Here is a 71816-nt window from a genome sequence, read left to right on the forward strand (position 1 = left end):
GGCAGTATACTTCTTTTTATGCAATGAAAAGCACCTGCTTTGTGGCCAGTGAGAGCAACATCCAAGGGGTTGGGGAGCAACTTGTTGCTTATGAGCTACTGATTGGGGATCACTGGGTTTAAGACTCCTTCAAATTGTGGATGAGGATTATGGGTAGTGCCTCAACATGGGTTAGATAGTGAGTAGAAGTTAATCTGAGGACCTAACATTCAGATCTACCTGGCAAAGACCCATTTGGTTTGGCCATCTTGCCATGTATTGTGATGAAGATATCCTCACAAGGACACAGCTGGACAAGCAATGTATAGTGCATGAGTTCTGCCATACCCGTGTTCCAGGGAGAGTACAGTTAAAACAAGGACTGGTAAGGAGTGTTAAGCTCACAAGGTGCATTAAAACATCTGCATATTGATTATCACTGAAAGCCATGAGACATTTTACCATCAGCAACAACAGTGACTTTGAGGCATACACTACATACACGTGGATTCATGTGCTGGAGAAATAAAACATTGAATCATTTTATCATGAAGCAGCATTAGACAGCTATACTGAATTTTTACATATAGAGTAGAGCTATCATATTGGTTTCCTTGTCTTTGTCAACCCACCCATTCTTTTCAATGGTGCTTGTAAAAACTGACACCTTAATGGTTATAGTTACAGTACCTATTTATTAAGACAGATTTAACTGAGGAAAACAAAAAAACTTAAAGTGCAACTAAGTGCATCATTGTGTTGGGCGAGACTGTTAGTGATACCCAGTTGCCTGACACCTACACACAGGAGGCTGAAATACACAGGCTAGATTTGGTTCTTGTTTCTACTGTACCATACGCCCTAGCAGCTGTGCATGTCTGACCTCCCCAGTAAACCGGTAAGTAGCTTAATCCCTTTACACCTTTACATCGGCATCTGTAGGGAAAGCAACTACAGGAAACCACAGTGGTGTCACCATAGTGGTTGAAGCCACAGCAATTTCAACATTTTAATTCCGCATACACGGCCACAGTGGTCTCTTAATTCACTGGAAGATTCTTAATTACAGAGTCACAGGGCTACAAGTGATTACACAATCTGATCTGAAAGAACAGAGATCAAACACAACACCCCAGGGGAACCAGCCCCCCAAGCAGGCCCGGACTGGCAATCTGTTGGTTCTGGCAAATGCCAGCGGGGCTGCTATAAGGTCCCATAGAAAGTCAGTATTTAGTGGGCTGATGGGGACTGTTTGGGCCTCTATTTGGGCTGATTGGGCCTCTGTGTACCTGAAATGCAGGGCCTATTTTAATTCTCAGTCCGGACCTGCCCCCAAGAGTAATTAAAGTCAAAGCTTCTCTAACAATGAGCCCCACTATACAAACTTCACCCCATGTAGAATTTGGTTGTTTGTTCTTATAGCAGCAAAAACGTCCTTGTTAAAAATGTATTTGGCACACAGGGATGAATGGAAAGACAGAGTGGACACACAAAACAAAATTGTGTGCATTTGGGGTATAACCCCAGCATTGTCTCAGTGCTGGGCACAGTTATGCCTGTGTTATATGGCCGAGTATGGCTTCCATCTTGTTAAAGGGAGAATATTACATTCTAGTAGCTCACACCAAGGCAGCAAACCAGCTCACAAAAGAGTAGCTGTATTTTGGCTCGATTTCTATAACTCTACGGCACTGCTCAAATGATTGTGTGGCGTGATATGAGTGGCTCTATGTCCATCAGTCTAAGTGGCGCCATCTGTTCAAGTCCATGCTTTCTGCCTGTTACCTCAGATGGCCATCATGTGTGACAGGGCCTAGCTCTGACTTTGGGTCAGGGGACAGAGAGCTCCAGTGTGTGTTGGAGCATAGGGAAAGAGAGGGGCAGGACTTGGAATCATCCTTTATGTATCTGCCCCCGACTGACCAAAAGCTCCTTAAACTTTCATCTGTCCAAGCTTCCAGCTCTTTGCCATGAAGCTCCGATCTCTGATTAGCCTGTCGTTCTGCCTCCTCTCTGGGGGGTAAGTTCAAAATCCCGCTGAGAGCTTGGAAATTTTGCTCCATATACTGCCCTTCTGAGGGTCCTTCATGCAACCAACCATCCCCTACAGAGGTAGGAACATAAAGTTATCCCCCCACCCCCAACATCCTCTTTCCCCGATATCTTTGCTCTCATCTCTCTCTTCAGCAGTGAGATTCAACCTTTAGGGCTCCAGCTGATGCTTAACTGCAGCTCCCAGAATCGAACAGTCCTGGAACTGCAGTTTAACTATAGCTAAAGGGCTGCAGGCTGAAAAGCTTTTGCTATATTTCTTGTTTTTTACATCCACTGTAAATTAACACCACCATCTCCACAATTTGTTTTGTTTATCATGCAGCTCCTAGTCACTGCCTTGTGTACACAGTCTTCTACTCCTCAGAGATTCTAGCCCCTCCCAGACTTTCTGCAATGGCTCCTTGTTTCTCGTGGTCAGCGGTACCACAAGGAAGCGAACCTCAGCCAATAACTCCCAGAAGCGCAAGAGCCGAACAGTCCAATAGCCAGGAAGTAGGGGACGAGCCAGAGGAGGCTTGTACTGTGTGAAATCAGCATCCATATCCACAGTGATGTCATAAGAGGCAGCGATAATGTATGTAGGATCAATCCAAACCACTGTAACCGTCAGGTTGAGCCCCCGGGACCACTTCTGTACTGCCACTGGCTCATCCAAGGGCCCAATCAGGCCTCCAAAATTACGGAAGATCCTCTCTTTGGGGTCCCACTCAGTGCCCACCTGGAACAGAAAAAAGTTATAATAAAACCAGCATAATAGTGATCTGTATATGTCAGCACTTCAACCTGCGAAAAAATGTATTATGAGAACATCCCTACATAGTTTCACCTGTAGGTGGCAGAACAGGTACCAGGCATTTCAGATATTTATAAAGACAGAAAAAAAAATGCTCTGCTTATGATTCGATCAAAAGCTTTAATCATACAGATGGGCTACGTGTTGGTGTATTTGACGGTTAAAGGGAATGTAAACTCCCCTCCCCCCAGAAAAAAAATATTTTTTAAATGCAACTGCGTTTAAAATAAATATTTGTCTGAACCCTTTCTACACTGCTGGTGCAGTCTCTTTAAGCAGTGTAGCAGAAGTCAGCATTGCATGTCTCTTCACAGGTCTGTTAATCAGCTGCTACATTGTTTCTAAAGTCAGATTCAGCAGCACAGAAAAAAGAAAAGAACAGACACCTTTTTCAACAGAAACTGTATTTACAAAAAGCTTTGAAACCACTTAAAATATGTAACAAATGTATGTTATGCTTAGAATGATCGTTTCTGTGATAAAGCAACATTTTAGCTTTGGCTTTACATTCTGTTTAATCCCCAGATGAATGCTTATTTGGTGCCATATTGAAAAATCTGATTTTCTTTGTGGAATGCAGCTTTAACCCAATATGCAAACAAAGCAAGGACAATGTTATTTTTCCTTTTGCCCCCCCCCCCCCAGCAGCTTCATATCAGCCTATCTGTGCCGGGCTTATGTGTATGAGGGCAACTAAAGAACTAAAGAAGACAAACATAGGGGAGAAAGGAGGTGCAAGACTAAAGTTAACTCACTTCAAGACCCTGTATGCGGCCTATTGCCCCACCCTGCTCTGACAGTTTCAGGCTGCCCTGTGGCATCATCCAGATCTCCATAGTTTCTCCATCCTGCACCTCCTGTTTCACAAGGAAACCTTGGAAATGGTCATCATAAAAATACAGCTCGACGCTGCATGGCAAACCTGCAGCAGTGAACCTGTAAGGAAAATAAGACATTACTCTATCTTGCTTTCCTTTGGAGGCTTTTGCTAAATATCTCCAAACCCATTCTACCCTTCCTTTCTTTCTCATCTGCAAGATGGTTGTTTTGGCTGGCTTTTGGAGCCCTGTAGTTCATGCACAGCCAGACGGGTGAATGCAGAGTACACAGTCATTGTGATATCACTTAATCCCCCTGTCTGATCGATGCTGCCGTAGACATTTTCCCAGTACCCCTTTAATCCAGGAGTCTCTGATGGGAGCTCCCCAAATAAAGAAGCATCCAAAATATCCAGATTTACTGATGACTCAAATTTGCGTGCAAAGAATGTAGGCCGGGAGAGCTGCTAAAAAATGTACACAAACATATGTTATATTTAAGCAAACTACAGGTTGCCAAAGCACACCAATAAAAAAAAAAAAAAAAAATATGATTTGTTCACAGTAGCAAATGGCCTGCTAAAGGAACTCTGAAATATTAGGGAAACTTTTGCGGTACCTGAAGGCGCACCACATCTTGAGGTCTGAAGTCGTTGGGTGAACAGCCGCACCAGTCCACTATATGCTTATACTGACAGCGGCAGCCCAGTTTCCTATTCCAGTTGGTCACTCGCAGGTTGTTATCCACCAGAGTGTCACAGGCTTTACTGTTTCCCAAGATTGTGTGGAAGAACGACTGTAAAGGCAGAATGAGAAGCAAGTATAAGGGAATGGAAGCAGTACACTCCTAGAGAGGAGATTAAAGAAATGACAAGTGCAATAGCCAGAGGCATACAGAGCTACTTCCTGACCTCAGCAGGTAGAAGGGTGTACTTGTAAAATTGTCTCAGTTCGGAGACCAAGACATCTTTTGTATAGGTGACATATTCCACAAAGTTTCATGTCAGGGCAAACCAGTCTGAGCCACCATCCAACACTATCCCCTCAGGGATCTGCCTCTCCCCAAGACGCCACATGTGGGAATTACATTCATGGAAAAGACGGTCCAGACCCTGTTTTTTAATAAAACTGAGAAAGAGGAAATCCACAATGACCCAGGTTGAAGGAGAGGACTAAGAAAATACACGTAACTGCCCCTTGCCACATTACTTGCCGAGCATTGTCCGGGCCGTGAGACTTGAGGAAGTTCTTATGTCTGTGTTTGGACAGGAAAAGGATCAGATCATCGTTGGTCCTGGGGGTTTGACCACATACACAAATGATAAGAAAAATGACCAATTGAAACGATTAGAGTAACATATCTGTTCTCAGCAAACTTAATTCGAATTTAAATCTAAAGAGACCATGCATGAGCAGGAATTCACACAACCAAAAATACAATCTGCAGAGCGTGCCAAAAAAAATAATGCAAGGGGATGGCAGAATGGTGGTATGTTACCTTGTAGGGTAGTCAGTGGCACTCAAGTTGATAAAGAAGTCCCAAGGCCAGTCAGGCATCTCCAGCATGTCCTTCATACTGCGTAGGTACATGGTCAAAAGGCTAGCTCCTCCCCATATAGTCACCATGCGCCAGGGGGTGACACGCATGTTCTCATACGGCTCTGCTAGCTGAACCACTTCTCTGTGAAGGTAATTAGATCGCTGTAAAAGGTAAAAATAAAGTAATAAAGGGCAAAATCATGACTGAAATTAATGGAAGGCAAAAGAATATAAAGGAAAAAAGAAGCAAGGGTGTCTTTATACCTGATCCACGTGGATGTAGTAGAAGTGATCTTGATGGTAAATAGCCTTTATGAGACGTTTCAATTGCCGAACAGCTCTACCATGCACAACCAGCATATACAACACACGTACAGGTTTTTCAGGGGGTTGGGCACCCACATCCGACTCCTCCCCTGTTAAACCTGAATTAACCTTTCCTGAGAAAGACATAGCCACTTTTGTGAATGTGTTGAACGTCAATTCCCATCTCTCTTCTATTCGTGCTCTGTTGAGAGCAAGAGTTGCAATAGATTCTCAGACAGATATCGTACCTGTGAACTGGCACTGCCGTTGCACACTTTTTGGCATGAGCTGTCCCGCCTGTTGAAGACAAACCACATTAGCGATCTCTTGCTGACACTGGTGGGTTCCAGCCCTGGCAAGAGCTGAGAGAGCATCCTTTCCTGTGATCTCACACTTTGAAGTGAACCCATGGTCTGATGAGTGAGGTGCTCCCTCTACACTACCCGTGTCTCCCTCTCGGGTGAGGTTGTGCCAGTCCTTGTGGGAGACCTGGACAGGCAGCCTCTGTTTGCGTTTTGCAGTGGCCTTTCTCGTCATTTTGCTCCCATCATTGCTCTTCCTTTCTGGTCTCACTGTCCATCTCGGAGACCTACTCCCTGCAGAGCTGTACGAGTCCTTGGCGATGTCTCCATTATCTGGGCTTCTATTTACCCTTGGCAGGGAATTCTGCAATTCAAATTTGGTAGACTGTAAACTCTACAGATATGGTCCCAACCCTGTTTTAATCATTCTTGCTCACATTTGCTCTATATTACAATTTTGCCCACCATTCTGAAAGCAGCTCAGATCTAACCATATGGGCTGATTATTATTTATTACTCCCCAGTGTCCCCAAAACCTAATATAAAGGTAAACATACTCAGTTACAGTACACTCTCAGGAAAATAATCTAATCCTAAATTAATCTGAGGAGATTTTTTGAAAATTTAGTTAACTGTTAACTCTAAATGGTAATTGGGAACATGGCATGGCCTCAAGAATGCACTGAGTGAATGAATCCTCATCACCCAAATGACACGGTGTTAAGTGAAGTCTCTGCTTTTTTTACCACACATACTCTATTCATACACCCACAAACTTGCGTTCATTTCGATGCTACCCGCGAAGAGCAGCGCAAGGTCGACCCGAACCCGCCCGACCCGCGGGTAAACCCACAGGTCCCGCGGGTATTGGTCGGCTCGCACATCACTAGTCCCCTCATTGCCACATTCAAACTCACTGGGGCTCATTCATAAACAGTGGCCACATTTGCTCCTGGGCTGTAACCCTTGGCAACCAATCAGATGTTTACTTTCAGTGCTAAACCTGCAGTTGGCTGAAAAAAGCTAATCACTTATAGGTTGCTATGGGTTACTTCCCAGGTGCTAATTTGCCCAGTGTTTATATAAATGAGCCCCACTCTCTCTCTGCCACATGTCAGTCACACAGACAGCAGCAGGTTTAGCACTGAAAGTAAACATCTGATTGGTTGCCAAGGGCAGACACCAGCCCACACACATCCCCTCAGCCCACCACGCGTGACGTACCTCCTCCTCGTTGTATTCCGTCAGACCACTGAAGCTCCACACCACCAGGCCCTGTATGAGCACAAATACAAGCGCGGCACCAGCTAACAGTTTGTATCGGCGGCCGAGCTTCAGTCCCCGGGCACTTGGCGCCATCCTTCCAGGGACAACCCTAGTGATACGGCTCTGGTTATCCGTGACCCCTGTACCAGCGGGTGGTGGGCCGAGGGTGCAGAGCCCAAAAAAGCCCTCGGAGACCACCTTATTTTCCTGCGTTCTCTCAATACCAGTGAGTTCTCGTACCCGACTCAAAAATGGTCGCCATAGCCTCAAGCCCTGTGACGTGTCAGGGTTACCCCAGCTAGGCGTGTAGATAGCGAGCGCTGACTGTGGGGAGGGGCTTAGCTAGTTGCCACGGAAACGAGTGTTTGGGAAAACACATGCGGCGCTGCACAGCCCAGCCATGAAAAAAAAAAAAAATTCGATAAGCCAATCAGGTGAGGCTCCCCATATTGATGACCAACCAGGTTAGAGGAGTCATTAAAAGGCATAGGCTAACAGTAGGGGACTTGAACTGACACGAGGCTTAGGACGCTGGGCGGGGTCTCCCTGATACACAGATACGCGGTCTCAAATGTTGTAGGGCGTGTTTCTGAATCCTACAAGACTTGGGGGCGAGGCCCAGACAACCTGCCGGCCACGTCGCGCCCGTGCGTAAATGAGGACGCGAATGCGCAATCTGGGTGCGCGGTCGGGCCTGCGTCAGCACGCCTCTCCTCATACATCTCCAGCTCTCTGCAGTATGGTATTGACTGTGTTAAGGCGCAAAATGAATACGTTGCTTCCATCTTAGCTATACTTGCAATATCCTGCGAGGTTTACCTACAGTTCAGTCTCTCTGGCATCCCAAATATGGTCACTATGTGCTGAACTGAGACAGGTCAACTGCTCTATCTATTCCTGAGAGAGACATTCTCATTTTCAGGGGTTTCCACAGTCTCTGCCAGAGCCACATTAATTAGTCATTGGCCTTGTGATGCAAAACACTTCTTTATCTCCTATAACAGTCTCTGAGCCTTGTATACAGGACTTCATTCACACCGTGTCAGAGGGTTCAGCAAAGCAGCCAACAGAAGTATTCCCTGTACCCTGCAGGGCAATGGGTAGTAATATGCAGGTGTGGGTTGGGTCTGTCTCAAACCTGCTTTCTCTGCTTCAGAATTGCAGTACAAATTCAGAATCCGATAGTCAAAACCAGGCAATAATCAGGACAGGCAGCAGACAGGACGAGAAGTAGGGACAGGCAGGGTCAGAAACAATAGCAATACACAATAGACTCACACCCAAGAACTTTAGAAAATACCTTTTACGTTGGGCATGGATTAAAACTGCAGGCGTACCTGCCGGCCCCTCAATGCCACTAGACCACCAGGGTGAGTTATTACACAGAGAAAGCATGAGCCAGGCATACAGTATATGGAGCTGTGTATAAAAAGTACAATAAAGACCCTTCTGTGCCGGCATTCTAACAATGACCATAATGGGATTTGGCAATAATAAATAAATAATGAAATTTTGCAAGTTTCCAGTGTAAATGTATTTAATTGCTGTGGGAAGCAGCGTCCGCCTGGGGTGTAGGGACTCCTGCATGGCTCCTGCCCCTCATGAATACAGCATCAATACAGGCAGCACTGTATTCATAAGAGGAATGGAGCTCTCTGCACTCTGAGACTTGAAGTGAGTGCAATGCAGGGTGTTATATGGAATTTGCACCCTGCACCCCCCATGCACAGAGTGGCTTGGGGGTAACTACTGGGGGCATTTTTAGAGGCACAGGTCTTCATTACTAAAGGGATATGGTGGCTTTGGGATGGTACAGGAGACACATAAGGTGCAGCATTTGCAGTCTTTGACCTGTAGTTCTGATAAAGCCCTTAGCATTGCACCCCCAGGCCTCACATAGCATATATAGTAGTATATATTTTGGGCTGCTGAATATGTCACATGGCAGTGCTGACGTGTACGGTAACGGATATGCTAATTAGGTGCCTTTTGATTGGCTGCACAGCAGGACCATCGCCATGGAGTCATCTTGTGATGTCATCAACCAAGTTAACCTTAGGGCCAGAAATGACAGTTTTTTCAGTTGTGGCTTTGCAGTCAGAAGAGAAGGAGAGTTTTTCAGTTTTGGCTTTGCAGTCAGAAGAGAAGGAGAATATATCAGTTTTGGCTTTGCAGTCAAAAGAGAAGGAGAATTTTTCTTTGGAAAATTTATTTTGGTTTTCGGTGACCAAGACATGGGAAATTACATCTCTACGTTCGTAGACCCCATCATTGGCCTCAGAAGGAGAAGATTTCAGGCTCCATCAAAGTAAGAGAGTAGATAAAATATTGTAGCTATAGCCAGGAGAGGTGTCATTCATATTGGGCTTAAGCTGTATGGGAGCTCATATTAACTTGGTTTGGGAATGAGGGTCTGGAGCGCAGGGTCTGCTTCCTCTATAGTCACACTAGTGAGAGTTTGTGTGCCCACTGCAATCTATTGGCAGAGCATGAGTGGGGGGTGTAGTTTTCTGTTCATGGGTCTGGGGAGGTTTCTATGCAGGAAGGGGGCCCTGTTGGGAATCTCAGCATTACTCTCACTCTCCTCTCTCACATATTCCCTATATTTTGTATGATTGCCTGTTCAAAGATAGCAAACAAGCCAAGCTGTTATGTCTCTGCCTGACTCAACATGGCTGAAGGGAGCTCCAACTGTCACTGCAAAAGTCAGTTGCTCCTCCAGCCTGTGCTTGCAAAGGGGCTTCAGATAACTAATAAGTCTGCAGATAGACAGATATACATACACAAATGCATTTCTCAAAGTAATTTCATGTAGAGGTGTATTTCTTTTTGCTATTGCCGGGCTGGCAATCTGTTGCTTCTGGCAAATGCCAGAGGGGCTGCTGTAAGTTGCAACAGAGAGTCACTATTTATTGGGCTGTTTGGGCCTCTTCTTGCTGTTGGGGCCTCTGTGTACCTGAAATGCCAGAGACTATTTTGATTCTCAGTCCAGACCTGGTTACAAATGAATGTAAGGGGCAGAAATCACATTAGTATACTGTGCTCACTCCCCAATGAAAGGGCAAATAAACATTCCTAACAGATGTTATAGATCCACCTGATTGGATATTCATTCTCCCATGATGCACTGGCCCTAAATCAGCCCATGTGCCAATGTGTGCCACATATTTTTTTAAATGCAACCCCTTGTGCTCTTGCCAAATCATGATTCCTAATTTGGAAAAATTACTTTGCTTATAATAACCCTGATGCACCGATTCACATGTTGTATTGCTACCCATGTTGGAAATGGCAGTTGGTTGGTTCAGTTATAAATGGCTGCTGAATTTTTATGGACATGCAAACTTTAATAAAGATAAATTCGTTATTTACATTGAGCCTGTCAATGTTGGAATCATTGAGTGTCTTCTCTGTTCTGTATCCATTAGTACAATTTGGCCCCAATAAAAGTAAACACAATACTCTATAGTAACAAGAGTTTATGTAAAAAACGAACAAGCCCTTTATGAATTTATATATATGATTTAAGTGACCAGACTTATGACCCAAGGGGTGAACTGGAATCGGTAGCTTTCTGCATCCCTGTTTCTGTGTCCCTGTATTAGTGTTTCTCATTGACATTTCCTCCTTACCTCTCTGAAAGTGCCCATATCTTACACATCCCATCTCATGATAAGGATAAAGGTGCATATTCTCTCTCATATATATTATTTCTTTAACCATGAGCTCATTGCTTTTTTCTTTTCTTCCTAGATCTTCTCAAAAACATCCAGCGAGACATCGCAGCAGGTAGGTCATTTTTCACTGCTTTCAGGTGCCTATGTCTTTCAGATTCAGCATGTGCATAATGTCTCCTCACTGCTTATGTTCACATGTTTTATGTGTCTGTTTTATGTGTCTCACGTTTCATGCCACTACCAAACTAATCATTTTTATTAATAACACCACATGGTCAAACTGATACTGTTACATAATTCCAGTGATCTGAATGCTTTCTAAGGTACAGATCCCTATTATGGTGCAATGCTATAATGTGATGCAAAGACTTGTGCCTGTCTCTGTTGGCCGCAGGGTGGCACATGGCATCTTATTGCACATAAAGAGTGAGAATGTGGGAATATAATATGCTATTGATCCTTTTACAGTGCTCCTTGAACCTGTGAGTGCAGCATTCTGCACCATTAAAGGAGAAGGAAACCCACTGGGCACAAAACCCCTCCCCCTCTCCTGTGTTGCCCCCCCTCCCTCCTCCCCCCTGGCCTACCTGTCCCCCTGGGCAAATGCCCCTAACTTGTTACTCACCCCTCTGCACAGGTCCTGTCCACGGAGTTCACAGTCACCATCTTCTCCCACGCGCGTCTTCTTCCTGCTTTGACCAGCGTCTTCTGGCGCATGCGCAGTAGGAACAGTTACCGGTACGGATCTACTGCGCATGCGCAGAATGTCACGAAGTAAAATCGGAAAACTTAGTGACATTCGGCGCATGCGCAGTAGATCCGTACCGCTAACTGTTCCTACTGCGCATGCGCCAGAAGACGCCGGTCAAAGCAGGAAGAAGACGCGAGTGGGAGAAGATGGCGACTGTGAACTCCGTGGACAGGACCTGCGCAGAGGGGTGAGTAACAAGTTAGGGGCATTTGCCCAGGGGGACAGGTAGGCCAGGGGGGAGGGGTTTTGCGCCCACGGGGTTTCCTTCTCCTTTAAAGCGGCAGCTGGCACAAGAGTACAGAATACTGCTGCCCTGTATCAGTGTCAGGTACAAGGCCTGATTGGACATGTGTAGCGATTGCTGCAATTGTGAATTATACAGGTGATCAGACAGGTCTAATCCAAGGGAGATAGCAGATTGTTTCTGGGAGCACCAATTTTCCATATTCATTTTGGGGTTAGGGATCCCTATAAAGATTTAGCTCTAGGCCCTAGTGGCCAAATAGTTTTATCATTGTTTATATCAAAGCTATGTGCCCATTTGAGTTGCACCCCCAGTTACAAAATACCACTAATGAATTGGTCTTTCCTCATTAGCGCTCCAAAGCAGAATTTGGATTGGACGACCAACGGCGGGGAGCCAACGAGATGGATAGAGGCCGGATACCATGGGCCACAGACGAGACCATCTTATTCCAGGTATGTGCTACAATATTAGTACATAATAACATATTTTCAGCTGTTGGTGTTACTGTTTCCTAAAGCATTATAGTACATTCTAGATATAGCATGTATTTGTGTGGCTCCATCAAAATGCAGAGGTAACTGGTATAGAGTATGTGATTAGTATTTATAAGGGTCATTTACTACATGCAGGGCAGGGTGCAAAGTGCAACAAAATGAATGGGATTTGCACTTTGCACCCTGCCCTCCCTGCACATAGGAAAATTGCTGTAGGTCTCTGCCCGCCAAGACATAGAGCAAAGACCTGCAGCTGCCCCTATGAATACAGTGCTGTTGGCATTTGGCAGCAGTGTATTTATGATGGGTGGGAGGCAGGGCCGGACTGGGAGAAAAAAGCAGCCCTGGCAAAAAAATCAAAGCAGCCCACTTCAGGTATGGGATTGGTTATTTGGAAACCCATTATCCAGAAAGCTCCAAATTACGGAAATGCCTTCTCCCATAGACTCCATTATAATCAAACAATCATTTCTGTAATAATAAAACAGTAGCTTGTACTTGATCCAAACTAAGATATAATTAGTCTTTTTTGGGAGCAAAATCTGATTATTGTGTTTATTTAATATTTACATGATTTTCTAGTAGACTTAAAATATGAAGATACAAATTTTGGAAAGTTCCATTATTCAAAAAACACCAGGTCTCGAGCATTCTCGAGCAGGGCTGGTCTTACCAACTGTGGGCCCAATTGGAACCAGTTTGGCGGGGCCCCCTAAATTGAGTTTTTCCACCTGGCACAGGGTTCCAGGGCTGGGTGACGAAAAGTGACTGCCTTTCCTTTTGTCCCATGATAATTACTCATTTGACTTATTTATTTCTATAGAGTTCAACTGAATACATAACACAGGAATTAAATTTTCACAATATATGTGCATTTTTAAAGAACTACCCTCAAACATTCCTGTTGTATGTTAAATAGTATATGGGAATAGCGATGTTGGCATGGTTTTCTGTTATCTCTCTGTACAGACTATGAGCAAACTTAGGGGGCTGTTCCTGCTGAATTGTGCTGTGACCATCTGACCATGGCCACTACGGAAGAAATATTGAATATAGATAGCTATACATTTAAAAAAAAAAAAAAAAAGACACTGAAGAAATATAATTTATAAAACCCAAAAGACACAGTTGCAATTCCATGTATAATACCCCAGAATTAAAAGCAGGATGAACACAGTGGAATGTATCCTTACTTGCCCAGCATTCTTTCTGCACTGATAGTCTGGGGGGGAGAGGGGAGAGGATGAATCTGCAGCACCAGTGTCTGCCATCCATCCTGCCTGTCAGTTGAGTACTGGACAACACAGACATATACTGGCGCCTTTTTCCCTGCCTACAATTGGCTGCCATTTGTCCCATAGCTGAGAGCACACAGGGGGAAAGCTCCTCATCCCAGTCCCACCATTTGCTGAAACCCCACCCTCCTCAGTCTGTTAAAGCTGAGCAGTCAGGACAGAAAAAAAAAAGAAAACATACACGGCCCTTGGGGTGGGCTCTTCAGACTGAAGATAGTGATCTGTTTGAATCACTGCTACTGTGCACACATGGGATCGTTCAGTGCGGGAGGAACAGGGGCGCTTCGCCAATGAGGCGAGTTGAGGCTGTCGCCTCAAGCGGCAGCGCCCCACTAGGTACCAGCAAAAATGCCGCTCCTGCTACTTTAAGAGCCAAATTTCCGGCTCTTCTAGCACAGAGAGCGCAGTTAGGTTCTCTGCGCTAGCGTACTGGCCCTCTCTGTCGCCCTCGTGGACCCCCCTGGACCCCCTCAGGCGCAAAAAGGTAAGCGCACGGGGGAGGGGGGCGGCGGCAACTGCTGCTGCCTCAGGCGGCGGAGGGGCCAGGATCGCCCCTGGGGAGGAAGTAAACTCCTTGATTTACTATGGTGCGGTGCACACTGCCCATGCGGCCCATTTACACTGCACAGGCAGCGGCCCAACGGGTATTTGCCCAAATTCGCAGATGGCCAGTCCGGGCCTGGTGTTTGGATGCACAGGTTGAGGAGCACCTGCAGGCACAGTGTGAAATAGGGCTCTGTAAGGACAGGACTGCCCTGCACCTGCACCTCTGCTCTCTGCACCTCACAGCAGTTCCAAACAATTTACAGAGCCGGGCCTGCCCACCAGGTGCGCATGGGCTAAAATAAGCTCACGCGCATGCGCAGCACACAATCGGCCAGAGCAGGGACCAGGCTAGGAGGCAGAGAAGGTACATGCCTGGCACCCCCCAGCTTTTCCCCCTAGGCATGTGCCTACTCTGCCTACCTATAGTTCTGGCCCTGGCCCACCCTTACCTCCTTCTAATAGAAGTACACAATTATTTACCTCCTACCAAAAGCCAGTGAGAGGGATTGCTAAATACATCTTTGGTATTAAAAGAGTCTTGCCTATATTTATATGCTGGCCAGAGCTGAACCCTAAAGTACAGGTTTACCTTCTGAACCCCATAATTGTATTTAAACCCCTGAAATATAATCCGGTTTCTCTTTTTCAGCCTTCACTCAACCCCCCGCTTCACGAGGAGCATGAAGACCACGGCTCCACCTGTGTCCTCCTTGATATTTCCAATGGAGGAGCAGAAGAAGACAACCTCAGGCATTTATTGGCTAAGTCTGCCCCCTATGGGGCCACCAATAAGGTGAGTCAATGGAACAGATTAGGTTTTCCTTCAGCCAAGGGCACACAGGGCAGTGGCTCCACCACTCTTGGTTGCCTTCCCCAGCTAACCTTATTCCTTAGCCAGTAAAGTGCAGCTCAGCAAGGCAAAGAGATTTATCCTGAGATTATTGGGCAAATGGCATTGTCTGTATCTGGATGGAGCTCTGATATAAATGTCACACATAGAAGAAAGAAAGAGCAGCAGCAGTTTGTTTCCCCACTTTACCCTGTAATTTACAGAAAACAAAAGTGTAAACTGCCATACTGAAAATAGCAAATCTATTTACCATATATTGTAGCTGCAGCAATGTTACAGGTCTGAACCAATATCACGTTTCTCCAGGAGGGGAGCTGACTACTGCTTCATTGTTGTTATGGTATGTGTAGTCAGGACTGGCAGTGCAGCGTATAAATACATGTATTGCTTTCAGTGCAATTACATTTATAAATAACTTGTGGAATCAAAAATTGCAATTATCGTATATAGAAAAAAAGGATTTCAAAGAAATTTGATTTTATTATGCTACATTTTGCATTTGGGTTTAACTTTAACCCTTTATAGAGGATCAGTGAGTAGTTAGTGCATCCCAGCTAATTGCATGTTATTTTTGCAGCATTTCTGAGTTTTAAGCTTAAATTTTACTCTTTAGCCACAAAATATGTAACTCCTTTGCATTAGGCAACACTCTGCATAGATCCCTAACTAACAATGTCTTTTATTACAGACCGATGGACCTGACGGCACCACTGCCACGTTTAAGGATGCCAGACTACTGTCAACCCATTGAGATCTTGTAAGTATTTTCTCTTACATAACATAGGAAATCTACCGCTAAAGCGAGTCTGCTGCTAATGCGACTGGTTGCGGGGATCCATTAGGCCTTATCCAGATCCCTTAGAAATAAAGAGCCCAGTATCAACAAAAGAAAATCAGATTGTGAGCTCCTGTGGCCACTGTGAAGGCACGACTCATTACTGTTATACAGATGCTGAACCTTTGGGCTAGTGCTAGGGTTTAGTTCTCCTTTAAAGGAATTATGCACAGACAAGTATGAGATTCTCTCAGGCTCTGTTGAGACCTTCCTGTTTATTATAGTAACTGCCGAGATGCAGGTCTTAATGTGCCCATTGGTGTTGCTGTACAGATTTAGATCTCTCTGCATAGTGGTGTCGCTACCAATGGTGCAGGACATTGTACAAGAGCTCACACTCCACAGGGTGTATCAGGAAGGGCAGAGGAAGGTATTGGAGCCCAGGGGAGTGGAGGGTAGCAGGGTCAGTTCAGGGGGTGGGTGGAGATTCTGCACCCAGATGTGCCTAGTTATGTTGCTGTATGCGCATGTTCTCTAACTTTGTACATCCCATAAATGTATTTAAAGCCTTGGAATGTAACATGTTTTCTCTCACCTTTTCCACAGTCCTCTACCTGAGAGGGAAAGACCTCAGCGTCAGGAGCCGGTTGCTCCATCAGCCTTCGAACTGATGGTCAGACAGAAGTTCTTGAGAATGGAAAGGTTAGGTTTTTCCTATGCCAGTAAAATAGCAAATCTACTTACCAGATTTTGTAGCTGCAAATTGCCAGTTCTGAACTAGTACAGGAAGTACAGTAATTAACATTCGACTTACATACAATTCACACTTACGAACAGAGGCTATTAAAATAACATACTGTGGTTTGCTTGGCCTTTATTAGCGTTTAGCTTTAATAAAACACCTGCAACAATCCCCTCTGGCATGTGTTCTCTACTGCAGAGAACAGAAAGGTAAAAATAAATACTATTTGCATTAAATAAGTACATGTTTCAACTTACATACAAATTCAACTTAAGAACAACCCTACAGACCCTATCTTGTACGTAATCCGGGGACTGCCTTTATTACATTACTTCATCATCATCATTTACATAATTTATTATGGACAAAGGGATTTTATGTAGAACACAATACATGTGAAAAAAGTACTTAAAGGAGAAATCAACCTGTGGGGAAAAAAACCCTACCCCCCACCCCAGGTAGACCCCCCTCCCTCCTCCCCCAAGGCTAACTACCTCCCTGGGAAAATGCCCCATACTCCATACTTACCCCTCGGCGCAGATTCTTCCAGCGAAGTTCCACCCGTCCATCTGCAGTCAGCTTACAGAGGACGCAGAAGATGGACGTGTGGAACTTCGCTGGAGTATGGGGCATTTCCTCAGGGGGGGTAGTTAGCCTGGGGGAGGAGGGAGGGAGGTCTACCTGGGGTGGGGGGTAGGATTTTTTTTCCCCAAAGGTTGATTTCTCCTTTAAGATCCTTTATTAACCTGGTTTTCTTTACAGAGAGGAGCTAGAGAGAAAAGCTGCAGCGCAAGAGGAATATCAGCGGTACAGAAACACTGTTTTGGCAGAGTAAGTATTTGGCTCTGCACAATGATAACATGAAGATTGTCTGTTCCTGGTTCCAGCCCCTCTTCTTTTCAGAACCTTTCTTTGGGGGCCAAGTACTTCTTTTTACTTGAGTAACAAACCTTTCTTTGATGTTACAGAGCGCAGAGGTTAGCTCGGAAGCGCAGGCTGAATAGCATGCATGAAAGACCAGCTTATGCTAAGGTAAGTCTTGACTGTAAATTGGCCTTTCCGTCTCTCTTCCATTTCTTTAGTATTGAAACCATTGGCCGTAAGTATCAGTTGGCCTATGAGCTATTTGGATTCTTGATTTGTTCACTTGAATAACTCTTTATTTTCTCTTTGCAGAAATCCTGTTATTCAGTGTCATCGTACGGCACAAGGTATGTACTGTATATGAATACGCTCTCGCTTACTCAGGGGTATATCAATATCTGATGAAGCAAGATGGATGCACATTCTGATACTAGATATTGTTGGCACCATAGTTGATGAATCGGCACTCCGAATAATCTTCCTGTTCATTGATATGTCATTGGGCACAAGACAGGCTCCTGAGGAAGCAAAGCATAATAAATGAAGATTGTTTTAACTGTAATTGGGGTACTATTATGGCTATTATCTATATTTAAGCAATAGGATTTCCCTGTTTTAATATAACCAATGAATTATGGTGCATGATGGGATCTGTAGTCCTGTCACAAGCCAGCCCTGATCATGACATTTTAATCAATAAGGTGTTGCCTCTTATACTCTTTTACCGCTTGAGATGAAGGCCCTTTCCACATGCCAGTGAGCAAAGTCTACATCCTGGTTGCCCAACATTTGTCAGCTAAATATCACATGCCTTATAGTGAGTAAAAACATCAAAGTGCATTATGGGACCTCCCTAAGCTTCAGTGTTCAGGGGGTTTGTTAGCATTTGAAAATTATTGTTAGGGGGCCCTAAGGTGTTTAATCATGTGATGAGGGGTGCTGTATTATACACAGGGGAGGAGGCATATGGATTTACGGGTAGGTCTTAAAGGAATAGTTCAATGTAAAAATAAAAACAGGGAAAATAGGCTGTGCAAAATAAAAAATGTTTCTAATATAGTTAGCCAAAATGTAATGTGTAAAGGCTGAAGTGAGTGGATGTCTAACATAACAGAACACTACTTCCTGCTTTGCAGCTCTCTAACTATGAGTTCGTCTGTGACTACAAGGGGGGCCACATGGGACATAACTGTTCAGTGAGTTTGAAATTGGTCCTTAGCATTCAGATCCAAACAGTTATGACCCATGTGGCCTCCATCAAGTCACTGAATGGTTACTGCCTGGTAACTAGTCAGTGGAAACCAAGAGAGCTGCACAGCAGGAAGTAGTGTTCTGGCTATTATGTTGCACATCCAGTCACTCCAGCCTTTAAACATTAACTTTTTGCCTATACTAACTATATTAGAAACATTTTTTATTTTTTACAGCCTATCTCTTTGCACAGTTTTTATTTTTACACTGAACAATTCCTTTAATATGACAATTGTTCACATATGAGTGATAAATGATATCCCTGCAGTGAGCACCAATCATTTGGTCTTTTGGTGTGCTACCACCATTAAAGTGGACATGGTCTTGTGGTAACATTATCAGCCCTCCACCATGTAGGCCAGAAAAATTCCAGCCATCGGTACCACAGAAGTTGGACAGCACTGTAATAGTGGGATTATCCACTGTATCCCTGGTTGTTTTGCTCAACCACAAGATTTGGGATTAAAAGTGTTATAGGGTTTCTACAGTAATATAATTTTGTTAAAAGTAAAAACGTGGTTTACATTAACATTTTTTTTTTTTTGTTGCAGCTGGTCCTCATAACCACCAAGAGGCTCATACCACCAACAGTTTTCCACCAGAGATGCCTCTCCGCCTTCCACCATAATTCTACCAGTGGTGCCTCCCCTCCATCTAAAATATGGTTTTATACACAGGAGCACCCATAAGTCATTCGGTACACCCTGCATTTATTTTCACTCCATCCCTCAGTTTGCAGAAGCCGGGAACTGCAGGCTGCCTGGGGTCTAATGGAATGGAAGGAAATGTAGCTTTTATCTAGCAGCTGAATGGTGCTTATGTTTATGGTGCCATATTTTATGGTCTCCCTTTTTCACACCGCCATTTCACCAGCGGTGCCTCCCCTTACACCTAAAATATGGTGATATACACAGGAGCACCCATATGCCACCCGGTAGACCCTGCATTCCTCTTCACTCCATCCCTCAGTCTGCAGAAGCCGGGATCTGCAGGCTACCTGGGGTCCAATGGAATGGAGAAGAATGCAGAATTCACCTAGCAGCTGAACAGTGCTCATGTTTATGGTGCCATATTTTTTTGGTCTCCCTTTCTCACACACCGACATTTCACCAGCGGTGCCTCCCCTTACACCTAAAATATGGTTTTATACATAGGAGCACCCTTAAGTCACCCGGTAAATCCTGCATTCTTTTTCACTTCATCCCTCAGTGTGCAGAAGCCGGGATCTGCAGGCTGCCTGGGGTCTAATGGATTGGAAGGGAATGCAGCATTCACCTTGTAGCTTAAAGGCATTCATATGTATGCTGCCATATTACTTCCACCGCCTTTCCACCAGTGGTGCCCCCTTAGACCTAAAATATGGTTTTATACACAGGAGCACCCTTAAGCCACTCAGTAGACTCTGCATTCCTTTTTACTCCATCCCACAGTGTGCAGAAGCCGGGATCTGCAGGCTGCCTGGGGTTTAATGGAATGGAAGGGAATGCAGCATTCACCTTGTGGCTTAAAGGCACTCATATGTATGCTGCCATATTCCCTTCTTTTCCGTTACTTCCACCGCCTTTCCGCCAGCGGTGCCCCCCTTACACCTAAAATATGGTTTTATACACAGGAGCACCCTTAAGCCACTCGGTAGACCCTGCATTCCTTTTTACTCCATCCCGCAGTGTGCAGAAGCCGGGATCTGCAGGCTGCCTGGGGTCTAATGTAATGGAAGGGAATGCAGCATTCACCTTGTGGCCTAAAGGCACTCATATGTATGCTGCCATGTTCCCTTACCTTACCATATTCCCCCTCTGTTTCCCTTGATTCAATATGGTGCATTGATCCTGGGAGCAAATCCGATCGCCGTTAAGGGGTCAGGAAGGAATTTTTCCCTCTAGTGAAACAGATTTGTTCTTGCTTCATAGAGGTTTTTTGCCTTCCTCAGGATCAAATAGCACAGTATCTAATAATTATTAATAAAGCTGTGTCTTTGACAGATTTACATCAAGCTGCTGTGTGTGTCTTTATTCTGGGCATTGGTCTCATTTGGGAGGTGTAAAATTTATTGGGGGTGGGGTGAGAATGGAACAAATGAGCAGAGAAGAAACACTGAAAAGTTAAAGAAGAATGAAAGTAATACTAGTCTTGTTTGATAAGAAACCCTGCTTTCCATTATATTTGTTAGTCTGATCCCTTATATCCCCAGCACTTCAATACCTGTAAGTGACACCAGTCCTCCTGTGGGTATGGCTGCTCCACCAAGTATGGAGATTCAGTTTCTGATGGTCATTCCTAGGATCCTACTGCCATTCCCCCCTCTTGGAATATAGGCTATACACACATAACAAAGCTGGAGGGAAAAATCTCTCTGTCATCTATCTATAAATAATACAGTTTAATGAGATGCTGACCCTCTAATGTATCACACTAAGAAAGCCAAAGGATCCCTCCCACCCACTGAGTGTATTGCCCACTGTTAAACCAAGCCAGCCATCTCATTAGGTCAGATGATTGCATTTATGGTCAGATAATAGCCAAGGAATATGAGGCCATTTACAAAACTAGGTGCAGCTAATTTAAACAAAACCAGGATTAGATGCACCCCAAGATCAGTGGTGCTTCACTTCACAGGTCAACCTAAGGGCGCACAAAGCAGTAAATTGGGGGGGGGATTTAGGGTCATGGGTTATTCCCTGTCCAAGATATACTTTGTTACAAGGTAAGATGGGGACCTACCGAACTGGAGAACAGCAGATGGGGGGCTTGAAAATAATAAGGGGTCGTTGTGCAGTCTGTGTAACCCTTGGACTGCAATGATATATACACATACCCTTAATAAAGTGTGTAAAATCTTTGTAGGTCAGAGATTTCATTTCAGATTTGCATTTAGAAGAAGTAATGTGGGAGCTGCCATGTTGTTACCTCTGCTGAGGCATCTTCCATGGACCAGTGGTTTCCAAATTGTAAGGTTTGCCTCCTTGGGGGGCTTGGAGTAGTGGGAGTGGGGCTCAGTCTGAAGGCCTCTTAGAGCTCCTCTTCAACATACACCTGAACAGTCAGCTTGCAGGTCAATAAGGGTGCTATTTGTGGGCCAGATGTTTTACAATCAAGGGGACCCTGGCCAAAAGTTGTGCATTCAAGGGGGTGGGGGGCTGGCCAATGGTTGGACCCTAATCTCTTTGGTTGGACTCTAATTAGCCTTTATATAGCAGCTTCATGTCTTTAAATATTTACACTAGACAGTAAAAGTCAATCATGAATTCAATCAAGTCATTAATGTACATGTGTGCATTGTAGTCAGTATATATGGCTAGCCAAATGTAGTCCACTTTAGGGTGCAATACTGTCTGTCTGTGGGTCAGCTAGCTAACGGTTCCAGATCTTTTTGAACTTGGCAGGGCATCCACGTGCCATGGATGTTAATTTTTGGAGTGGAAGTAGGTCATCTATTAGTTTAATCCCAAAAGTCAAGGAAGGAGGTTCCATTGCTTCCCAAGTCAGCAATATTGCTTTTTTAGCGTTGTGTAAGAGCTGTAGAAGACATAGTCTATCACTGGAAGAGAGAGAGAGATCTTCAGTGTGCCCCAGCAGAAAGAATACCGGTGACCGAATGTTCACTAGCCCAAGAGAAATGTTCATAAAGTTGAGTATTGTAGACCAAAAATACTTGATCTTACGGCAATCCCAAAATACATGAAAAAGTTGCCCTGGTCTAGGTTACATTTTAAGCAAACATCAGGATAACCTGGGTAAATTTTTTGCCAGCCTACGTGGGGTCAGGTACACCCTATTCAGAAATTTAGCATGTATATTACGGTCTCACGTATCTCTCGTTTCAGGAATTTGTTTGAGCCGATCTTCCCAGTCTCCCAACTATAGCTGTGGGAGATCCCGAGTCTAATTTGTTTGATGGGGTCAAAATTAGCTTGTAAAAAATAGCATAGAACCAGCTGAGTGATTTAGTAAGTTCAGGACTGCAGATATAGTGCTCTAGAGTACATTCAGCAATAGTGGGGGCACCCTCTGGAATTTGGGCCTGGAAAGCATGTTAAAGCTGATAAAATCTAAAAAGCATGTGGTTCTGCAGCCCAAACTCCTTTTAATTGTAGGAATGGCTTAAGCCTCCCAGAATAAACAAAATCATTTAAACATTTTACCCCTGCTACAACCCATGAACTAGCATCAGGTAGAGTTCTGAACTGTGCGAGTACTATTGCCCCAGAGTAGAGTCCACTTGGACCAACTGGTTGCTTTCTGGTGAGCAGAGCCCACAGTTTTAGTGAAGATTTGGGTCTACACTACCTGGCTGGCATAGAAATATAATAGGAAATTTGGGAGGGCAAGCCTTCATTTTTGACCATGGCTTGGAGCCTGGATGAATTGATTTATGCCTAAATAAAATCCCAAGTGACCAATTCTTTAAACTATTTCATATTCCGGAAAATTGGTTCATTGTGAAATACAGTACATAGAGAAATTTGGGCAAGAATACCATTTTTAGGATATTGATGCGGCCTGGGAGGGACAGAGGAAGCTAGACCAATATTAAAGTTTGATCCCAAAAGAGAATGCAATCCGTTACATAAAAAAAACATATCCCCCTACCCTACGTAGACCCCCTCTCTCCTCCCCCCCCAGCCTACCTGGTACCCAGGGCAAACTGCCCCTAACTTTTCATTTACCCCTTGGTGCAGATTCTGTCCTCAGGAGTTCACAGCCACCATCTTCTTTTCTTCGTTAAACTTCGGAAGCATTTTCTGAAAGTCATGAAAAATGTCATGAAAATTTCCTGAAAATATTCCGGTCCTGAAGTTGTTCAGGACCGGAATATTACTCCAACTGCGCATGTGCCGAAAATGACGGTTCTGAAAACATCAGAACAGCCTCCTTCTACTGACAACTTCCTTGACTACTTGGTGGTCAGACTGGTGGGAAACGGACCAGCGGGTGGTGCTGTCATTCATTCATATTAACAGTATATCTATCCCGTAACTTCTTGGACTACATGTAAATGACAAAAGTGCTTAGAAAAGCACCCTCATCAATTTTACATTCACTTATTTTAAAGGTTTACTTGTCCTTTAAATAAATTTGTTATTGCTCATTCCACTCCTAATTTATTTACTTTTATAACTATATGCACATTTCCCATTCTGACACAGACAACTGCAAGATCCCAATGAAAAGCAAAGGGCACAAGCAGCTTTGGCTCTTGTAAGTGTCACCTTATTCTTACCATCCCAGAGCTACTAGGTGTAACAAATCACCACTTGTATATACTGTATGCAGGGTTGGACTGACCAGAACCAAGAAGACCTTTCTAATTACCTTCACAGGTAACACTTAAAGGGATACTGTCATGGGAAAAAATGTTTTCAAAATGAATCAGTTAATAGTGCTGCTCCAGCAGAATTCTGCACTGAAATCCATTTCTCAAAAGAGCAAACAGATTTTTTTATATTCAATTTTGAAATCTGACATGGGGCTAGACATATTGTCAATTTCCCAGCTACCCCAGGTCATGTGACTTGTGCTCTGATAAACTTCAGTCACTCTTTACTGCTGTACTGCAAGTTGGAGTGATATCACCCCCTCCCTCCCCCCCCCCAGCAGCCAAACAAAAGAACAATGGGAAGGTAACCAGATAGCAGCTCCTTTACACAAGATAACAGCTGCCTGGTAGATCTAAAAACAACACTCAATAGTAAAACCCATGTCCCACTGAGACTCCTTCAGTTACATTGAGAAGGAAAAACAGCAGCCTGCCAGAAAGCATTTCTCTCCTAAAGTGCAGGCACAAGTCACATGGCCAGGGGCAGCTGGGAAATTGACAAAATGTCTAGCCCCATGTCAGATTTCAAAATTGAATATAAAAAAATCTGTTTGCACTTTTGAGAAATGGATTTCAGTGCAGAATTCTGCTGGAGTAGCACTATTAACTGATGAGTTTTGAAAAAAAAACATGTTTTCCGATGACAGGATCACTTTAAACACATCGAGCACTATCTACAGTGGGCTTTTGATATCAAACTCTCTTGTGGGCACTAGGAAGACCGGTCTGATACTGTATGTATGCATAATAAAGTCTTTAACATGGTAGAAGTGGATCTTTAGCTTACTGATAACAGTGACAGAATTAAAATCTCTAATACTTAAATTGTTGCTCTGCTAAAACTGACTCATTTCTGCAGGCTGCACTAGGCCTGCCACATAAGCGTATATCGTGCCAGCTGCTGGACATGTTAGATGCAGACCAGAGTGAATCTGTTCATGTACAGGTACTGTATGATCTCTGTATCTGTGCTGTTTGTAGTGTTGGGCATCTTTTCCCAACACATTTTTTAAAAATCCAAATAACAACGTGCCAAAGCACCCAAATCATTCCCACAGATTTCCAAAGCATTTTTAAGCAACTATCAAACTATTGTTTGGCAGGTGTTTGCATGCAATGTACATGCTGATATATGGGGCCAGGTTCAGAGCAGCCGCACCAAAATCATCTAAATCATGATTGTGCCCCTATGGCATATAGTGGTTGGGTTGTGTAGTAGGAGTCAGCACTCAGCAACGGAAACCTTTTGCAACTGGGGTGCACGTCTCACGCAGCCACTTCCACCCGAATACAAAACTCTATTTTCGCAGATAGACAGCACCGCACAGTAATTTTTCTTAAAAAGCCTTTATTAGCAAAAGGGCTTTTGTTGGACAGGAATACAGTGACGTTTCAGGCCGACACCAGCCTTTCCTCAAGTAATGTTAAAGGCACTGACAATTTTTGATTAATGTCTATTGGAAAGTTACTTAGAATTATGTATTTTTATTTTGGGATTGACTTCCCCTTTAATCATTGTCTGAAATCACTGAGGCTGAAGGAGCACCCATCTTCTCTGTACTGTTGTTTTAGATATGTTGCAGGCCTGGACTGGCAATCCATGGATTGTGGCAAATGCCATAGGCAGTCACTATTTCTTGGGCTGGCAGGGATGTGTTTGGGCCTCTGTGTAGCTGAAATGTCATGCCTATTTTGAAACCCAGTCCAGATCTGATATGTTGAAAGGAGTGGCTTAAAGGAGAAGTAAACCTCTTATTAAAAAAAAACCCTACCCCCCACCTTACATAGACCCCCCCCCCCTCCTCCCCCCCAGCCTAGCTGCTACCCTGGGCAAATGCACCTAACTTTTTACTTACCCCTCAGTGCAGATTCACGACATCGGAGTTCACGGCAGCCATCTTCTTCGGTCTTCATTGGGTCTTCTTCTGGTGCTTCGGCAATTTTCGTGACTTTTGGTGCATGTGCAGTTGACCCGAAGACTGCTCCAACTGGGCATGTGCCGATACGGAACTTACTTCTTCATGAAGACCGAAGAGAAGATGGCTGCCGTGAACTGCTAATCTCCTTGAACTGCCTTCCCCCCGGCTAAAATGAAAATTGCCGGGGGGGTGTCACTCAGAGCGATTTTTCAGCGATTTCAGAAAACATATCACTCCAAGTGCCATCCTGCCGGTGATTTACATTCTAGCCGACGGGAAGGCAGGGGAGGCAGTTCAGGGAGATTCTTGCCCCGAAGAAGAGGAAATTTGTCAACGGGCGACTAATCTCCCCGAATCTGCCTGTGTGCCCCGACCCCTAAATGTAGCAGCGGCAGCAGTCAGCATTCCTCCTGCTGCAGCCTCCCCACCTCTGCAGTCCGACGGGCCTGCGGGGACTCACGCTAGAGTTGTGGCCAAGTAAGTGCGCAGGGGTTATAAAGTGGCTGGAAAAATGCAGCCTGACACTGAACGTGGGTCTGGGATGTAATTTGCTGCCAGTAGGATTGTTGCGGGATGATAACCTTTTTTTGATACTAGCTTACTTGCCCCCCCCCTGGAAAATTTTCTGCGGATGCCCATGGTCACCAGTCATACAGTCATATTTGGTGCCCAAAGCCCAGACCCACAAGACCTTTTCTCAAAACCCAGTTTTACTGTGTTAGGCTGAACTATTTGTAACAGTATCTGCCTGCCATGGCTACAGTGGGACTGTGTCAGATTAGAGCAGGAGTCATAGTCACAGCAGGATTAGTGTAATACCACCAGAAGCTCCAACAACCAATAAACCTCCATCTCCATCCTTTGAAAGTGTAATGAATACACTTGCTGCAAGTTGGATTCACGATAGCTTTTAAAGACCTGAACAATGCATCCAACTTGCAGAATGTGTCCTCCTTTAAAGGTGTGAAATGGCAACCCTAAATTTACAAATATAATCTATATAGATTCTTGAGTTTATATGCAGCACTATATGTATTTATTACTCACACGCGACTGGTCCGCATCTATCCTCGTGGTGGCCCTCAGTCAGCCGGACTCCGCACCTGGCAAATTGGCAACATCCAAGAAAGCAACAGATAGACTGGAGCCAATAACCACGGGATGTTAGAATAAAAGAAAAAAGTCTTTATTTTTTTTCTTTTATTCTAACATCCCGTGGTTATTGGCTCCAGTCTATCTGTTGCTTTCTTGGATGTTGCCAATTTGCCAGGTGCGGAGTCCGGCTGACTGAGGGCCACCACGAGGATAGATGCGGACCAGTCGCGTGTGAGTAATAAATACATATAAAGTTGTTTTTACTCCGCTATACATGTGACTTAAGTCCTGCATATTATCGGACCTGTTTTGAAAGTCCGTTAACTTTGTTATATTAATATTACTTGAAGATCCGGAAGTGTAAGCGGAAATTATCGGTGAACCGCATTGTCATTAACAACTTTATTGGCCCCGGGCAATACAGAGACAACTACAGCCATTGGGAGTGTCTCCGCGATTTCCATGCCTGCAAACCCTTGCTGAGTGAGGAAGACGTCAGTGTCTCTACGTCGCCATTTCCCAGGTTAAGAGGTGCCGTGCGCTTGGAGTGGTCCGGCATCGCGTGGTTACAACATACGCTGAGGGAGACGCGCCTGTTTGTGGAGAGAAGCTGCTTTATAACAACTGCTGCGTCTTTCCGAGAGACCGCTACACAACGGCCATGACACCTGGGAATTGGTTCTAAGACAACACCGCGAAGAAGGGTAAGCTGGATATTGCTTAATATATTGCAAAATACCGGGGGAGTGAGTTATCTTTGATTTGATCTTACTGGCCATTAGACGCATTAAGACTTACGGTTCAACGCTCACAATGGCGGACCAAGCACACGAACAGGCATCAGAGACTGCCAATACACAGGCTTTTTGTATGCATGACATTGAATTTTTAAATAGTACAAGGGGGAACAAAGCGGATCTTTTATTTACCGCAGGTGCTACAAATTTCTATAATTCGGAATCCAAATCTGTGTCTGCAATCTTCTACCAGCTGGAAAAGTTGATGCTGGCTGAACAAAGAACTTGGTGGGACTACACTACAATGGAGAGGTATATAAAAGAGAAACGTATCCCTAGGGGGTTGAGAATAAATAAATACCCTGCTTTTAGAGTTGATCCTAAAGATCATGAATTTATAACAGCCTGGAATGAAGCATTGACCACCTGTTCTATAACCTTGATGACACTGATTGCCAATAAGGAAAGAGTGAAACATGTTGAATTAAAGACTGAAATTAATTTATTACAAGCGGAGATGAATAACTTACCAAGAAACAGTGATTTCATGTATAGAGATAAAAAATTAAAGGCAAAATTGAACAACAATGAGGATGAAATCATGCAGATTAAACAACAAAAGTATAATAGAGATAAAATTGATTTTGATAATGACAATGTTTATACTTGGCACAGGATGCGACCACCTCAGCTACCACGACCTGCAATGAAAAAGAAGAACTACACATTTAAAAAGAAGAAATCAGGATCACGTAATACATATTCAGATACTGGATCTAGTAGAGTGTCATTCTCAGACACAGCCAATACCAGCGATGATGACGCCGAATATCCGATGAGAGATGAATCCAGGGTTTTTTTAAACGCCAAACGCAAGAGATTTCTGGACAGTGGGGATCCAGGATTGGGGATGGGGGACAGAGGGGATCAGAGATAAGTATGGAAATGTCTAAGCCTAACAATGTCATAAATTTGTCTTCTAGTACTTTAACACCATCACAAATTAGCCTTTTAAATAAGGGCTTAAATTTTTCACCAGATTATAATTTTTCTCTTTTTGACACAGTATTAGATTTGAACCGATTCACACGAAAACTCACTTTGAAACGTTTTTTTCACAAACAAACACATAATGTAGATCAAATTTTTTTTAATGATACTTCACAATCTGTTCCAGAAGGAAACTCCAATTCACATGATAAAAGTGACAATATGACATGTGATGGCTCTAACTTTATTGATGTATGTAACGTTGTAGATGCATGTCTAGATAGAAATGTGTTTACAGAAGTGATTCCAACAAAAATTGACATAGCCCGGTCCTCATCCTTCTACCCAATCCAACATAGAGGGCAGTATATTGAATTGTTCCAAAAATTAGTTGAACAGGACTTAGAAAAACTATCACATAAAACTAATTATGTACAAAAAAAATACAAAGCTAATTCCAATATTAGCCGAGGAGAAAAAAAAGCATTAAAAGAGCTGTCCCAAAATAAAGAAATTATAATAAAAAATTCGGATAAAGGCGGATCAGTGGTGGTATTGGATAGACTACAATACTTTGCTGAATGCTCCAGGCAATTGGATGACTGTGAGACATATGAGCCGCTGTCCAGTGATCCAACTAATGATTATAAAGCTATTTTGGAAACAATATTTGATTTTGGAGTGGGCATGAAGGTATTTACTAAAGACCAACATGATGAAGTAATATCTAATAACTCTAAAATACCTATTTTTCATGCTTTACCAAAAGTTCATAAAGGGGTTGAACAGGTAAAAGGGAGGCCTATAATTTCCGGAATTGATGGCTTAAATGAGAATCTCTCTCGTATTGTTGACAACATGTTACAACCTATAGTTAAACTGTTGCCATCATATGTGAGAGACACTGGCCACTACTTAAATATAGTGGAAAAGATCGATTGGTCACCTGAGTATAGTTGGTTGACACTAGATGTCACTTCCTTATATACCAGTATACAGCACGAAACAGGGATGAAGGCCATAGAATTTTGGCTACTTTATTCGAATATCTATGACACAGATACACAACAGTTTATCCTGCTCAGTATTGAATACCTCCTAACACATAATTACTTTATGTTTGACGGGGTTTTTTACCTCCAGAGACGGGGCACCGCAATGGGGGCAAAATTTGCCCCCACATATGCCAACCTTGTAATGGGTTGGTGGGAACGGTGCAACATCTATGGACGCATTAACCCCTTCAGACACTGTATAAAGAGTTACCAACGCTATATAGACGATTTGATTATAATTTGGGAGGGTACTGAGCAGGAAGCAATCAAATTTGTGGAATACTGTAATACCAACAATCATAACTTACATTTCACACATAATTGGCAAAAAAACAAAATTGAATTTTTGGATATCTCTTTGAAGGGTACTATTAATGACAAAATAGAATGTGATGTATACATGAAACCCATCATGAGAAATACAATTCTAAGAGCCGACAGCTGTCATCCCAAATCGGTCCTGAGGGGCATCCCGGTGGGACAATTTTTGCGTCTAAGACGTATTTGCACCACTTGGGATGCCTTTCAGGACCAAGCTATGGCACTTTGGGATAGACTGCTGGAGAGGAAATACGATACGAGAGATATCAAAGAGGCTTATGAGAGAGCAGTGGCCACTTCCAGACAAGATCTCCTAAGTAGAGCCTCAAATAAGAAATCTAATAATAAGCAGGCTAACAAAACAAATAATTCGCAAAGACACTTTAATGAAAAATCAACATTGTTTATCACTCCCTTTAGCAGCCAAGCAAATCAGATTAAGAAAATAATTAATAGAAGATTGGATGTCCATAGAATGGATCCACTACTGGACCAATCAGTCCTGAATAATATCAGATACGTATTTAAACGTAATAGAACCATTGCAAGTGATGTCTCCCCCAGTCTATACTCACACAAAAGAACTAGAAAAAAAAGTAATCTATGGTTAAACAAAAATGGGTGCTATAAATGCGGCAAAAACAAATGCAAGGTTTGTAAACACATAATGATAAAGGAAAGCTTTAATAGCACTGTAACTGGAAAGAATTACCCTATACGCAGTTACATTAATTGTGACTCTAAATTTGTAATTTATTTAGCAACGTGTGAGTGTGGCATACAATATGTGGGCCGCACATGCCGATCTTTAAAAGAACGGGTACGAGAACATCTTACACCCATCAATCTGAACAACCTGGATCACATTAGTCATAGCCATAGGAGAGTATCAGCTGTAAGCAAACATATTATGTTAAATCATAATGGTAATTTCAACCTAATAAAATTCCAAGGCATAGAACTGGTTAAACTAGGAGTGAGAGGAGGAGACTTGCAGAAAAAAATAGATCAAAGGGAGGTATATTGGATTTTCACATTAAAAACACGCCTTCCACAGGGATTAAATAGTGATTGGGAGGTTTCATGCTTCCTTTAAACTAAAGTGAACTTAAATTACTAGAATAATTTCTATTTATTGAGATTCTGATTATTATATAAATTTTGACTAAATGTTCCCACAGATATATAGAGAAAATAGAAAAAATACAGCCTGAAAACAAACCATAAGTGTAATATGCTAATTTTAATGGGTGTATTGTTTTAATTGTACTCACTATATAAGACAGAGAGCTAGGAACAGACTCCACCTCTGATGAAGTGCCAAAGAGAGGCACGAAACGCGTCAGGTGACTAGACACGCTATGGTTTAGTTGTACAGTCCCAGGAGAATGCCTGTCTGTGTTTTTTAAAGATGCTTGGAAATAAAGACTTTTTTCTTTTATTCTAACATCCCGTGGTTATTGGCTCCAGTCTATCTGTTGCTTTCTTATATGCAGCACTACCTAAAGATTGTGCTCTTGTGGCTCCATCTGCTGACAAATTGCCCAAGTGCAGGTCTCTGAAGTAAAACCCAAACAGTTAAATTAACAAGGTGGGAACATTCTAACACAGTATTTATTTAAAATAACCATATTTATCTTTTCAGTTAGGTTTGTGTGCTAAGTTTTTTTGTGTGAAGACAAAATTGTTCCCTACAGAGACACAAAGCAATAAGTCTTCAGTAAATATATGAAACAACTAAAAAAATCTAGAGGTTCTAGAGAAAATCCTCTTAGGAATATAGTGGCCAATTTAGCCTCTCAGGGGTTAACCAAAAAGTTGGTACGTCACTACCATTATTTTATTCACTACACACAGTATTGTCCTTTTCATCTAAAAAGCAATATGATCCATTTAGAGGTTATTCAGCCAACTGTCCTTATAGTAAGGGAACCCTCACTATGGTGATGGTGAGACCTCCTTTTCTCTGGTCTCAAGATAAATATTCCTCTCATCTGCATGCGTAGAAATGTCACACTCCTGGTTCCTGAATGTAGGTGATTTCTGGCCATGTCAATATCAACGCTGGCCATGAAGCGCTGGGCCAGGCCAGGCTGGCCAGGTGCCCCAAGCAACCTGGCATGTCGTGTTGCCTCCCACCCCCTGGCGATTGCGAAGGACATTGCCTGTGTTGGGAGCAAGAACAGATGTGGACAGGGTTGGCAGGGTTATAGCCAAATTGGGCTACTTTTAAAATGTAGTGGTGGGTTTTAAAAGTCCAAACCCGCCAACGTACAGGTTTGGTCTAGTTGTGGAATTTGCCGCGGGTTTGGACTTTTAAAATACTCCTAATTTTTTAATGCAAATTGAGTGGTTAGTAGCTGTGTAGGTAGAGGAAGAAATCCTGGACAAGAGAGTGGCGCCCCCATGTGGTGGTGAGTCTCCCTGACTGAATAAGGAGAGAGACTGGTGTGTGGTGGTGTGACCTGCTGCAGGCACCGCGTGTGACAGTGTGTGATCATGGGGAGCAGAGGCTCTGTGTAAAGCATGAGTGGCTTGTAGCTTACTGGCAACACCAGAGACTACATGACCAGGTGTTGGGAAAGACTAATAACAGTCCTTGTCCTGGCAGTGCCTTGGTAAATAGCAAATACAAGTAATCAGGCCCGGACTGTGGGGTAATCTGTGGGTTCTGGCAAATGCCAGAGGGGCTGCTATAAGGTGTCTTTGTCCAGCAATACTATCGCGTTCCCTTTGTCTGCCTGTCTAATAATGAGTTTGTCGTCAGTCTTCAAAGTATTAATGGCTTCTCTTTCTTCCAACGTGAGATTAGAATAATGTTTATGTTTGGATTGATGTAAATCCCTAGAATCTTTGGCGAACAGATTTGTGAAGTTTGCAATGGATGGGGCCGTGTTGGGAGGCTCGAAAGAGATTTTTGTCCTAAAGAGAGAGGGTTGTGTTGTATCTCTGTCCTTATAATAATCCTTTAATTTCAACTGACGTTTAAATTTATGAATGTCTTTGTACACCTCAAATGCATCTGAACGATTAGTGGGCACGAATTTTAGTCCTCAATTGAGTAATCTCGTTTCTCCCTTAGTTAATGTGTGCCCAGAGAGATTCACAACTATGTTCTCCTCGTGCCCCTTCGTGGGGTTTTTTTGTGAGTTTGTTTACCTCCTCTCCTTGTCTTCCCTCTCCTACGTGGTCTATATTGGTCTGTAGCAGGGGGGTATCCCCTAAAAAAGAGTGTGTGGGTGGAGTAGAGCTATTGGGGTCAGAGTCAGTGGAATCCCCTGAGCTATCCACTGTATTCAAAGTAAGTGGTTTGTATCTGTGGGTAAATCTCCTCCTGTTGCTGTCTGGTATTCCCAGGAGCCACCTATATACTTTCTTCTGCCTGTAGTCTTCTTTGACTGCTAGTAGTTTTTTCTCTTTGAATGACACTAGATCCTGTCTGTATTTATTCAAATTAGATTCAATTTGTTTTAACCAATCTATTGATTTATCTTGTTATAACTGGGGCAAGTGGTTGGATTCAAAATCTTCAATCTCCGTTTCAAATCTTTCCCCACGAATTCGATGACCAATAATAACAAGTCCAATGAGCACTTGTTCAAAATTTTACACCACTTGCCACAGAAATCAGTGTTTGACCTACCCATTGTGGGAGTATTTCAATGTCCCCCTATCTACGAATGGAATGTGGCGCTAGAGTTGACACATATGGGTGCCAGTTGGTATCCTATGGGGTTGACCCGAACGCTCAAGGTAAAGGATCAGGGGTGATTGGCAGAAACTGGTTAGCATGTGAGAGTTTGACAGAAACTGGAGAATACAAGGTGTTACGACGTCTAAGAACTGTGATTGGTTCAAAACTGGCAAGAGGGGAGTGGCTTGACCTACGGGAGAAAAGAGGTTCTCCCCACACGAGGAGGATCCGACGGCAGACTCGACGGTTGGATGCGGAAAAAGAGGATACCGAGGGAGTCTGGCTATTCATGTGGTGATGGGCCTCAGACCAAAAGGCGACAAGTAAGTGTGCCTCTCTGGTGTCCTTTCGGTGGGATCGGGTCTCTTATGGGTCTCGATGTATTCACAGGGGAGGAGGCACCTACGTTGGGATGCTTCTGTTCCCTTTTTAAAGCAACACGATTTTACACTAAGCGCTTAGACGCTTGTTAGAAGTATCGCTACAGTCACCGATTAGGATGCACACAAGAGATGGGAATAAGCCTACAGGAGTATAACCTAACAGGCCAATACCAAGATGACACATTATACGTAATTTGGATCACTATGCACATTGAGGGATGACTTCAGGGGTGTTTTTGGCGCCAATGGGGCCTTTAAATGGGGGATTTTATTTGTATGATTTTACTTCCTGATGACGGCTTAAGTGATTAGCTGAAACGTCGAAATAAAACACTAGTTTGGTTTGCACCAATAAGAAGACCTGTGAGTGAGTTTTTTGTTGCTATATATATGATCGATTTTAACCAGCACCAAGGCAGTACTTTGGATGTGAGTGCATCAGTTTGGGACTTGTTATTTATATATATATATTATTCACAGGTTCATTTCCAACGTTTCGGTCCTCACTGGGACCTTTTTCAAGGATTTCACTGAATATGAACGAGTGCGGGTCCTGCTTATTGGATTGTATTACACTTTGACCAACGCACCACCATCGATTGAAATAAATCTGGAAGGAGTGCGTTCACTGAACCGACAGTATATATATATATATATATATATATATATATATATATATCATAGAATGGGTGGCACTCCGCTTCTGGACATAACCCAGTTGCACGGTTAAGATTTGGTATAGTTTCAGGAAGAACCAGCAACACAGGGTTATTTATAATAGTGAAAATAGTGACCTTTCTCAAGGAAGGAGGTGGCACGGCTTCGGCACTTCAGGCTCGGGCCCAGTACACTCGTACCCCCTGTCCCCCCCTGATGGCGGCCCTGAGTGCGGGGGATACACCAGTTAAGTGCCCCAAGAGGAATAATGGGTTATGTCTAGGGTTGACAAATCTTTGTATTAAAAATTCTGGCCACACAGATAGGGCCATGAGGGGCATTAGTCACTGAAAGGGGATGTAGCGGTGAGGTAAAAGGGAAGAGCGGTGAGTCAACAGGGCATGGAGTAGGGATGTAAATGGGTGGATCGGGGCACAATTATAAACAATTTCATGAGTATGGGTGATAAACCCAAGCTGGAAGCGGAATTGGGCAGGACGGGGCGGAATGACAGGCAGTTAGAAACCAACAAATACATTGCCTGTAACTGGAAAACAATAGCAATTGTGCCTGCTCACAAAAACCAAGGGGCACCGATGTTTCAGAGGTACCTCCTTACTATTGTGTCTCTTCCCAGGAAAGACATTAAGGCCAAGGGCAGGCATAACGTTGGCTCTGCTGTTTTCAGTCTGTGTATTATTTTCAGACTGAGAGAAGTAGATCTGCTCTGTGCCCCATCTCTATTGATTTGAATAAGATCCACATTCTTGCATTCAGTCACATACAACAGAGGTCAGATAGAAAATGCCGGCTTTCGCATATTTTGGCTGATGTCCACTTTGCTTCGTGTGACTGTACACAAGTAGATTTTATTTAAATCAATGGAAATGGGTCAGTTGATTTAAATAAAATCACAGACAGAGAGCAGCAGAGCCAACATTCCATCTGTCATTGGTCAGTCATGGCGGTCAGTGGATAGAGATCTGCATTGAGTATCAGCCAGAAAGTCCTTGATTCCCTGACTGTGTTGGTAGTCCTATATCACGGGGCCCCATACAACAAAATCTTCCAGCCCACACTGGTGCCCAAGCCCCACCCCAGATCCCGCCCACTCCACATTACAGTTAAAAGACCACACAGACTTCAGCTCTAAAAAAGTAACCCCCCACACACAAGTTATAAAAAGCTATTAATGGTCAGGGCCCCCTTATAAGGTAACAAAAAAAACATAGGCACCAGGGCCCCCCATAAAAGTTTTTTTTTAAAAAAAGCATTGTTGCCAGGGCCCCCCTTACAAGTAAAAAATTATTTGGGGCCCCAAAGTATATTTTTTGAAAAAAACATTGGTGCTAGGGTCCCCCTTACAAGTTAAAAAAAATTGGGGCCCCAAAGAATATTTTTTTTAAAAAAAACATTGGTGCCAGGGCCCCCCTTACAAGTAAAAAATAATTTGGGGCCCCAAAGTATATATTTTTAAAAAACATTGGCGCCAGGGTCCCCCTTACAAGTTAAAAAAATTGGGGCCCCAAAATTTTTTTTTTAAAAAAAAACATAGAATTTTTATATTCTAGAATATTAAAATAATACATTCATGTCCAGGGGATTAAAAAAAACACAAATTGGTGTTCAGTAGAATTGAACTTGTGGCTTCAGGACTTCAACCTCTCCTTCTTTAGTGACTTTGGGTCTTTTCGCTGCTTCAGGACTTCAATTTCGGCTGTTTTCGTGACTTCGGGTCTTTTTGCCGCTTCAGGACTTCGATTTCGGTTCTTTTCGTGACTTTGGGTCTTTTAGCTGCTTCGGGACTTCGGCTTCAGCTATTTTCGCCGCTTCAGAAGTTCGGCTTCGGCTCTTTTCGTGGTTTTGGGTCCTTTGGCTGTTCGGGTTTTCAGCATTTCAACATTTCGCATGGCTTCGGCTCTCTCAAGGGGGGCCTGGCTCTTTTAAAACTGCAGCACTCCCCTTCCGGGCCCGGGACACTTGTCTCCCCTGTCCCCCCCTGCTGGTCGGCCCTGGCCAGGAGATCGAGCATGTGACATGTTCCTGTTAATTGAATTATCTTTGCATGTGATGGATTCTATTGTATGTCATAGTTGTTTGTGTGTTTCACACATTCCTTCACTACAGTCTGTGGGTGGGACATGTGTACACACAATAACGTAACTAGGACTCGGGTGCAGGCCATGCAGCCAGGCCCCCCACTCCCTCCAAAAGCAATTTCCGCAGAATATTCATAGCTGCCAGCGGGCCCCAAGGGGGTGCGGGTTCTGGTGCGGGCCTGCTAGATCGCCACTGTGTACACACACAGTGACATATATTTATTAAGCTGTGTTAAAAATGTCAGTTGAGTACCCTGCAGGCCACCATATGAATACCAGGCATCATTGCGTTAAATATGGGGTATCAAAACCCTGCTGCCACCAGCACTGGACCCCCTACAGTTCGCATACTGTCAAAATCGCTCAACAGACGATGCAATAGCCACTACCCTCCATCTGGCCCTCTCTAATCTGGACAAAAAAGACACCTACATTCGAATGCTGTTCATAGACTTCAGTTCAGCATTCAACACTATCATTCCTCAGCATCTGATAGAAAAGTTGAGCCTGCTTGGACTGAACACCTCCCTCTGCAGTTGGGTTCTGGACTTCCTAACCGACAGACCACAGTCAGTCAGGATTGGAAACATCATCTCCAGAACCACCACACTGAGCACCAGAGCCCCTCAAGGCTGTGTGCTTAGTCCTCTACTGTTCACTCTGCTGACGCATGACTGTGCAGTCACGCACCGCACAAATCACATCATAAAGTTCGCTGATGACACGACCGTGGTGGGTCTCATCAGCAATAATAACGAGTCACCATACAGAGAGGAGGTGCAGCGGTTAACAGACTGGTGCAGAGCCAACCACCTGTCTCTCAATGTATATAAAACAAAGGAGACGGTTGTTGACTTTAGGAAGACTAGGAGTGACCACCTGCCACTGTACATCAATGGCTCTAATGTTCTTTATCATGATCTTACTACTGTCATATCACAATGATACACCCATCATGTCTGACGTTTAGCATTATTTACTTAACATATTACATATGCCCTCTTGTCCTGTCCCTGCACTGTGCTGACCTGTTTTGCAGGAGTTGCTTATTTTTGCATTTTTTTTTTTTTTTTTTTTCCACAAGAAAGCAAAAGTGCTTTATAAAGGAAACTTGCCTTTTAAGCTTTACTTCCTGATTGGCTCTGCGGGAAGTTGCTTCTAGTAACTTATTGTTAAGTAATTATTTTGTAAGTACGTCAGTTGTTTAGAGTTATTTCTGTTATTTTCTTTACTTTCCTCAGTTACTTCAGTATGTATATTTGGGTATTTGTTTTTTATAGGGCTGTTTATTGATTTTTTTTCTGGGCTTCATCAATCATATAAAGTACAATTGGCTAAACTATAGCTTATGGCATACATTGTGTAAGTCCTGCACCGAAGTCCATTTTCTGCCTGAAATCCACCCTGTGTGTACAGTGACTGGCAGATTTCTCTTCTGTCAATACACAAACACACACATCATTTGGAAGGGGCCAAATCAGTGTTTCCTGCTGTTTTTTATACTGAGCAAAAACTCGTGAGCCATTAGACTAAGCTTTTGAACTGGTAATTCTGCCAGCGGGTGGTAGGGGCTGCAATAACACAAAAGAGGGAAACATGTTGGAGAAAGATATAAAGTGTTGTTGTTATCACCATCTCTCCCTACTATACCTGCTATCCCACAACCACATCCCCTTCCCAGAGACTATTATCCCACTGTTACTATAGGCACCATCTCTCCCTACTATACCTGCTATCCCACAACCACATCCCCTTCCCAGAGACTATTATCCCACTGTTACTATAGGCACCATCTCTCCCTACTATACCTGCTATCCCACAGCCGTAACCCCTTGCCAGAAACTATTATCCCACTGCTAATATAGGCAGTGCCGTAACTAGAGGGGGGTGGGCCCTGGTGCGTGACGTGCAGCCGGGCCCCGCCCCCCTCCGTACACGACGGCTTTCACTGGTGAGCGGGCTGCCGGGGGGCCCTGAATGGGTGCGTGTCCTGGTCCGCTCGCACCCCCTGCTCCCCCAGTATTTCCGCCACTGACTATAGGCACCATCTCTCCCTACTATACCTGCTATCCCACAGTCACACTCCCTTCCCAGAGACTATTATCCCACTGTTACTATAGGCACCATATCTCCCTACTATAACTGCTATCCCACAACCAAGTCTCTTCCCAGAGACTCTTATCCATCTGTTAATATAGGCACCATCTCTCTCTACTATACCTGCTATCCCACAGCCACACTCCCTTCCCAGAGACTATTATCCCCACTGCTACAATAGGATAGGCACCATCTCTCCCTACTATACCTGCTATCCCAGAGTCACACTCCCTTCCCAGGAATTATTATTTCCACTGCTACTATAGGCACCATCTCTCCCTACTATACACTTCACAGACAGTTAGCAGTAAAATGACACGTTACTGGAGCAAAGTAGCAGTCAGCATGGCCGTGCCTCCTGTTGGTATCTAACAGGTGTAAAATGTCAGCTTCTTGTTTTACATCAGGGTGGAGTAAGGTGATTCTGCACCTATTTGTGTGACTAAGGAGAGGCAGAGAACAAGAAAAGAGTCATTGCTTTGTAACAGGGATAGCCCACCCACATCTTACCAATTTATGTATAACTACCAGTCCCATTTACTACTGTAAGGTGTATTTCCAGCCCCCATTGTCACTGTGCATAGGTGATACCAGGCAGTTTTATACTTTTTACTCACCCTTCCTTACAACCTCCTTCTCTTGTTTTTTTTTTTTTACTTCCTATGCTCATTCCCACCCTAAACACCCCTTGTCTACAGGCCACGTGGAGATAACACTGTATCTTTTTCTTCAGGCCATGCTCCTCGGAGACTCTGGTGTGGGGATAACCTGCTTCCTTATCCAGTTCAGAGACGGTGCATTTCTCTCAGGAGCCTTTCTGGCCACAGTTGGCATTGACTTCAGGATGAGAGCCTAAATGGTGCCTAAAGGGCAACTAAAACTTACATAGGTATCTGGTGTTTCTGTGCTGGATGACATCCATAGCTGAAAAAAGATACATGTGCCATTAGCCTTAAGGCTAGGGCCAGACCAAGAATCCTATAATGCTGATGTTCATGGTATTCTCTGTAGCTGTTAGCCATCAGAAATTCCCATTTCATGTTTATATATTGTGTTTCTTTTTCCAGTACAAGATTGTTACCTTGTATGGACTAAACGTGAAATTACAGGTGAGTAGCAAATAAATGTGTGTATATCTAACAAGATATATGTTGTGCGCTTTGCATTCAGAGGAAAATTATCTTGAGTTCCATATATAGCCAATGGTCAATAAAATACACAAGATTCTACACATCAATAATATGTCTCACTGAAATCTTACATCAGATTATATCCTGGTGTGATACTTATGCTCCCTATCAGCTTCACTCCTCCATTTGTGTGATACTTAACCTCTACATTAGTATCACTCCTCAAATGAGACTCGCTCTCCCATATGCTTTGTCTTCCTCATCTTCACTCATTATCAGGGGTCACCAAACTTTTTCTTATTTGTGAGCTACGTTCAAATGTAAAAAGAGTGGAGGAGCAACACAAGCATAAAAAAAGTCCCTTTTTTGTGATTGGATATTTGGTAGCCCCCATGTGGACTGGTAGCCTACAGGAGGTTCTATTTGGCAGTACACATAGTTCTAATGCAATTTAAACGTGCCTCCAAACTTGGAATTCAAAAATAACACCTGTTTTGAGATCACTGGGAGAAACATCCCAGGGGTTGGAGAGAAACACCTTGCTCCTGAACAACTGGTTGGGGATAACTGCATTTTGTGATACACTCCAACAATGGCTGCAAACTTCACATGATACACAACCCACCCATCTCAAGAGGCTTCACTGCTTGTGTCAAATTCTCTATATCACCTTCACTCCTTGGTGACACTTACTCTCCCTGATGGCTTTACTTCTCCTGTGATACTCACTCTAAGTCTATTTCCTACTTCCCATTATGAAATTTTTCACATCAGCCTCACATCATACTCGTTCTCCTCTCTGCTTCAGTCCTGTTGTAATAATCACTTGTCACATCAGCCTCATTCCTCACATGCTACTCACTTGCCCTATTGACTTCACCTTTCATGGATACTCACCGAAATAACTTTACTCCTGGAATATTACATAGGGCTCTTACTAATGGGAGTTTTGGGCTCCGCTCCCCTGTAGTTGATTGGATTAAAATGAAAAGCAGGGGAGCACAGCCAAAAATGTCAATTTGTAAGACCCTTTACTTTGCATCACTACTCACATGATACTCTGTGAGCTTCGCTCCTTGTGTTATACTCTCTGCAACAGTTTCACTCTTCATGTGATAGTTACTTTCCCCATGGGCCTCTTTGTCGGGTAATCTCCCCATATTCTCTCTTCTCACATGATTCACACCCACCCCTTCACCTTCATTTTTCATGTAATTCACACTACCTTTTCAGCCATGATGCAAACACTTGCCTCAAGTGATATTTTGCCACCCCTGGTAACATTAAGAGCCGAATTTCTGGTTTTCTAACAGGAATTTCAGCTCTTTTAGTGTACAGCGCAAATTTCGAGGAAAGTTTACATGAGTGGCATTGGCAGTGTTTTAGGTTTTTATATGTTGTTTGATGAAGGGCCGTTGGGAGTTCATAACGCTGCTTTACTAATAATCATCTGATTAACCTTGCAGCTGGAGTGCTTCACTCCACTTTTAATTGTTCACTGATACTTTCTGTCCTTCAATTGCCGCAAGTCATATGAAAAGAGAAGGTACATTGACTACATAGTAATAGAGGCAGTGCCCTGTAGGGCAAACACAACACTTTTGTCTTTCATTGTTTTTTTTATATGAAAACAAGAGTCTTATCATGTTGATTATTTTAATTAGAAGGGATATCAGAAACAACAGACAACTGTGGGTTAATGCAAGCAGTGATGAAGAGTATCTCTGCCCACTAGGGGGCAAAGATATTTTAGGTTTGTTTTGATGCTGTTTCACAATGCATTTTAGTACTTTACTAATTGAGCCACACATTTTACAACCTGTGTTAGGTAGGACCTGATTGTTATGTAACACAAACTGATATCTATTTGTTTCAGGCTTTTCAGATCTGGGATACAGCTGGACAGGAGACGCATGCTTACTACAGGGATGCACAGGGTATGTCGAATGCCAGTAAGGGCATCATGTATCCACGGGGTATAAGTGACAAAAGGTGTTGATACAGTTTATTATTTTTTGATCTTTTGCAACCCTGCTCTTGCTTTATGATATAACAAACAAAACATCATTTGACAACATTCCCAATGACTGCAACATCCTTAACACAACATAATTAATAAACCAAACAGCATACTGGCTTCACAAGTTTATGCTTCTGACTTAACCGACACCACCCCCTCCTTTACATCATCCTATTTAAAAAATCTACTCACCTACCTGTTATATAGGAATATATGTGGGCCCCTGTTTCGTGAAAATAATGTGCCCCACTGTGTTTTTACCCGCTGCACCCGCCTGCCCTTTTCATTGACAATATGGTAAGGTTATTGGCACATGGAATATTTTGGGAGTTATTTTTGTCAGACTTTTAAAAGAGAAAATATAATTTATTCATGGAAACAAAAACCTAAAATTTTTCGAGATATATTAAACCCAGAGGCTGCTAAAAGTCAGGGGTAGGCAGGGTAGGCATGTGCCTAGGGTGTAAAGCTGGGAGGGCGCCAGGCACGTACCTTCTCTGGCGCCTACCCCATGTCCAGTCCCCTATCTTCCCGGTCTATTTGCGCTTCTGTACGCCTAGATTTGTGCATGCACACGTGACAATTAGTGCACGCATGCGCAAAACCAGCCAGGATCGACCAGGTTGCCAAGGGGGCTTGGCAGGCATGACCCGGCTCTGCTAAGAGTCCAAATAAAAAAATACTCAAATATCTCAAACCTGCCCAGGTCATGTAGAAGTCAATGGCAGATGTCCCTTCACAACTGGAAGATATCATGATCTGCGCTGGGTTTCATACGAGAATCTGAGAAAATCATGGTTTTCAGGCGTAAAACCAATGACGGCAACAAAACGATTTGTATTTTAGCGAGTCTTTTCCTGGACCAAATTTTTTCAAGTTCATTTATTGACAAATAAGGTAACAATGTGAATAGGAGTTTGGTCGAAAGTGGTTTTACTAAAATAATGAGAAGTTTTCGGATTTAATAAATAACATCTTTAGTGTCTTCTTCTGTATAGTGATGGACAAAATGCCTGTTCCATATGTATCAACCATGGTGCTGTCATTGGAAGACAAGGAAAGCCTGGGGGTGCCTGACATATTGGAACTCCACCAGTGAATACAGTCGCTAAGCTTTCTCCCTTTGCCAGTGCTCTTTTTGGGAAAAATGAACTGTCCCAGGGAAAAAAGTGAAGCAGTACCATGCCACAGTGTTTCTTACGTTTTCCCAGTCATCCCCCAGCATGGATAATTTACCTCCTACAATGCAAAGGACAGAACTAGGCTATAATATGCCATTTTTTTGCACTTTTCACAATGTTTGGTGCCTTACCTTATCTACCACTTTTTTTCTACTTTTTAAAGAGCAGAGACCTGCAGCATGCCTCTTGGATGAGTACTGCTACCTGCACATTCTGATAGTCTGCTGTGCTAGATTTTTAATCTGGCATGAGAATCAAAATGCAATTTACTCTGGGAGGAAGTACTTTTTTTTTATTCTGAAAAGTTTTATTAACTTTTTAAGAAAAAAGATACAAAAATTTTGGATCGTTGGTCCTCTCATCAATAAAAAATAAAATCTCATAGAAGAAGAAATAAGAGAACAATTAGGAAAGGGGAAAAAAATGGGAAGAAAAAAGAAGGTGTTGAGACAGCAAGTGCAAAACCTACAAATGGCCGTTGTGTTTGGTTGACTTTCAAGGGCTTGTCTAAGCAGGAAGGTAAAATATCAAACCATAAATACGATAGTCCTTTGTATGATCATCAGTGTAAATGTGCTTCTCAACGCGCTGCAAACCCTGTGCCGGAGTGCAAAAATGTCCAAATAAGAAAGATAATAGCCGGAGAGCACGTAATTCTTCAATTAAAAAGTCATCTCTTTATTTGCAGAAATTACTGCACAACATGTTTCAGCTACAAAGGCCTTCATGCACCTGATGAAGGCCTTTTTAGCCGAAACATGTTGTACAAGTTTTCATATCTCCATGCATTTCTAGGGACCTCATGTGTGCAGGGCTGAAAAGAGCAGGGGATCATTTTTTTATGGGAGTCAGGTAAGTCTTGTGAAGGAGTTTGATTGTTTGTTTCTCTGTTGGTAAGACAGGTGCTCCCCTTGTTAGCCACTAGGCTGCATTGTGACCATTGTTGATAAGTTTGTTCCCATTTGAGTATAAAGTTATATTTAATGTTGTTGGTAGTCAATTGAGCATTTTATAGGTTATGCTATGGTGCCTGTCAACACACTGTTTCAAGCTGTCTCCTTGCATAATGTAGGAGTTAAAGGGGTGGTTCACCTTTGAGTACGATGTAGAGTGTGATATTCAGAGACAATTTTTTTAATTTGTGATTTTCGAGTTATTTGGATATTTGTTCAATAGCTCTCCAGTTTGCTATTTCAGCAATCTGGTTGCTAGGGTCCAAATTACTGCATTGATTTGAATAAAAGACTGGAATATTAATAGGTCTTAATAATAAGATGAGTAAGAAAAAGTAGCAGTAACAATACATTTGTAGCCTTACGAAGCATTTGCTTTTAGATGGGGTCAGTGACCCCCATTTTAAAGCTGGAAAGAGTCAGAAGAAGAAGGCAAACAATTATAAAAATAAATAAATAATAACTATAAAAATAAATAAATAATGAAGACCAATTGAAAAGTTGCTTAGAATTGGCCATTCTATAACATACTAAAAGTTTAAATAGTTCTGGGGGGGTAGGTTGGAGTTTTTCTGTCAATTGCGATAAGGTCAGTAGCTTAGCATAGCGAGTTAATGAGTATAAAGTAGTGATTCCATTGCTTGACCACCATAAAAGTGATCTTTTGGAGAGTTCTGTTGGAAATTCTAACTGGTGGGCTCAGTGGAGATGGAGACTAAGTGATGTTTCTTTCACAGCAGTCACGACAAATATATCATGTCGATTGTTATTGAAGAAGGTTGTCCGAATGGTATCTTTTGTAACTACAGTATGTAAAGGCTACTCACCCTGGTGGCCCAGTGGGCCGACGGGGATGCGCCGGTTCTTTAGTGCGCGTGCGGTGTGCCTCTGCTATTTTTATAGGCGCACTTATGCTGCGTGCTTTGTCAGCGCGCATTGGCTCGAAAATTCAAACAGTACTTCAGGGACCTTTGTCTTTGTAATCATTGCCCATTATAAGTTTTCTCCTAGTGAGTTCCTGGTGGTTCTGTGCTGTTAAGCTTGTGAATTCTGTGATCTGATTACCTGTTGTGACCCCTGCCTGCTACTGACTATCCTAACTTCTGAAATCCTGACCCTGCCTGGCAGGGCCGCCATCAGGGGGGTACAGGGGGGACTGTTGTCCCGGGCCCTGGTGGTTTGGGGAGTTAAGGGGGGCCCGGCCATGCTGCAGTTACTTGCACTTACTTGCATTTACTTGCACAGCCGGGCCCCTGCATCAGAGCTCCGATGACTGGCTTCTTGTGTTCTGATTCGCCATGAAATGTAAGTCCCGGTAAAGCCACATGCGGATTGGTTGGGAGTTTGAACCTCCCCTCTACTTTAACCAATCACCATGCGGGTTTACTGGGACTTACATTTCACTGGCGAATCAGAGCACAAGAAACTGAAGATACCGGCATCTGAACTCCCTGGCTAAGGTACGTGCAGTTTTTTTTTCTTTTAACTTGTGGGGGCCCTGACCAATTGTTTGTTTATTTTTTTGAAATGTATGGGGGCCCTGGCTAATAGGTTTTTTTAAATGTGTGGGGGGCCTTTGCTATTTTTTTTTTTTTTAAATGTGTGGGGGCCCTGGCTAATTGTTTTTTTTTTAAAATCTGTGGGGGCCCTGGCTAATTGTTGTTTTTTAAAAAATGTGTGGGGGCCCTGGCTCATTGTTTATTTTTTAAAATGTGTGGGGGCCCTGGCTAATTGTTTTCTTTTTTAAAATCTGTGGGGGCCCTGACTAATTGTTTTTTTTTTTAAATCTGTGGGGGCCCTGGCTAATTTATTTTTTTTTTAAATGTGTGGGGGCCCTGGCTCATTGTTTATTTTTAAATGTGTGGGGGCCTGGCTAATTGTTTTTTTTTTAAATGTGTGGGGGCCCTGGCTCATTGTTTATTTTTTAAATGTGTGGGGGCCCTGGCTAATAGTTTTTTTTTTTTTAAATGTGTGGGGGCCCTTTGCTAGTTTTTGTTTTTTTAAAGATGTGTGGGGGCCCTGGCTAATTGTTGTTTTTTAAAAAAAAGTGTGGTGGCCCTGGCTATTTTTTTTTTTTTTAAATGTATGGGGGCCCTGGCTCATTGTTAATTTTTAAAATGTGTGGGGGCCTGGCCACAAATGTTTTTTTTCTTTAACCACCACCTGACACCAAAACTTGTAGGAGGGGCCTGGGCACCAAAGTTATTTTTTTAACTTGTAGGGGGGCACTTAATATTTTAATGCCTGTGTCTTATGTGGCCTTCATACTGAGGGAAGGGTGGCGAGGGGGGCCTAGAAAATTTTGTTGTGCGGGGCCCCATGATTTCTGATGGCAGCCCTGCTGCCTGGTAACCTACTCTTCTGTATCCAATTCCCTTCTGATTGATCTCCTGGTTTCTGTCTATGCCTTGTACTGTGACCTTCTGCCCAAAAGACTTTGCTTTACCGTTGTGCCCCTTTGCTTGTACAGAACCCTTCGCTTGGCACCTCTCTCATTTAAGACCTGGTGGCATCCGATTAGCCGAGGGCTCCTCCCGAGGTGAAAGGCGGCTGTTAAAGGCGGAAGCATGAGCCGAGAACAGGGTGCTAAGCACTGGTTCTGAATTTAGGGTGCCGACCGTGACACAGTAGAACCCCCATTTTACATCCCCTGATTTTAAGTTTTTCCTCATTTTACATTGTTGTTTTGTGGTCCCACGAAAAATTTAAAATTGGGGTTCTACTGTATAATACTAGATGCATTTGATAGGGGTATAGTAAATTGTCTTGATACATGCAGAGATTTCAGATCTTACTAAATTGTGCTAGAAAAACCTTTGAAAGTTAAGATATCGGCTGCTTCACTTTTTTGCCCCGGGCCAGTGCATTTTTTTTCTAAAAGAAAACGGAACTGTTGGATTCACTGGTTTGTACCTAACATATTGGTGACTCGGGCAATTAAATAAGGTGGGCGGGGGGCGGTGACAGGAGGATAGGGGCGTTTTGGCTTCCACTGAGGGAAGCAGTGATTATAATGCCCTATGTGCCACTACTCTACAAAAGAGACACTTGTTTATAATCCCACTGCCTCACTAACCGTCAGGCCTGCAGTTGCTCTCTTACTGCACACACCTCCATATGTCAACTCTTGTTTCTGTACACAAGGCTCTCAGACTATTGTGTGACACTCACCTTCCTCCACGGTTGTGTTTCTTAGGCCTGGCTCACGGATATTTATGACTATGCACAAAAGGATGTGGTCATCATTCTGCTTGGCAACAAGGTAAGTACCACTTCCTGCTGAGCTTGCATCTCGCTGTGTTGTAAATAAGTCTCCATCTTATGAAATTGGCCTCCTATTAACACTTGGCCAAATAGTGCTTGTAGACTTCAAATAAAAAGAATTATGTGTAAATGTTCATCTTAAAGGGATACTGTCATGGGAAAAATGTTTTTTTTTTCAAAATGAACCAGTTATTAGTGCTGCTCCAGCAGAATTCTGCACTGAAATCCATTTCTCAAAAGAGAAAAAAGATTTTTTTAAATTCAATTTTGAAATCTGACATGGGGCTAGACATTTTGTCAATTTCCCAGCTGCCCCTGGTCATGTGACTTGTGCCTGCACTTTAGGAGAGAAATGCTTTCTGGCAGGCTGCTGTTTTTCCATCTCAATGTAACTGAATGTGTCTCAGTGGGACATGGGTTTTTACTATTGACAGCTGTTCTTAGATCTACCAGGTAGCTGTTATCTTGTGTAAGGGGGCTGCTATCTGGTTACCTTCCCATTGTTCTTTTGTTTGGCTGCTGGGGGGGGGAAAGGGAGGGGGGTGATATCACTCCAACTTGCAGTACAGCAGTAAAGAGTGATTGAAGTTTATCAGAGCACAAGTCACATGACTTGGGGCAGCTGGGTAATTGACAATATGTCTAGCCCCATGTCAGATTTCAAAATTGAATATAAAAAAAAATCTGTTCGCTCTTTTGAGAAATGGATTTCAGTGAAGAATTCTGCTGGAGCTTCACTATTAACCGATTCATTTTGAAAAAATTTTTTTTTCCCATGACAGTATCCCTTTAAATTTATTGTATTAGGAAGTTGCTGCTGTATAAATATCCCCGTTCTAGCTACAGATTTCTGACTTCAAGCCCTCCCCTAGTGGCTATAAAAATCATGCAGCCCCCCTACTTAGAAATTAAAATGTTACAGAATTATCCCACACAGCAAACAACTACATTGCTCTGCTATGGTGGCCTTTGTGGAATTCTTCCCTGGAAGTGCAGTTTTAGGCTCTCATTTGAAAGTGCCCATAAATCTTCTACCATTCCATACACTTATTTATAATAATTTAACCAACCAGAAAATCCTCACAGCCAGTCTTTATTATGTGCACATTCTAATTTCTATACCCTGTGGTTACGGAGTGACATGGATGCAGCACGGGTCATAAGGACTGAGGATGGGGAGTCTCTGGCAAAGGTCGAAATATGAAAAATGATGCTTAAAAATTAAATATTTTTTCCTCTCCTTTTCTAACCACCATCCCTTTGCCTTTATGGCAACCTCAGGAGTATGGTGTGCCCTTCATGGAGACGAGTGCCAAGACTGGTGTCAAAGTCGAGCTGGCATTTTTAGCTGTGGCAAGGTGAGTATCAGAATAAATCTCTAATAAACCTGAATTTTGATTGGCCCAGGCAGTCGTCATTTATACAGAGATCCCACCTTCTGTACATGGTTCGTATGAGCTGAATTTCTAACCAGTGATTGCCTTGCATGCAGCAAATAAGAGTTAGACTTTAATCTGACGTGCAGGATTACAAATCCAGGAATCACGAACTGTGAGGCCCTGTTATTTATTAATAGGATTTGGGTAAGGAAGATCAGGTCCTGTTGAAAAATGCCATCTGTAACAATGTACTGCTAGTGTGGCTTTCCTTGCACAAATAAAAACTGTTATGCTGAGTAAGTCCATAGTTTAATATCCCTAGGGAAATAATTGTTACAGTTAGAAACATTCTATGCCATTCAATTTCATGCCCCCTAAATTCACGATTTATTTCTAAGAATCAGATTTAAATGGGCCACTACCTAAACATATACAGAAAATATATAAAAAGCACCATATATAGCTCTTTATTCAAAAAAAATTCTTAAATGCAAGTAAAAAATCTTGTTTATTAGATCAAATTTTCAACATTGGGTTCTGGCGATTGGTGAAGAGAAAATTTTAAAAGCGATTGTATCTTCTGCGAATCCCCCAGTGCTTATTAACCAATGTGGATGAAGTTGGGTATGTCGTCCCCCTAAAATTCTGCCTCCCTAGGCCCAGGCCTTTTGGGCCTTTCCACAAATTTGGGCCTGAGAATACTGATGGCATCTTTACTGAGCGAGGAACACAAGTCTTTAATTCAAGCAGTGGGTTGGACTGAAAGCAACACCGTTGTGAATGATGCAGGAGTTCCGTGTGACTCAGGGACTTAGCGCATCACAAAGCCGGTACTTTACCTGCAGCATCCAGGGGCCACACTCACAGCCCGGGGCCCAACACTAGGTCTCTTGAGTGTGACTCAGAGACTAACAGGTCTGAGATTTAGCGCATCGCAAAGCCGGTACTTTACCTGCAGTAACTGTCATAACTTGGAGGCGCAGTTCCGTGTGACTCAGGGACTTAGCGCATCACAAAGCCGGTACTTTACCTGCAGCATCCAGGGGCCACACTCACAGCCCGGGGCCCAACACTAGGTCTCTTGAGTGTGACTCAGAGAGTAACAGGTCTGAGATTTAGCGCATCGCAAAGCCGGTACTTTTCCTGCAGCATCTGTCATAACTTGGAGGCGCAGTTCCGTGTGACTCAGGGACTTAGCGCATCGCAAAGCCGGTACTTTACCTGCAGCATCCAGGGGCCACACTCACAGCCCGGGGCCCAACACTAGGTCTCTTGAGATTTCTGCATCTGTGACCCGCACATAATAACTACATTTTAGTCACTGACGGTGCCGCACAAGCAGCGACTACTGATTAAACTTCCCCGGCTGCTGGGAGGGGCTTCAGGCGACCCCCAGGCTTCAACCGACCCCCAGAAACTGCAAGAACTTCAGGTCAACTTTTCTAGACAAAAGTTTTTTTGCGGAATCCTGGGGAGCAGGGAGTTGTACAATATCCCCCTACACTTCACTTGCGCTGACATCTGCCGTCCAACTGCGACTAAATCGCAGGAATGTCCTTCCCCAGCACTTCCCCAGTCTCCCTGCAACTCACCCTACACTTGCAGGCAGGGTAGTAGGAAGAGTCGGCACTCAAATTATGCTGGAGTGGATATCCGTAATAGCGCAGCAGCAGACGTCCTCACACGCTCGCTCTGGTTGCAGTCTGCTCGTGCACAGGGGAAGGACAGGAACGAGCACAGGCTGCCCTGAGAAGGACCCCAGCGTGATTGACGTGGCGCCGAGATTAGCTCGATAACAGCGCATCCCCCCTATACACGCCCAGTCCTTCTCAGTGGCTGCTCCTTGCAGAGAAAAAGACAGTGAAAGACAGAGACGGCCGACGGCCCCCCGGCCAGACTGTGCAGATACCAGCACAGGAAATGAAGAGAAAGGGAGGAGCGAGATAAGAAAATCTACGATAACACAGAAACTAGAACCAAAAGGTATCATAAACACATTGTTTTATTGAATATTATTACAAAAGGGTTAGATTAAACCTAAGTTGAAAATGATGGTATATGTCCCCTTTAAGAATAAAAATAGGAATATTTTCAGATTAGTTCTCCTGCAAAATAGCTGAGTTTGCTAGTTTTGTATTTCAGCACTTAAGGAAGTAATTGTGGTCAACCCTCGAATTATATTCATTTATTTGGCTATCTTTTATGATTTATTTTTATTGTCCTTATGTTGCATTAAAAAGCAGAGATATTACCTTTATGCATATCTGGTGGGAATGCCCCAAAGCTGCCAGATTTTGGATCCGCATATACACTTTAATAACTAACGTTACTGGTCTGTCGCTCAGGAAAAACCCGGCGGAGGCACTGATCCATAAGAGGATCCCAGGAGGAAATAAACATCTACGGAAATTAATCACCCACATTTTTTCAGCCTCAAAACAGGTTATAGCATCCTCATGGAAATCTTTGATTCTGGACTTCCACTTGGTTAAAACCAAATTAGATAACATGCTCCTCCTGGAAAAAATGACCAGCATACGTATGGCCTCCCAGAAACAATTCTACAAAGTTTGGACACCGTGGATGGCATACCGGGACGTTTTGCCCACTTAACGGCCCCCCCTTTTTTTTTTTTTTTTTTTCCCTTGACCCACAATGGAAGGGATGACATAACCTCTTATACAATGTACCCTTCTCCACAGAGTGCCCGCCTTTTGCCCGCCTTGATGTTTCATTTGGTGTGTCCTCTACCCCCTTACTGATATGACAACCACTATGACAGTACTCAAAAAGGTTTGAAACAAAACTGTTTATTGTTGTTTATTGGTTCGGATGACAATGTGGAAGTACTATGTGTCTTCAGAGTTCTGTAGGCTGGGATACTCCCAGTGACTACAAATCTAGAACCACGTTTGTGTACAATTCCTTTCTTTGTCTTTTTATCTGCAAATAAAAATAAAAATGATTGAAAAAAAAAAAAAAAGCAGAGATATTTGGCCTGCAGTTTACCCACATTGATTTAAAGGGCAGACTGATTAATTAGATATGAGCTGTATTTTGCAGCCCCTGTTCCCCAGGGTGGAATTAGCAGGAAAACTCCATAAGCAATGTATGTGTGGCTGATGGGATTATGTGACCAATAACATTAGCAGGCCCCAAGGTTGCCAGGTAGGGTTGCCACCTGCCCATTTTTTTTCCTGGCCTGGCTGGTAAAAATTAAGCTTGATCCCAATGTTATTAATAGGGGAAATGCATGAAAATATAGGAAGGCCGGTATTTTCTTCAAGAAAAGGTGGCAACCCTATTACCAGGGGTGATGTTGCCTTGGCAAAAGGGGACTGGTAGGGATTTGCATCCCACCCATACATTCTCTAATGCCTGCATCCATGCTGTTCCAACATCCGTTCATGGGGGGGAAGGTGTTGTGTTTGAGCAGGTAGCACAATAACATGGTGCAGAGGGAAGCCCTGAAAAGTTGGTTGCAGGGGAGCCTGGGTACCTTAGATAGAACCACTGATGCGGCCCCTTCCACCCCAGTGAGTAATCAAATGGAACGGTGTAGAATCTGTTTCCTTGGAATCTTTTTTAACCAAATTAAACCAAACCACTAGATACATAGAATTATGCTGTTTGCACAGTAGATATCCATAGTCTCTAATCCAAGTTATTAATGTCACTGTTCTCTTTTCGTCTATAGGGAGCTAAAGGAGAGGACTTCAGTGCGGGAGGAACGTTCATTTCAGATCCATAGTTACATTGATTCCCAGAAGAAGACAGGCAACTGCTGTGCCAATTGACTTGGTGGGGTGGATTCTATACAGCAACGCCCTTTCCCTCAATACCAGCACTTTAAGATCTGGAACAAAGGAGACACCCCTGTAATATGCTAATCACAACCCATTACATGAATGCAAGTCCCACAACAGGCTCTGCCAAACTCTTGAATAAAAAGGGAACCCTATAATCAGGATGAAGAGACGGACGCCATTCCACAAATGATAAGAAACAATCCATAACCATGAAACATGCTGATACCATAAGCAAACATGTGCATCCATCTTTAGGAAAACAACCCTTTGCACTTTATTGAAGAAAATATGTACCAAGAAGACTTTTATGACCCTGGTCTGTGCTGTTCTCATGTTACCATCACAAACAGTAGCATTTGTATAAGTGTCATGTTACCCATCACCCCTTTTTTCTGTGCCAAGGTGCCCGGCAGGCATAGGTTTACATTTTGTAGTTTAAAGGGGCAGTTCCTGTTGCCCTTGGATATGATTTTAGCAAATGCTCCTAAGATATTGGCACTAACTTTGGGGGATCTGGAAACAAGAAATTTCTTTGTGATGTTTTTTTTATAACACCATAAATAAATACGAGATGCCATAAAATGTACACGCCAATATACTGAGAGTGATTCTCACCCTCACATGCAGACTTCCTGGCTGTGTGATCGATATGTGGTTACTTCCACATAAAGTAATTCTAATTCTAATTCTGTTTTAATATTGATGGTCATGTATTATGTTTGTTTTTAATTATCTCACACTGTTTACCTTTTGAGTTTGATATTTAAACTACTGTCAGGTTGCTAGACTCCCTGTCCCTGGCAACCAGGCATTTGTGCAATTGTCAAAATAAAAGATAAACAAGACAAGGGCTGAACTGATGAAAGATAAGCAGAAATTACAATACAAGTCAAACCTCGCTATTTGCTTGCTGTCTGGTTGCTGAGGACACTAATCCCAGTGATAAGATAGCAGTTATATTTCTCTTTGGAAAGAGGCTCGATATGAGGAAATCATTCAAAAATAAAATTAATAAGGTCAACTTCCCTTTTAAAATGGATTTGCTTTGCTCAAAGCCAAAACTAGTGTATACTGTATGTTGGAGAGATGGCTGTTTTGTTTTCAACTTGTCCACTAATATTCCATATTTGCATCCCAAACCAACACATTTTGCATCAGGAAACTACCATTTCAATACATTGGTGTAATATTTGTATATTTAATTCTCATTAGGGATGCACCGAATCCAGGATTCGCCTTTTTCAGCAGGATTCAGATTTGGCTGAATCCTTCTGCCCAGCCGAACCGAATCCGGGGCGGGAAGGGAAATCTAGTGACTTTTTGTCAAAAAACAAGGAAGTAAAAAATGTTTTCCCCTTCCCATCCATAATTTGCATATGCAAATTAGGGTTCAGATTTGGTTCGGTATTCGGCTGAATCTTTTGCGAAGGATTCTGACTTACCGGTAGGGCTCTAGAAATGCAAATGTACAGAGTCCAGTTAAATATCTCAAGAGGCTGAGATTTTAGGGCACATTTACCAATACTACAGTGGCAAGTGCTGAGGTGCTTCTGTCACAAGCAGTGTTTTCGCTGCAGGCAGAGAGAACACCAATTGCAGCTATCTGCCCTTAGCTTCAGCAGCGCTGGCAATACCCTATTGTGGATTTTGTGGCTGTGAGTATGCTGTGCTCTGTGTCTGTGATGCTGTAACACAGAGTGGATAGATGCACATTGCCATTTTCACTCCACATTTGACTATAGCTGTAGCACATACACAGAGGACTTTGACATGAGCAGAAATCATGGTTAACATCCAGAGCTCACAAGCAATGGCCTTTTGTATAGGGCTATATAAATGAGTGTAACTATGGATGCCAGCCCCCAATCACCAAGAGGGCCCAACACAATCCACAATCATGGGGAATAGGGGATGACAGCATGCATGAGGGGCATTCCAAGGAACCCCTGCAGAATCCCTTCTGTATTCAGTGCAACTCTTTAGGCTAGGGTCACACAGGGCTGAAATTAGCCTGATAAAATCCACTGACAGTATGCAGCCCTTACCACATAGGGAACCATTGTGTCTGCTCCGGCGCAAACACACTCAGCAGATTTTGGTGCAAAGACTTGCATTTATTCAAACAAACTTTGCCCAGTGTATTTGCACTAGAGCCGACACAAAGGTTCCAGATGAGAACAGAAGAGGGAGGCTACTGCCCATAGTAGGGGATAAAATAGGCCTCTGGATTTCAGCCCAGTGTAGCCTTAGCTTTATAGTGAGTGATGTGCAACTTTCTCTCTCTGCTCCTTTGTAGGCAGGCTTGGACTGGCAATCTGCAGATTCTGGCCATAGGCAATCAGTATTTATTGGGCTGTGGGGTGTCAGTACAGTGTAGCTTGGGTTGCCACCTGGCTTGGTTGATCCCAATGTTATTAATTGGGGAAGAATCTAAATATATAGGAAGGCCGGTATTTTTTTCCAGAGAAGGTGGCAACCCTAAGTAACCCTAACTTAATAGTGAGTGATGCACAACTCTTTCTCTGCTCCATTGTAGGCAATCTGTAGATTCTGGCCATAGGCAGTCAGTATTTATTGGGCTGTGGGGGTGGGGTCTGGCCTGGATTTGCCCAGCTTTATAGTGAGTGATGTGCAACTCTCTCTCTGCTCCATTGTAGGCAGGACTGGCAATCTGTAGATTCTGGCCATAGGCAATCAGTATTTATTGGGCTGTGGGGTGTCAGTCCAGTGTAGCTAGGGTTGCCACCCGGCTGGTATTTTACCGGCCTGGCCGGTAAAAATGATGGTTGATCCCAATGTTATTAATAGGGAAAAAAGATAAATATATAGGAAGGCTGGTATTTTTTTCCAGAGAAGGTGGCAACCCTAAGTAACCCTAGCTTTATAGTGAGTGATGTGCAACTCTCACTCTGCTCCATTGTAGGCAGGACTGGCAATCTGGAGATTCTGGCCATAGCCAGTCAGTATTTATTGGGCTGTGGGGGTCTGGCCTGGATTTGCTCTGCCCTAGGCCTGGGCCTTCCCACAAATTTGGGGCTGGGTGGGCTGTTTGGGTACTTGAAATGCCAGGGCCTATTTTTAATCCCAGTGCAGATCTGATTGTAGGAGAGTAAAGAATGGCACAGGCCCTGGAGACTAGGGTCTCATTTATGAACACTGGGCAAATTTGCCCATGGGCAGTTACCTATAGCAACCAATCAGTGATTAGCTCTTTAAAGTCAGCTGCAAGTAGAACAATTAATGCAGCAATTTGATTGGTTGCCATGGGTTACTGCCCATGGGCAAATTTGCCCAGTGTTGATAAATGACCCCCATATGAGGGGCAGGTGCATGCAGGGTACTGGGAGTTCTACTCCTCCCTCCTCTGGCATTCTTTTGGATGCTTCAAGCTGCTCAATAATCTCCAGTGCAAAGTCCCAAACTGAAACCACTAATTGGTCAGTATTATAATCACTGCCGCCATCATTAACCCCACCCTGCCTCCTGAGGTAACTGCAATACTCTGTGTTCTATTACACTCAATGGGGTCACTTTATTATGTACAGACAGCACAGATGCTGCTTGGAAGTCACACGACCCACCAAAGCGAGTTTCACTGACAGCAGAGATGTAAAGATGCCACCTGTCGTGACGTAATTCTAATATAGAAGAAATTATTCGGGTCACGTGAATCAGCTTCAGCGATTAAACTTTACTCCGTGGGCCCGAATCCTGCGTTACCTCATTGGAATAGGCGCGCCTCTCTCTGAACTTTCTCCTCCAATCACTTCCCTCAGCAACCCTGTCCCCGCCCTCTTATTGGACATCTCTCATATTTGTCACTGCCGCGCCCTCCCTTTCGCTATATAATCTATAAACCCTCCTTTTCCAGTTCATTCAGGCGCAATATAGCGGTTCGTTATGGCTCTGGAGCGGGTGTGCGTTTTGGAAAAGGGGGATTCTGGCTACGGATTTCACCTGCACAGCGAGAAGTCGCGCTCGGGCCAGTACGTGAGGCTGGTGGAACCTGACTCCCCGGCTGAGAAGGCAGGACTGAGGGCAGGGGACCGACTGATCCGGGTGTGCGGGGAGGATGTGAGGGAGCTCGGGCACCAGCAGGTGGTGAGCAAAATCCGGGCTGCGACTGAACGACTCACCCTGGAGGTACAAGGGCTAGAGGATGAGTTGGCTCCCAGTTCCCCTAAAGAAGAGAACAAGGTACTCCATACAGAGGGACATTTAACTGCACCTGGTCACATGACCTGCATTGCACTTGCACATTTGAGCTCATGGCCGCCCTCCAGAAATTCCTGGCTGGGAGACTTTGGCCGTATCACTTGCTTTATTGGAATTGCCCTGGAGAATGATGCTGCCATCTAGTGCCGGGGTATAAACTGCTGCACCTCGTGTTTAAAGGAAAATAAGAACGTACCAGTGCATTATACTCATTTAAGGTGGCCATACACCGAGAGATCCGCTTGTGTGGCGATGTCACCAAAACGAGCGGATCTCCCCCCGATATGCCCACCTTGAGGTGGGCGATATCCGGCTGATGCCTAGTTCCCAATGATCGGATCCTAACAATGGTTAAACGGGCGGTCGAATCGCGGGACTGCATCAACTAATAGATGCGGTCTGCATTTTTCGACTTTTGACCATATATAGATCGGGGAGGGCCCCATACACGGGCCAATAAGCTGCCGGCTCGGTCTGTCGGCAGCTTTTATCGGCCCGTGTATGACCACCTTTAGATATAGAAGAATTGTGCTTAAAAAAAAAGTAGTGTTTCAGGCTGATTTATTGAATATTTCTACAAAAACCCTAATAACCCGTCCTTTCTCTTCCACTTCCTGTTCCCTGAATTCCCAGGTTGTGCAGGGAAGCCGGCAACTGCACTGTAGGACAGGAACCAATCAGCAGCTAGCAGGACCTGATAGGGAACTGTAGCATGTCTGTGCTTGTGTGACTGCTGGGCTGTGATTGGCTGTCCCTCTCCTACTGTGCTACTGGACAGGACAGTTAGGACACGCCCAACCCCTCATTTGAAACAGTGACCAGAGAACATCCATAGGGAGCTCCAATCAAGGGGCTATTTTTAAAGATATTAATGATTAAAAAGCAACACCATATATTACTTATACTTGCCTACAAAATTAGGGTTTTTTTCATTTATCCTATGCGTCTCCTTTAACATATGGTTCTAAGTATTTCATCCTCTTGATTGTGAAATTGATTTTTTGTATTTATACTTGGTGCATAGTGGGTCATGAGTTATTTTCTATTTTTTATTCCTCACTGAGACTCAAGTCATTTATAAAAACCGTACCTCTGTTAGAAAATATTTAGAAGGTACTCGAGCTCCACGAGCTGTACAAAAGCACAAGGCCCTTCGCCTGGTCCAGGGACTTTTATAACCGTTGACCTCCTGCCTTTATGTGGTCATTGAGCTTTTTGCCTACTAATATCCTTATAATATCTTGTAAATTATATCCTTGTAAACAGTGACTAGTGACGTCATCAGTTAAACGTTTGAGTAGTGATGTCATTTTTGTCACATGACTCACTAAAACTTGTGTATTATAATAGATAAAGTACCCTAAATATGAGGATATTTCTGCCTTGTGCTTTTATAGCCTCGGTGACTTATAATATGCTTATATTTTACAATAGGGGTACTTTATTCAATATAAATTTTACAATGGTTTTGTGTACATGATTCCTCGTTATATTGGATAGCAGCCCAGCTGATGGATGCTGCTGTCATCAGTGGGAAGCAAACCCTGAGCCACAGACTGTGGGACACCACAAGGTAGAATTTTAACTGGCTTCTTGGCTGTTGCAGCACAAATCTTAGATAGAAAACTATGGAGATATGAAACTTTTTGCCCCTGGGCATTGGCAGCCCTGGTGGGACACGGCTCCAGTCGTACTGCTATAGTTCAAGCTCCTGATTCATGTTGGGCTCTAGTAACAACACCACCTGAGTGGCTGAGGGTCAGGGCACACGCTCAGATTCAGGGGGGGATTAGGCGCTTGGCGACAAATCTCCTCTTCTATGGTGCGACTAATCTCCCCAAACTGCCTCCCGCTGGCTAGAATGTAAATAGTCAGCGGGATGGCACTCTGATCGCTACGTTTTCTGAAGTTTCCTCGTGAGACGACTTTGGAAAACGAAGTGCTCCGAGTGCCATCCCGCCAGCAATTTACATTCTGGTCATTCCTACTTTATCTCCATCATATTCTCTGTCTTTAGGGTGTGAGATGCAGAATGACTTTGTGAGTGCAGTGGTTTTCTTTACTCCGCTCTTCTTTCATGGTCAGTATAAAGACCACATGGGCAAGACTAGGTAGTTATGGCTGCCTCTTGGAACAAGGCGACAGCCTTAACTGGCATGTATTTTTTCTGGCAGACTATATAAGCCAGGGTTCCCCACCCACCAGATCACAGACCAGTGGTGGGCCGCAACCTGTGCCCAACTGGGCAGACTCTGATCCCAACTGCAGTCTATAATACCTGCAAAAACAATGAAAAAAAGCCTGAATTACCTGCAATCCCAGCTACCTGACATGTAATTGCCAGCTGTACGAAGTTGATCACGAGAAGGACCAAAATACAGTTTGAACAGTCTTTTTGGTAAGCCTGAAATGCACCATGCATCTACATTCCCCCCCGGTCCTCGTAAAAATTGTCTTGCTTGAAACTGGTCTGTGGTGCAAAAAAGGTTGGGACCACTACCATATAAGCCAAGCCAGGGAGAACCTTGCAGTGCAATAGCAGTATTGTGGCATTTTATTTTCATGCTGGTGGTTTGCAATTTGCATATGGAAACTATTGCGATGAGATGGCCCTGTGCTGCAAAAGGTCCACGTGCCTGTCTTTAAAGGGGTGGTTCACCTTTAAGTTAACTTTTAGAATGGTCCATTCTAAGCAACATTTCAATTGGTCTTCATTATTTATTTTGTATAGTTTTTGAATTATTTTCCTTATTCTTCTGACACTTTCCAGCTTTTAAATGGGGGTCACTGACCCCATCTAAAAAAACAAATGCTTTGTAAGGCTCCAAATTTATTGTTATTGCTACTTATTACTCTCAGCCACTCCTCTGAATATATTCCAGTCTCTCATTTAAATGAATGCATGGTTGCTAGGGTAATTTGGACCCAGCAACCAGACTGCTGAAACTGCAAGCTGGAGAGCTGCTGAATAAAAAGCTAAATAACTCTGCAACCACAAATAATAAAACATGAAAACCGATTGCAGATTGTCTCAGAATATCACTCTTTACTTAATATTAATTCAAAGGTGAACAATCCATTTAAGCCCCAATCCTTTTGTAGGTACTTTGTGGGCCCTATTCGAGGAATGTTTCCAGGGGCTGCTGATTTGATTGGAGGGCACATTTACAGGTATAGAAACCAAGCATTGGCACTTTGATACCATGTAAAATCACACCTATTTGCAAAGCTATGCAATGATTGTATCTAGATGTGTAGCCTTGGATAGAAGGTCCACCAGCGAGTGCAACCTACCTAACCAGCAAATATCCGTGATTGTACAAAAAGGACATTATGGATTGTTTACTGCATATTTGAAACCTGGTTGGTATGATCCGTGATGTCTATATGGCACAAATATTTATTTATTCTCTTTCTCCTGTACTAGGTGGCTGAGAAGCAATCCATCTCTGTCCTGGAAAGGGTAAGTACCATCAGTACTACAGTGTGTAGTTGGGACTGTCACTGTTGTGCCAACCATGGTTAAAGGAACATTAACACCAAAAAAAAAAGAAAGTGTTTTGAAGGAATGACAAAATAACGTACTGTTGCCTTGCACTGGAACAGCTGGTGTTTTTGCTTCAGAAACGCAACTATAGATTATATAAACGGGCTGCTGTGTAGCCATGGGGGCAGCCATTTAAAGGCAAACTATACCCCCTCAAACAATGTAGATCTCTATAAAAAGATATTGCATAAAACAGCTCATGTGTAAACCCCTGCTTTATGTTAATAAACCATTTTCATAATTGGGTAATCCTAAATAGAAAATTGCCATTTAAAAAAAATAAATAAGGGCCACCCCCTGGGATTGTGCGATCAATGTGCACACAAACATACCAACAAACCATACATGTTAGGTCACATGAGCCAATTAACAGACATAGTTCTGTCTTTTGCTTCCACACTTCTTCCTGTTAATTGTAGTATTTCTGGTCAGGTGATCTCTGAGGCCGCACACAGACCATCACGAAGTGGCGGTTCAAGACAAGAGATGTAAAAGGGCAGTTTTTACTAAAATATATATATATATACCAGTTTGGTTAGAGCCTTTTATATGCCACTTCATTTTGATATTGTTGCTTAAGTACTCATTTTGGGGGTATAGTTTTCCTTTAAGCAAGATACAGAGTAGATAACCGATAAGCTCTGAAGAATCCTATTGTATACAACAGAGCTTCTGTCATCGGGTGTGCATCCTGTGCCTTTTCTCCTTTTTCAATTGCTGCCCCCATGGCTTTACAGAAGCTTGTTTATATAAATTATAGTAGTGCTTCTGAAGCAAACACACTAGTTTTACCAATGGTACATTATATTTTCATTACTTTAGACTTTGTTTATTTTTTTTGGTGTTACTGTTCCTTTAAGGGTATAATTAATGGTTTGTAGTCCCCTCCCCATCTCGATGATCCATTACTGAATATACAAAATAAATGGCAAGTTTGTTACTAGACTGTCGTTGCGGCTGGTGCTATAGGGATCAATCTAACCATATATTAAGGAGAGGTTGTCTGGCATTTGGTAATGGGACATCACCGTGTGAACTTCTCTGTACTTGGTTTCCACCCCCCCCCCAGCTTGTCACTGTCACTGCGGCCTCTTCACTTCCTCTTGTTTCCCTGCCAAACTGCGATGAACTCTGAGCTGAGGCCCCCCTCCCCTGCATGAGTGCGTTTTGTGTTGCATGGGGGGGTGCAACTGGGTTAATATGTAAGATTCAGACCCGTTGCTGGATGCTTGTGTTACTTTGCAGTATAACCTTTGAAACTGTTTTTATCCAGACTTGGGTGTCCTGCTTGCTCTTTCGTCAACCACCCCCCTGCTGTAGTCCTCCCCTGTTCTCCATTTTTCTCCCTTTTGGCTGGTGCTTTAAAATGCTTTCTGTGCCAATTTTGTGCCAGCTGAGTTGGCCAGAGCAAAGCAGAGAAGATTTGTGGCATGTTGAGTCATGCTGGGGGAAGGCTGTAACTTATTGTTAGTAACCTGTTATTTGCTTACTGTTCCTGGTGTGGTATTAGCAATGCTGGGGATCTGAGCGGTGTTCTAGGTTATCAGGCAACTTCTGATTATTAAACTAAAGACTATGTTACGAGTGATCTCTTGTTTTCAGAAGGAACTGCGACCACGACTCTGCACCATGAAAAAAGGACCAAACGGTTACGGATTCAACCTGCATAGCGACAAGAATAACCCAGGGCAGTTTGTACGAGCAGTGGATCCTGACTCACCTGCTGAACAGGCAGGGCTTCTACCCATGGATCGCATTTTAGAGGTGTGAGCTACACTTGTGTTAACGTTGTGAACTTGACATAGTGGTACCCTTAGGACAGTGATCCCCAACCAGTAGCTCGTGAGCAACATGTTGCTCTCCAACCTTTTGATGTTGCTCTCAGTGGCCTCAAAACAGGTGATTATTTTTGAATTCCAGGCTTGGAGGCAAGTTTTGTGCATAAAAACCATGTGCACAGCCAAACAGAGCCTCAATGTAGGTTGACAATCCACATAGGGGCTACCAAATGGCCAATCACAGCACTTATTTGGCACCCCAAGAACATTTTTCATGCTTGTGTTGCTCCCCAACTCCTTTTACTTCTGAACGTTGCTCACGGGTTCAAAAGGTTGGGGATCCCTGCCTTAGGATATTAAAATAAGACCTGCCCCTCTTTGTTGCCTGTATTTAGCTTGTGAAGCCTTAGGTGGGGCTATTTGTGCTGTGTTTAATGGTGTGGACGGGGTGCTGCAGTTCTTGAAGTATTATACTTCTTAATATCGGTTATTTATATAGCTTTTGACACTTTAAAATATATAGTTATTATAAGTCAACGCTTCCCTCTGATGGTGGAAGTTGCTGGGTGTTGTAATCCAATGGTATCTAATAGGTTACTGTTTGATCATGGTTAAATGCTTTTATTGTTATCCAGAATGCTTGGGACCTGGGGCTTTCCGGATAACGGATCTTTCCGTAATTTGGATCTTCATACCTTAAAGGGATACTGTCATGGGAAAACATGTTGTTTTTTTCAAAATGCATCAGTTAATAAAGCTACTCCAGCAGAATTGCACTGAAATCCATTTCTCAAAAGAGCAAACAGATTTTTTTATATTCAATTTTGAAATCTGACATGGGGCTAGACATTTTGTCAATTTCCCAGCTGCCCCTGGTCATGTGACTTGTGCCTGCACTTAAGTTGAGAAATGCTTTCTGGCAGGCTGCTGTTTTTCCTTCTCAATGTAACTGAATGTGTCTCAGTGAGACATGGGTTTTTACTATTGGGTGTTGTTCTAAGATCTGCCAGGCAGCTGCTGTTATCTGGTTAATTTGCCATTGTTCTTTTGTTTGGCTGCTGGGGGGAAAAGGGAGGGGGTGATATCACTCCTACTTGCAGTAAAGAGTGATTGAAGTTTATCAGAGCACAAGTCACATGACTTGGGGCAGCTGGGAAATTGACAATATGTCTAGCACCATGTCCGATTTCAAAATTGAATATAAAAAAAATCTGTTTGCTCTTTTGCTGATTTAACTGATTCATTTTGAATTTTTTTTTCCCATGACAGTATCCCTTTAAGTCTACTAGAAAATCATATAAGCATTAAATAAGCCCAATAGGCTGGTTTTGCTTCCAATAAGGATTGATTATATCTTTGTTTGGATTAAGTACAAGCCACTGTTTTCTTATTACAGAGAAATCATTTTTAAAGGAGACATTTTGTGTAAAAAAAAAATAAATAAAAAAATAGGAATGTTCCGGTGCATTATACTCATTTAGACATAGAAGAATTGTGCTTAAAACCCTAATAATCCGTCCCTCCTCTTCCACTTCCTGCTCCCTGAATTTCCAGGCTGTGCAGGGGAGCCGACGGCTCTCCACTCACTGCACTGTAGGACAGGAACCAATCAGCAGCTAGCAGGACCTGATAGGGAACTGAAGCTGCCCCCCTCCTACCGTGCTCCTGGCAGGGACTGTTAGGATACGCCCACCCCTCATTTGAAACACAGGCAGGTAGGTACCAGAGAACATCTATAGGGAGCAATTTTTAAAGATAATCCTTTTTAGCACCATGTAAAAGCAACACCATATATTACTTATAATTGCATACAAAATTAGGGTTTTTTTAATTTATCCTATATGTCTCCTTTGAAAAATTGGTTTACTTGGATAACAAAGCTTTAAAAGCAGAGTTATGAAAATGGAGTAGCTAGGAAGTAATGTCACATCATTATAGCAGTGATTGCAAGGCTCTGGCCAGGCCCTTTCTATCTTTTTGTTTTGTATATATACTAATCTCAAAATCACTAACATTATAATCCTGCGCGGTTATTGTGGTGGTCTTTGTAACGCTTCTCTCTTTGCAGGTTAACGGAGTGAATATGATTGGGAAACAACATGGTGATGTGGTGGCTGCCATCAAAGCAGGTGGCGATGAGACTTCTTTGCTAGTTGTGGACTCCGAGACTAATTCCTACTTCAAGGAGTGTAATGTGGTTCCTGGAAAACAGCATCTGACTGGTAAGTACCATGTATTGCTTGTGACCGTGTCTTTTTCCCTCACCCCACCTCTGAAACCTCCATAACCAGATTACATGGATTGCTCTGGGAACAGGTGGTGCAGGGGAGGGTTGTGGGATTTACAGCACCTATTAGTTCACAGTAACGTTGCACAGCAAACAAACTCTTTCAAATGGATTGCCATTATGTCAAAAGGGATTACTTCTTGCTGTTGCACTGCTGTTTATGGCAACAATAGGTTGCTTTGGAAACCTTGAGAATAATCCTAATCACGCTTATTATTTTAGTGGTTTCACCCTCCCCCACCTTAATCATGCTCATTTCCCACCACCGTTTGGTGCTGTCCATCTTAAAGGAACAATATGCTTTGTTATTGCAAAGTTTTCTGATGTTTTAAATATTAAAAAAAAAAAATTCAACCACACTAGGCTAGAATCAACGTGCAGCCGGGCCCCGCCCCCCTCCGTACGGCCGGAAACTGCCGCATTAGAACAGAGTAGCGCGAGCTGCCGGGGGGCCCTGAGGGGGTGTGGGCCCAGGCCCAATCGCACCCCCTGCTCCCCCGGTAGTTACGCCACTGTAGACTACCTAATCTAGTTATCTCTCACTATTGGCATCCCCTACATTGGTTTGTATTTATATTGAAATCTGTTATGAGCGATATCCAGAAGAAATGGTTAAAATTGTTTTATCTGGCCATACACAAATTTGAGGAGGTTTTTTTTGGGGGTTTTTTCCCTATATAATCCAAATTTTTTTGTGGGGGGGGAACTAAAAATTTTCGAGACCCTGAGGCTACAAAAAGTTAGAATCCAAAAATACTCCATCTTCAACCTGTCTAGCTCCTGTGGAAGTCAATGGTAGAGGTCCTATCTGCAGTTTGAAGATATTATGGTCTGTGCTGGGTTTCATATGATAAGCCGAACATTTTGGGCTTTTCAGACGATTTCCAAGAAAAATTTGGACTTTTTTTTTTTTTTTTTTTTTTTTAATATTTAAAACATCAGAAAACTTTGCATTTTAATAAATAATTCACTTGTGTTGATGGCTAGTAAGCCTGGTCAGCCTATGACTTGGAGGAGAGTAAACTGAATTGTAGATAAAAAAAAAAAAAAAAAGAAATGCAATATGAGGTTAATTGCAAAATGGTCTTGCTAAACGGCAGATAATCAAAAGGTTGGCCTGTATTGTTCTAATCCGTCAACATGCCAGATCAGATCTGGCCACCTAAAGTAATTTTATTTTGTTGACATTTCCAGTAATCCTGTCTCATAACATACGATGAACAGGATCATATTAATGTGTGCAGAGGAATTAAAAGCTGTAATGAGCTGGTTGGGAGTTTGGGACTTCATCATGTGAACGATATTAACTTGCCTTAAGCCATTGCTAAAGCACCTTGAAGTTTCTTCAAGTAGTATCTGAAGGTGCCGGCTTTTGTGCTTAAATGAAAATAAGTTGGGCAGTACCCCCTTCCCCCAGCATGCTCTGGGAGGAAATTGCAGGACAGGTTGTGTATTTGTAGACAGACCATTTTCTAAAGGGAATCTCTGAGGCAATAGAATTATTATTTATGTTGCAGTCTCTGGGCAGCATGGGGGGGGGGAGAACTACTGCTAAAATATTCATAATCCTCCTTTGCTGGTGGTCAAAATGATTTACATGTACACTTAAAACATCAGAATAAAGGCTATGGAACGTCTACCAAAGTGGTTACACCCCACCATTTTTAAATATCTAGAGACCGATAAGCTCTGTAGAACATAATGGTGTTATCGGTTATCCACTATTTAACCTGTGCCATATAGACTTTTTCAATTTCTATAATTACTACTCAGCAGCTTGTTTATATGAACTATAGTAGTGTTTCTGAAGCATACCGAGCAGTTTTACCAGTGCAGGGAAACACTACGTTCTATTTTTATTACTTTCATTTTTTGGTGTTACTGTTCCTTTATAAGAGTTGCTTTAGAATATATAATACACAGATGTAGGCTCTATCTGGAATTCTTGGGACCTCGCAATGGGTTTTCTGTTGAGTCAGGTGGGGGTTGACAACTCACTACTACTGATTTGAAAGCCTCTTTCTAGTCCTTTTAATGCAGTGTTTAATGGTATACATCAGTGGTCCCCAACCAGTAGCTCACGAGCAACATGTTGCTCTCCAACCCCTTGGATGTTGCTCTCAGGGTCCTTAAAGCAGGTGCTTATTTTTTTAATTCCAAACTTGAAAGCAAGTTCTGGTTGCATAAAAACTAAGTATAGTGCCAAGTAGAGCCTCCTGTCGGCTACCAGTCCACATAGGGGCTACCAAATAGCCAATCCCAGCCCATATTTTGCACCCCAAAGGACTTTTTTATGCTTGTGTTGCTCCCCAACTCTTTTTACATTTGAATGTGGCTCACAGGTAAAAAAAAAGGTTGGCGACCCCTGGTATATATGATACAAGTACACTGTAATACTGCTGTTTGTGGATTAGAGGGATTATGCTTCCAGCACCTGCCACTTGCAGAGCTTTAACCTTTTGCATAGTTAAAGGGAATATTGAATGTCATTGTGTAGAATTATTTGTTTGCTTTCTGCACAGGGTATCTGCAGGCACCTGAATAGTCCTAGGCTGTGAGTGTTGGTATTACTCCTAGTAGCCTGCCTTTAGCAGAATTGCCTTTGCCTTGCTAGGGATATCAATTAGAATTCTTCCACGTATTACTTGTTAATACTTGTGAACTTGTAACAGTTCTGCTGAAAGGGCCAGCTACCATTGAATGCTCACTCTGCTTGTCTTGCTTTAGAACAGTCTGTTACCTTCATGTATCGCCTATAAAACAGTCCGTATAGTGTCTGGTTTTGGTATTTTCATTTTTTTTGTACTGTTTCACAGGCCCTCTACCTGAAAAGATAGCCAATGGTGGCCTGGAGAAGGTATGTTCTTCTTTTATGATCTCTTATTACATACCTTCAAGTGGAAACAAGTTTTAACCACATTTCATCCCTGACACTGCTTCTTATCACAGCTTAATAACTTGGATGAACATGATCACCCAGAGTCCCCTCTATCTTCACCGGAGCCTGTGTCCGATACAGTCACCCCCAAACTGGAAGCACAAAAGGTATTGTAACTTCTTGATAAGACTTTACTTTGGATTGTTGCTTTTTCACACCTTTGTGTTGCTTTATGTAAGAACATAAGCTTGTGGCTAAGCAACAATAGCGTGGCCCATTCATAGTTTGCAACAGTAATATGCATAGTGGAAAAAAGGCATATTCTCTGATTGTGTACTGAGAATTTTTTCTGTTATACTAGAGCACCATTGGTTCACACATTTTGCCCAACTATTCGTACTCTTATACCTTGAAATCGGGCAGAATTTTATTTGATAACGTATACTTGGTCTCTACCTTTCAGGACAGCTCAGAAAATACCCCAGCAACTGCCTTCACATCCCCCGCAGAGCCCGTCCTTGACCTGAACATGTCACTGGCAGTAGCCAAAGAGCGAGCCCACCAGAAACGGTCACAGAAGAAGGCACCATCTATGGACTGGAGTAAAAGGAGAGAAGTGTTCAGCAGTCTGTGAGACCAAGAATCCAAGAAGAGCTGCTGCATGCCTTAACCATTCTGTGGCTTCTCCCAGCAGCCTCTTCCTGTCCCGCATTCCTTTCCTGCGGCAGCACAGAGCACTTCCTATTCTACAAAGGGTGTTTTGTTGGCCATTATCAGCTGGATTGTAAATAACCTATTTCTGGCTCAAATCCGTCCTGGTCTATCTCCTCCTGTGCAGCCCCATAATGTGACATTGTTACTGATCAGAATAATGCTGGACTGTACGACGCTGCACAGTGTGTATGGTCACATGCTGCAAACTTTGCTTTAGTCGCGTGGCAGTGGCAGTGGCTGTTGTTCTAGCTGCCCTGCTGAGCCGGTTTAATTCATGATTAGAAACTACATTCCAGAAACTCTCTCTCGTGGTCCTACTGAATTTCCACTTTTTTTTTCTAAGACTTTGATCAGAAGTTTGTTTTGTGACGATTATATAACAAAATATTTTGCTATTTAGCTAAATACAGATTTCATGACTTTTAACACTGTCTGTTGTCTTAACTCATTTATAGGCAAATAAGAAAGCTGTGCCCTTCAAGCAGCTTGATATTATCCACTAGACTGTCATGGATGTTATTCATTCATAGCTAAAGATTAAATTGCTGGCGGGATTTATTGGATATTTCTGCAAAAACCCTAATAATCCCTCCCTTCTCTTCCACTTCTTGCTCCCTGAATTCCCAGGCTGTGCATGGGAGCCAGCGGCTTTCAGCTCACCGCACTGTAGGACAGGAACCAATCTGCAGCTAGCAGAACCTGATAGGGAACTGAGGCTTCCCCCCTCCTACTGTGCTCCTGGCAGGGACCATTGGGATACGCCCACCCCTCATTTGAAACACAGACAGGGACCAGTGAACATATAAAGGGAGCTCTAATAAAGGGGATATATTACTCATAATTGCCTACAAAATATGGGGTTGTTTTTTTTTTTTTTACTTTTTCATTTATCCTATACGTCTCCTTTAGGTGGCCATACACTGGTCAATAAAAGCTTCTGACAGTGTCAATTGGGAAGGTTTATAAATTCCATCAGGATGCCTACTTGTTCCATTGTGATCAGATTGTTTGGTCCTTATCGGATCAGCCCAATATTGCCTACCTCAAGTATTGGTCTGTTCGGTTATTTACATGTAAGGCCGCCTTAAGTCAGCAGCTTGGAAATCCTATCGCACAGACTGTTTCATTGGCTTGAGAAGGGGACTGAAGTGTGCGTTAAAAAATAATTACAGCTTGCACCAAGCTACACATCAAGAGTACATCTAAAGGTGGCCGATAAAAGCCAACAGACCAAATTGGCAGCTTATTGGCCATGTATGGGGCCCTCCGATGGGCTTCCCCCGAAGTCTGGCAGATGTCGATCGGGTAAGGCTAAAAATCCCGTCTGACTGCAACTGTTCGTTAATGCGTTCCAACCGCCCGTATTCCTTTCATTATGATCTGATAGTTGGCCCACGATCGGATCAGCCTGATATCGCCCACCTTAAGGTGGGCATATCGGGGAGAGATCCGCTCCTTTGGAGACATCGTCAAACGAGAAGATTACTGTGTATGGCCACCTTAACACAGGAGGGTAATGGGTTTTGTAAAGCTGTAAATCTAGAGTTCAAGCTCCCTGGGCTTCAACCAATGTTCCCTCTAAGCCAGGGTTCAGCAACCTTTACTATCATAAGAGCCATTTAGCCCCCTCTTCCACTATAGAAAAATAGTCTGGAGCCGCAAAACATAACACAGCTTATAAACGTTTAAAAGTTTTAACCTTTTTTAATTTTAGCTGTTACAACAACAGTATACAACAAACAGAAGTGTGTATGTGTAGGCCTATATTGAAATAAATTAAAAACTGAATAGCCCTATTAAATGCTAGTGTTCTCATCAGTTTAATGTGACTTCTGTTTCTGAAGCTCCCTGCTGATCTTCCCTCTCTTGTCTTGAGCGTGTGACCGCGGTAAGGACCATGATGAATCATCTTGCTGCGGCTTGGGCTTGCCTGTCACTCCTAGGACGTCTATACAGCCCTCACACCTGCTGGCGGCTTCCTGAGTGTGCGACCGCGGTAAGCTAACCATTAGCCACACTCAAGAAGCCGCCAGCAGGTGCGAGGGCTGTATAGACAACGTGACCAGCAAAGCTGCTAGACGGAGCTGCAGCAAGCAGGATGAAGAGCCGTGGGTTGCCTACCCCTGCTCTAAGCTGTGCACGCGTGTGCGCCCACACAAGTTTGAGGCCAGCACGCACAACAAATTATGGTGCACGCAAAATTTTGTGTGAAAACACTTTACATTCTGACCTTTGCACAGTTTATTTAATTTTTTGGGCACATTTTTGAGAAGGAATTGGAGGGAACATTTGTTTCAACAATTTATCAGGGGCCATTGCTGAGATGATCCCAAAGGGATATCGATTCTATTTGCAGCATGAAATTGCACCATGCAGTTTATAGACCTTTATTCCCACTTGGAGATTGCATGTTACTATCGGTTTGTTTTTTCTGTCAACTTATCTGTGATAAGTGATCTACATGCGCAGTACTGGTATGGGATCTGTTATCCAGAAAACACAGAATTACGGAATTCCTTTCTCCCATAGACACCATTTTATCCGAATAATCCAATTTTTTTTTTCTCTGTAATAATAAAACAGGACCTTGTACTTGACCCAAATTAAGATAATTAATCCTTATTTGAAGCAAAACCAGCCTATTGGGTTTATTTAATGTTTACATGATTTTCTAGTAGACGTAAAGTATGAAGATCCAAATTATAGAAATACCCGTTATCCGGAAAACCCCCAGGTCCAAAGCATTCTAGATAACTGGTCCCATACCTATACTAAATATCCCTAGCTTATAAAATTCTAGGGACCCAAGCTTAAGGAATTGGGACCTAGGGCATTTAGTTTGAAGGTCCCATTAGGATTTATTTATTTTTGGCTGCTTGAGATCAATTGAAAAGTTGCTAAGAATAGGACATAGACATAGTAGGACATAGTAAAAGTGAACTACCCCTTTTAGACAGAGTTCACAAAGATGTTGCATTTAAGAAAGTAGTGTAAGCATTGTGTCTTGCGCTGACTCTGCTTTTGTGTCACCTTTTGTGATTCTCCTCCCAGATCTGGAAAATTGTCTTTTCTCCTCCTAGATCCTTCTTGGGTAGCTTCCAAACACTTACATACAATAGTGTAATCCTGTCTTCAAAGGAACTGTGTATCCACAGGTTTTGTTTTCATTGAACTCAGAAGCCTAAATCATCATTTAGGAAGAAACATCTGATTTACACTTAAGATGGCCATACATGGGTTCAGCAGCTCATCTGCCAGTTTTTTGGGGCTTCAAACGGGTCTCCTCGATCGATATCTGGCCAAGTTTGAATTTTCTGGCTAGTGGTTGCAGTGCTCTTCCCGTCGGCATCCAGTCTGTTCGTAGTAATTTGATCGGCCTTAGTGCCGAACGTTCAGATCAACTCAATATCGCCCTGCTGTTTGTGGTCGAGGTCTCCAAATGAGAGGATCTTATCATGTATAGCCACCTTTAATATGTAGAATAATTCCATTAACCTTAGGGTAGAACTACATGAGCGATCTTTACCTGCGATAGCATTGTTCCAACGCGCTGAGATTAATCGGAGACGTCCCATCAGATGCACCGAATCTAAGGTAAGTTATAGGAATGTTGGACATTGTCGCTGCGTGCATCCAACACGACTGTCGGATGAAGACGCAACATGCATCGACAGTCGTGTCCTGTTTGACGTACGCAGCGGCAACGTCCGACATTCATTACTTGCCTTAGATTCGGCGCATCCGACA

General features: G+C 43.2%; 3 protein-coding genes and 1 pseudogene across 5 annotated transcripts; 3 read left to right on the forward strand and 1 right to left on the reverse strand.

The window, feature by feature from the left end:
* Positions 1–654: 654 nt before the first annotated feature.
* On the reverse strand, positions 655–7327 carry LOC108702796 (annotated as a pseudogene).
* A 204-nt stretch (positions 7328–7531) lies between these two features.
* Positions 7532–20513, forward strand: LOC108702795. 2 transcript variants are annotated; one of them, XM_041577932.1, is made up of 10 exons: positions 7678–9366; positions 10812–10847; positions 12084–12185; positions 14718–14861; positions 15607–15675; positions 16300–16395; positions 17198–17266; positions 17404–17467; positions 17612–17646; positions 19102–20513. In XM_041577932.1, the coding sequence occupies exons 1-10, from the start codon at positions 9077–9079 to the stop codon at positions 19112–19114; spliced, it is 918 nt and encodes a 305-aa protein (XP_041433866.1). In that variant the 5' UTR covers positions 7678–9076; the 3' UTR covers positions 19115–20513. The 2 variants fall into 2 exon arrangements, with proteins under 2 accessions (XP_041433865.1, XP_041433866.1); XM_041577931.1 differs by lacking the exon at positions 19102–20513 and having other exon boundaries at positions 7532–9366; positions 17612–18230.
* A 19128-nt stretch (positions 20514–39641) lies between these two features.
* LOC108702797 (ras-related protein Rab-37-like) lies at positions 39642–53495 on the forward strand. 2 transcript variants are annotated; one of them, XM_018238487.2, is made up of 8 exons: positions 39642–39764; positions 39988–40023; positions 41930–41981; positions 42074–42124; positions 47393–47476; positions 48614–48654; positions 48744–48820; positions 52539–53495. In XM_018238487.2, the coding sequence occupies exons 1-8, from the start codon at positions 39651–39653 to the stop codon at positions 52636–52638; spliced, it is 555 nt and encodes a 184-aa protein (XP_018093976.1). In that variant the 5' UTR covers positions 39642–39650; the 3' UTR covers positions 52639–53495. The 2 variants fall into 2 exon arrangements, 1 of the variants encoding a protein (XP_018093976.1); XR_005964717.1 differs by lacking the exons at positions 39642–39764; positions 39988–40023; positions 41930–41981; ... (2 more) ...; positions 48614–48654; positions 48744–48820 and adding an exon at positions 50619–50824 and having other exon boundaries at positions 52539–52625.
* Positions 53496–56544: 3049 nt separating this feature from the next.
* Positions 56545–68495, forward strand: slc9a3r1.S (SLC9A3 regulator 1 S homeolog). The gene is given in 7 exon segments (NM_001095598.1): positions 56545–56847; positions 60293–60328; positions 62015–62176; positions 64259–64412; positions 67294–67334; positions 67427–67522; positions 67819–68495. Coding segments are annotated over 7 exon segments (957 nt in total). The 5' UTR covers positions 56545–56550; the 3' UTR covers positions 67990–68495.
* The last annotated feature ends 3321 nt before the right edge of the window (positions 68496–71816 follow it).

This window comes from Xenopus laevis, chromosome 9_10S, assembly GCF_017654675.1.
Source record: "Xenopus laevis strain J_2021 chromosome 9_10S, Xenopus_laevis_v10.1, whole genome shotgun sequence".
Lineage (NCBI taxonomy): Eukaryota > Metazoa > Chordata > Amphibia > Anura > Pipidae > Xenopus > Xenopus laevis.

What these genes read in the sequence shown, in the direction of transcription:
- LOC108702795 (XM_041577931.1), top strand. Translation starts at nt 9,077, where the DNA reads ATGGAGTCATCTTGTGATGTCATCAACCAAGTTAACCTTAGGGCCAGA. An exon ending in AGATTTCAGGCTCCATCAAA is followed by an intron (nt 9,367 to 10,811) that starts GTAAGAGAGTAG and finishes TTTTCTTCCTAG; the next exon opens with ATCTTCTCAAAAACATCCAG. An exon ending in AAGTTCTTGAGAATGGAAAG is followed by an intron (nt 16,396 to 17,197) that starts GTTAGGTTTTTC and finishes TTTTCTTTACAG; the next exon opens with AGAGGAGCTAGAGAGAAAAG.
- LOC108702797 (XM_018238487.2), top strand. Translation starts at nt 39,651, where the DNA reads ATGCTCCTCGGAGACTCTGGTGTGGGGATAACCTGCTTCCTTATCCAG. An exon ending in GCATTGACTTCAGGATGAGA is followed by an intron (nt 39,765 to 39,987) that starts GCCTAAATGGTG and finishes TTCCAGTACAAG; the next exon opens with ATTGTTACCTTGTATGGACT. An exon ending in CAAGGTAAGTACCACTTCCT is followed by an intron (nt 47,477 to 48,613) that starts GCTGAGCTTGCA and finishes ACATGGATGCAG; the next exon opens with CACGGGTCATAAGGACTGAG.